The sequence below is a fragment of the Micrasema longulum genome, unplaced genomic scaffold (assembly GCF_059751315.1).
Source record: "Micrasema longulum isolate JH-2025_06_02 unplaced genomic scaffold, ASM5975131v1 h1tg001319l, whole genome shotgun sequence".
Lineage (NCBI taxonomy): Eukaryota > Metazoa > Arthropoda > Insecta > Trichoptera > Brachycentridae > Micrasema > Micrasema longulum.
In genome coordinates, this window is record NW_028278506.1 from 248709 (window position 1) to 304709 (window position 56001).

The following is a 56001-nucleotide window of genomic DNA, read 5'->3' on the forward strand; positions in this document are numbered from 1 at the left end:
AACGCGCCAACCACTACATTAGGAGGCGAATCATTTCCTAACGCGCCAACCACTACATTAGGAGGCGATCTAAGTTTTCTTTATTTTCTTTTGGGCTTTAAATTCATTTAGTTTTAATTAGGATTATATTATCATGATGGGGAATAAAAATGGGAACACATGGCAAAGTAACTTACTATTTCACATATCCGATAAGGCACCAGGAAGACGCGACCTTCCAAATTCATCTCAAGTTTCCGTTCGGCGGATGTTTCCGCTTTCTCTCAGTTAGCGGAGAGACGGACAGCTTCCGTCTATTCATACGTGCGAACGCGGAACTTGATTTTTCACAGCCTCCGAGATGATCAAATCTCGTCTATAATTTTTCTCTCATCGCCCACTCCCATCAATAACCAAAAAACTCCCCCCAACAAAAACATTAATTTTTAATAATTCCAATTTTACCCCCCGTGATAATTGTCACGCCAACGCGGGGCACGATTTTTATGGTTTAGTTGTAACAGTTGTCAAGCCAACGTGCGTGGCTGACCTTGAACAAAACCATTAAAAATCGGAAAAATCTAGTGAGATTTTCCTTACTCATAACCTGAAACTTTTATTTTTGTCTCAATGATCTTGAATAGCCAAAATCACATATTGTATATACGATGTTATTTTCTAATTTAATAATCTTAAATTTTACGTTATTTCATTTTTGGATATTTTTTATTTAAAAATATTCTGGCGCCCATAGTTAAATTCCTTGTTGTAATACGCGATTGTAATTGTAAATATTTTGCGGGTTGAAGGAAGCAAATCATGTGTTGCGTAATGTTTTAATCAAGTGAGATTAAAACAGCTTTTCTAATTCTTTCAAATTTTTACATTTATGGTTAAATATGTATAATAGGATTTACCTTCATATAAAATACGTAGTTCGACTATCATAAATATCCACAATTTTTTGTTGTTTGAACAACCTACCTTCAATATAATAATACTATTTTTTTAAGGTATTCATTATTTCAAAGAATCCTTTTGTAAAAACGCGATTTTTTGTGTAATCATTTTGCGAAACGATATAACTAAATTATGTTTACATAATGTTTCGATAAAGAGATATCGAAATCGGTTTTGAATTTTACGAATGTTGCTTCATTTGATATTGTAACAGACGCGGTGGATCACTGGCTTCCGTAGCAATCACGCCAGCCACAATAACTGTATACTATAAGTGCTGATGTCAAAGCAGAGTGGCCGGGCGTAGGCGGGCCTCGGCCGACGAACGATAAGCTCCGGGGGAGGTATCGCTGCCTAGAGATCCCTTGCGGGGTCGCTAGTGAGTAGCACTGGCGGCCGCAATCCTGAAGCAGGCAACTGGGTTGTAAGGCCGGTATCTCTACGTCGGCGGAAACGGCGGGGTGTGTTCCGGGGAAGTGGCCAAGGATCCAAATTATCCGGGGTCCAAAATCCAATCCAAAGAGTATCCGAGTTCCAAGTCCAGGGGGTAGCGGCGATCGAATATTCCAGGCGGCGGTGAAGTCCGGTTTGAAGCGAGACAGGGAGACGAGGTGGAGAGTAAAAGCCCTTAGTAGCGTGACGATTTGACTGATTTATTATTTGCCCGGCGGGGCTATATATACAATACATTTTGCCGTGCGGCGGCGGTGCTAGGCCAATAGCGGGCGGTACTAGGTTGACCAATCACGCGGCGAGAGAGATAGCGAGCACATTCGCCCGCTCTATCGGTCTCTCTCGCGCCACGTATAAGGACGCCCCCCTCCCGCTACCCGGCCGCAGTTCCCCTCCGACCGCGCGGTGATCAACATTCAAACAGAATAATGAACAAGTTTATTTTTTGGATACATTAAATAATTTAGTGGGCAGTCAATAATATTAAATTAAATGATTCCTATTCTATACATGCTTCAGTATGGCGATGACCACCCCCGAAAGCGACAAATACTGGTCTATATTGGGGAGGTAGTACCTCGCTTACACATACTGAAGTCCCTATGTTAAAATTATATAGAAAGGCCCCAGGAAGGGCCGCCCAGTTGACATAGGCCGCGTTGCGTCGGCAACAGATATGTTTTTATAAAGTTTTTTTTTTATTAAGTTTTTCTCTCGTAATGTTTCATCGTATTTAATTTTACTAACGGAAGATAATTTTAGGCTGAATTGTTTTATGTACCTCACCAATTGACTATCGAATAAATGCTTATGTTGTGTATTGTTATGTTTAGTTTTCTTAGTGACAAATTTGATACAAACATTCATTATGTTATCAAGAAGATTAAATGGAAATTACTTATTAAAACTGGAAACCGACATTCTTGTTTTGCCAAGATCATTGTTCGAAATTTTAAAAGGCGGAAAAAGAAATTTATTAATATCAATAACTGAACTTTGATAAATACGGCATCAGTAAACTCCATTTTTTTTCCTGCATTTGATTCTTTTAATAAATATTTTAAACATTTCAAGGGGTGGTGATTGGTACGAGCTAAATATACCTGTTTAAAATATTCAGGAATTAAAATCTTTTGTCCCCGTAAAAATAAGCAGGTATTTTCGTGTTAGATTATAAAATCAACCTTGTCTGTTTTGGTAAAAAACGCGGCGATGTTTTAAAATATTTCTAAACGAATTTAAATATAACTTTTCAATATATTCTATTTTTCTCTAATCTAGGGTTTCTCAGCAATAATGCATTTAAATATAACCTTTTAATAAAATAAATAAAACAACTTTGTTTTTAACCACGAAAATAACCTTTTTGTTCACGCCAGCCAATTATCAAAAGAACCCCATTTTAATTACCGCCTTTACAAAAAAATACATTAAAATAAATCCCCATTTACCCGAGCCGTTACTTGGTATTCACAAATAGTTCGTCCATTGTTAATGTCAATTACGACCTCGGGTTGAATTCAAATGACGGAGCGGCGAATTACCCGGAATTCCAAAACCTTTTCTATTGAAAATAATAACTTTGACAATAAATATTAACCCATGTTCTCCGCTGGGAAAAACATAACCTTTTTTAATAATAATTCGCAAACCGATCGCACAGCATCCGGACCACCATCCGTCATCTCTCCATATAAGTGAAACCACCATGGCGTTAGAATTAAGATATTAGTGAAGAGTGACAATTACGAACTGCATTAGTTAAGGACCTAGATCTGTAAGTATTTTTCTTTCTCTCGTATTTGTAACTAGTTCTAAGATTATTATCATGATCTAGTTGAATAAACATAGGTACATAAAACATTCAAGCTTTTTAAATTATCTTCCAATTTACTCGTTTTCAGAATAGATTTAAGTTTTCTTTATTTTCTTTTGGGCTTTAAATTCATTTAGTTTTAATTAGGATTATATTATCATGATGGGGAATAAAAATGGGAACACATGGCGAAGTAACTTACTATTCCACATATCCGATAAGGCACCAGGAAGACGCGATCTTCTAAATTCATCTCAAGTTTCCGTTCGGCGGATGTTCCCGCTTTCTCTCAGTTAGCGAAGAGACGGACAGCTTCCGTCTATTCATACGTGCGAACGCGGAACTTGATTTTTCACAGCTTCCGAGATGATCAAATCTCGTCTATAATTTTTCTCTCATCGCCACTATCTCAAATAACCAAACCTTCCCCATAAACACTTTATTTTTCATATAATAAATTTACCCCCCCCCCCCGTGATAATCTCATATCACTTATAATCGTTGCTGGCATTATTGGAAATTATACATTTAGCTGGATTAGGTACGAAATTAGAAATAGTCGAAAACACAGATTACAGATCCAGCCATTTGCACGCCATTTGACATAAACCATAGATGATTATGAGTTCTAACTGGGCCGGCGCCGCGCGGCGGTAAACAACTTAATCTATGGCATTTAGGAGCAACAATAATAATAATCTGTGCATGTAAATGTCAAGAAAGTCATTTCCATTTCCACTTGTTATATTGTGATTTTGGTCGAAAACGTCGATGTGTTCAGTTTCTGACGTGTTGTCGTTTATCATTACCGATACTGAATAAATTAATAATCAATGTTTCGTTGCGCTTAATCACTGTAAATTCACAAATTTTCCATCTTACTGAAATCAATATTTTTAGATTTTGTTGAATTGTAGTTGCTTGCCTAATAAAAAATATATTCTAAAGTCCTATTCGTATATTTGATCTCGAAACAAAATGTTTGTCGTTGGCCTGACAGGGGGGCTAGCGACTGGGAAGAGTACAGTTTTGCAAATCTTCAAGGAACATGGTATTCCAGTTATTGATGCCGATCAAATTGCCAGAGAGAGTAAGTAAACTTTATTTATATTTTATTATTTTACCTCCATTGCTGCATTGAGGTATAATTAAATAGAGATGATGTTTCATGGAATGATATGTTCTAAAAATGAGCGTTGTCGCGTCATGCTGCATCGAAATTGCCATGACGCGTTAAAAAGACAACTGTTTAAGTCAGTAAGTTTAATGTAAATGCACATCTGTATGTCGAGCCTTTTTACGCAGCTTCACATTTACTGACTGCTGCGCGTAAAACACTATTTTCCACCAAATAGAAGATAAGCTCTGAGACCTCAGTTTAATGTAACTCAAGATATGCCGCATCTAGTTTATACATATATATCAATGCATTGTTAAAAAAAATTGTCCAGGAAAACACTAATAATAATAGGAGGTGTGGTTGAAATTGAAGTTTAGAAAGCTTTGTAGACAAGCTAGGTACAGCAAAAGAAATGAGTAGTAACTATGAGCTTCAAATACTTATGTTTCCCCTGGATTGTTCAGGAAGATGTCATGCCAATGTTTGTCTCAAATCAAATCCGTTTGCTTTTGCCAAATTTGAGTGTTAAATACATTAAACATTAATATTAACTACAAATCTGTTTATTTTTTTAACAAATATAAAGTTTATCAAAAACATATTTCACAAAGAGCGAGCACTCGATTTGTACGAGATATATTAGTTCTAGTTCTTAAATTAGTTCATTGATTTTTCAAAACAGTTAGAACTTTATATTAATTATTGAATTAAGTTTATGTTCAGGCTGAGCGTGGAATACAATTAGTTTCTCTAAATGTAAAATTAAAAAAAAATTATAGTTCTAGACTGTCAAAAATACTAAACATTAAACTGTAAATGGGGTCTATATTTCCAAACACCCATGCACTCTGTAGCTGCTGGGCATGTTGCAATCTAGATACCTATCTATTATTTTTTTCATTTAAAACACTTCTTTTGTTCAATGCTGTAACCTAGATTCTATCTAGAAAAGGTGATTTTTTAATTAAAACACTTAGTCTTTTTTTGTTAAATGTAATGCTACGCTTTCTGTAGCTGCAAGGCAAATTGTAATCTAGCTTCTGTACATAATTAAAATTTAATATGATTGGAAACAAGGAACTAGAATCCCTACCACCTATGTGCTGCAAGACGTGTTAAGATGTGCATTTAAAAGCGACCTTGAGGTGATTTTCACAAAAATGCCGCTATATAATGTAAATAAAATAATCATGTAGTATGTTTTCAGATGCTGATCAAATTGTTAAATATTATAATATACCTAGTTGATATAAGATATATGAATATTTTGTTTCAGTCATTGAACCTGGTCAGCCTGCCTGGGAATTAATAAAAAAAGAATTTGGACCAGAAATACTAAATGAAGACGGATGTGTCAATAGAATTAGACTCGGAGCCATTGTCTTTGAAGATGAAAATAAAAGACAGCGACTAAATCAAATTACCCACCCACGAATTCAAAGGATTTTAGCTAAAAAGGCCATTCTTAACTTTCTAAATGGACATGCTTTTATTGTTATGGAACTTCCACTTCTCTTTGAGACTGGCCGTATGATGGGTTTTATGCATAAAATCATAACAGTCATGTGGTAAATTAAATTAATATTAAATTAATAATTAATATAATATTAATATTGCTAATGCGTATTTCTAGAACATTTATTCACCTTGTTCCTGTCCTCAATTAGTTCATCTCGATCATTTCATCTGAAATGATGGTCCATCCGATATAATACTTAACCTTATTTAGACAACATTTTTTGCCTGAAATCCGTCTCAGACTATAAGAACTAATAATTTTGGCCATCAAGTATCTAGGATAATATTTATTAAGAAAAGCGGGCATCATTTGCTTTGGGTACATACAGTTCCTATCCCTTTACACATCAACCCAATGGATGATAAATGCATCATCATTATCCACTTATCTTCACCCAATTAAAAATGCCATTTACATATACATCAAATTAAACATATTATGTGGGTTATTTTTTACACATTTGTTATTTCTCCCCCTGTGTGTGCTCCAGCTCTCCGCTCGGCCAGCCGATTACCTTCACCTCTTTTGACCACTTGGACTGGGTGGAAAGTCCTATTCTGGGTTATTGAGGTTGACTTATAGTTGTTGCAGTCGTGCCCCTACCTTGCACTTAGCCTTTTGGCTTTGTTAAAAGTAACATAATGATAAGAAAAAATAAAATTTGCTGTATTGTAATACCCGTAGTAATAATAAATTGATAATAGTTATGACATCTTCATTTTCCATCAACTTTAATTGTCTGTTCTTTTACAGCGAAGACGATCAACAACTTGAAAGATTATGTAATAGGAATGATTTTTCTCCAGAAATTGCAAAAAAACGAATTGAAACTCAAATGCCATTAGATCAGAAAGCCGCCAATTCACAGTTTATAATTGATAATACAGGCACTTTCCAGGAAACTCGTAAACAAACTGAAAGCATAATAAAGTTATTGCAGTCTCTAAAATTCCATTGGTAAGACGTTTTAATATTATTGAAATTATTTTTAGCGAATATTGAATTTGTGTGATTGGCGAATTATCTTTTAAGTTTAGCGTCACCTGAGTTTCTTTATAATATGTAATAATTACCTATGTAATTTGAATATTTTATGGCTGATTTTCTGCTTTATTTATGAATTGTAGACGACTTATTATATTCCGTTGTATGTAATATATTGCATAAAAGTTATTTTGCTTTTAAGTTGCTGATTTATTATTATACATAATATTTAGTTTGTGACATTATTTTGTATGTTATGATTTATCCTTTTTTATATTTTTAATATTTATTGAACTGTTTTTTTTTAAAATTATATTTTTTTAATTTTATTTTTTCTCTTAACCGTTTTAGTGCTAAGCAATTTTGGCAAAAATAAATGAAAATTGCTATACACATATTGATTAATTTAGAGGAAAAAATAATGGTGTCAAATAAAACACTCTAACTTAGACAAATATCAATCAATTTTATTAATTATTTTTGCATTATAAAGATAAAATGTTTATTGTTTATTAATGTTTATTAAACATAAAGTGCGAGGTTAGCGTACGTGCACTCCCGCGGAGCACCGAAAACACACTGAAACTCGCAGCGCTTTTGCGCTGCGCCGCAATTTTCGATACAAACGATCGCAGCGCTTTTGCGCCGCGTAGCATTCTAACGGTTAAAGACAGTTTATTACACATTATTTGAGACATAAGTCCCAACTTCATGGGACTAAAAGTTCTGTGTTAATTTGGGATGAGCAATTAGTTGACACAGACACAGCACAGTATATAGTATTTATGTAATGGCGCGAGCTATACCCATCTAAAGGAATGTCTCAATCGGATAGAAAAAAATTGACTTTGAATGCTCTTCTTGATGCCAATCACGATGGGAATCTTCCCCTTTAGGGAGGGAAATTTTTCTTTTTTCCCCTTAATCTGTCAGCACTTAAAATCTTTGTGAATTATCCTTGATCGCTGGACTGGACTACCCAGTTTTTATCAGTTTATGGTAAATTTAATAAAAAAAATATTCGTTTTTAATATGGTTGATTCCCCTTCATGCTGTTGTGGATATTCCAATCAGTCTTCTGAACACATACTGTGGTCTTGCCCGTTTGCCCCTCTATGATAACTGAATGGCGCTTCTCGCTTCTATCCGTAGCCCTATCCAATGATCAATGAGGACCAATGTCCTGTCAGATATACAGATCTGGTGGCTTCTAAAAAAAATTCAAGGCTTTTAAAGAGTTTAATGATCATTTCGGTAATGATCATGTCTAAACAATTTAATCCCAGTCAGTGAAGAATTTACTTCCCTCTTTTTCTTAATTTAATAGAGTACACATTTGGTACTTCTGGACTACCATCTTTCAGGCTAAGATACAATCTACCAGATTATAGAGAGCTCCTTCGGCCAGATTTTCTCATTCAGCAACGAACAATTTTTCCTTGTATGTGGGCACCGCCAAGGAGACTCGGAGAGATGAAACAATTGATTCTTGTATCTTCCTTTGCGCATGGTGCACTTGTAGTTTGAAGCTGATGCATTTCAATCTATCCACTTGGTTTTTAAACTGAAACTAGAAAAATCTGTTCTTATTGTGTTCATAAGGGGATGGATTTGAAGATTGTGCTCAACTTTTGAGTGGTCTATAGATCGATAGCACCTATGAAGATTATTGTATGTAAATTGTCAAAAACATAACCTTTTTAGAAGGGCCTCTTGAAGACATGTATATTTTACCTTTGTAATAATTTTTATTATTTAAATTTAGGATTATACTTATAAATTTTCTTGTGAATTTTATAAAATTTGAAAGTTATATCTATAAACAACACCATTACAGGACTTCAATTGGCCATGCTGAAAATTTTAAATTTTAAAAATACTGTAGTTAACAAAGTTGCCATAGAGAAATTTATTTATACATTAATAAAATGGTCTGTTTTGTTCTATGTATTTGCATATTACTGTTTATTGTGACTTCATAGAATTCCTCTACATTAATTGCACTTATGTTTTCAATCCAAATCAACGGAGTGTATTATAGTTGTAACATTTCTATTAGAGGGAAAATTTCATATCCAAATTCAAAATTGTGAAGAGATTAATTAACAGCAAAATGTATTTGCAAATATTCCAACATTCAAACAATTTAAAAGGTAGCAAAGGTTGTCAATCAAGTTAAAGTAGTGGTTTAACTTTGGAGTAATAATGCGCACTGTACTGCTTATAGAGACACCCAAATATGCAAAAATTGGTGCTTGGTTTTTTGACAGCATGCCAAACATGAAGTTAGCCCAAAACAACTGTCCGTACTCAGGTGGAGATTAGCCTAGTGAATATTAAGTAGCCTATTCACATTAAATTATGTATTTGACTAAATTTCTTTGAAATAGTACTTATGTATTATAAGTATTAGGTGTACAATTTTTCTTTCCCGGGCTTTTTTTTCCGGGTTTTGAGGCCTTATTGTAAAAAATTGGCTATACATTTATGATTCAAAGTATTGTCCATCATTGGTCACTACTTTCTCCCATCTTTCAGGCAGGTTACGAATCCCGCATTGAAAAAATTGGTCATCTTTTGAAGCAATCCACGGATCAATTCAATTTTTACTTCTTCATAAGACCGTAAGTGCTGGTCAACCAAGCCGTATGCCATTGATCAAAACAAGTGATACTCAGAGGGAGCAACGTCTGGAGAGTACGGCGGGTAGGGTAGGACTTCCCATTCCAAAGTTTTCAAGTATGTCTTGACCACTTTCGCAATGTGGGGTCGAGCATTGTCATGCTGAAAAATCACTTCAACGCGTACGGTACCCAATTGTCTTGCTTCTGAATCATTTAAATTGTTTTGAGGCATTTTGAAATTGCTTGTTGGGTCACTCCCGATGATCGTGCCAATTCTTCTTGACATTGACATGAGTCTTCTACATCTTTGAAAATCTCTCTTCCACTCCTTTATGGCTGTCTTCAATGAGAAAATCACCGTTCTTGAAGCGTTAAAACCGCTCATGAAACAAACAGAAAGAGGTGTTGAAAATACTCATTTTCGTATACTTGGCATCCCATTTCAAAGGCTTGTAATCAAATAAAATAATACAAGTAACATAAAAACAAACGAAATACCTTGTAGAGCAGATAATTTTATTTCGAATGATGTACCTTTATCATTTTATTTCACTTTTGTTGCTTATTTCATTTGGGAAAAAACGAACACAACTTATGTTAACACCTAATATATAGATGCCAACCAATTGTTTCCCCGACCAATTGATTTAATCCACAGTTGCTAGAAATGATCATTATTTGGAATGTCAAAAAAATACATTTTATTCCAAACTTTGATAAACAACTGACGGCAGCCTCTGTGGTGTAGTGGTTTAGACCCTTGACTCACACATAAGGTTTCAGGTTCGATCCTGGTGAGAACACAAAATATAATTTGATTTTCCTCAAGCCTGCATGCTCTGAGCTGTAATTCGCTACTGTTATTGGGCTTGCTGTGGTGCAAAAAACAATAGATAAGTGACATTAGACATCCTGTAATTATTCCCAATTTATCACTTTAATTGAGAAATAATACTGCATACAATAAATGTGTTGGCATAAACAGAGTTTTTAAATAACAAAATATCGATGCAGGGAGAATATACGGCCAAAAATCATATTAAAATGTAAATTTCATGAAAAATAACTATTGAATTCCATCACCTGTAAAAAGTTACTTCCTTTGACACTCTTGCTAATGCAATAAGGTACACTGCAATGTATCATTGTCGATTTTATTGTTTTTTTGCAGAAGAATTTTGCATGTTATTTATGAGTAGACCTAAGCAATGTGACAAATAGATCTGTCATATGTCTGTTGTCAAGGCGGCCACCAGCAGAATGAAACTGACGCAAAGAGAATTTCTCATAATGTTTTTATTCTATTCAATGCAGCGATATGGCCTCTCTATAAACGGTAGCGCGCGCATTATTACACTAAAGGTTTACTTCCATATGTTGTTTTGTAATTTGCCGACTTTTCATCGAGTAAATCAAAGTCAAGCACTTCTTTTATCCATGTTCGTCTTTCCATATGTTTGCGTTGTGTCTATTTCTTATCAATTTCGTGACTATTTATAATCTCTAGCTGTTATTATTTAGATTTTTACTGGATTTTCTTTTTACTCTTCTAGGTATATGCGCGGAGGTATTGCAGCCCTTATTATCGGTGTTCCATGTTTAATAATCTATCTGTATTTAACATTCTTCAGGTGAATTTTTGATGCCATAATGGTTTATATTAAGCTCTAGTATTTATGCCTTGTTAAATAATGTTGTATTTGGGCGAACGAAGTTCAGACTAAACTAAAATACAATATGTGTACTTTTCAAATATTTTTAATGATTTAGATATTTTCTATCTTGGGTGTTTAAATAAACGGTATAAACATATTGTTTTGATGCTAGAACAATAAAAAAACACAATATGAAGACCCCTACCACAAACCAATGAACCCATATAATTGGTTGATGTTGTGGGTTTCCATATAGGCAGGACAGCCTTTACCAAAAACATATTTAGCAAATTTCTTTATTATAATTATATTTAGTTAAAGCTTTTATAAAGTAACTGGTTGTGTTTCCAAAACCAGTCGGATTGGTTGAATTTATTTTACCTTTACTAGTTCAAATAAAAAACAATCATTGCTTATTTGGATTGATTGCTTGTGGATGTGCATTTTTAGTCTTCTTTTCCAAATATTGATGTTTTATTTTTAAATTTGTATGCAATTCAGCATTTATTTTTGTTTACAATATTTGATATCTTAAATTGAATATGTAATGAATTAGCGATTAGCTAAAATATTTTTATATTCCTTCAGCTAATTATGTACATAAGTTTACCCATGAAGTCATTATAATTAATTGGTTTTGTTGTTAATATTTGAGAGTTATGTGAGGTACTCAGTAGAAGACAGTTTCTTTTATTTATGAAAATGATTTAATTCATGTAAAAAAGCAGAATAAAAAATGTGCGTGATTACCAAAACAGAATTTTATTTCAATATCCAATCCCCATAAAAGTCCAATGTCTTTTTTAATGTTGTTTTGACATCACCTCATTTCAAAAAAATATTGTATAATATTAATTATTTTTAACTTAGTTCAGAAAAATAATAAATATTATTTCAATCTTTCATTTAATTATTGACAAATGAGGAAGTTCAGTGCTAAGGAAAATTGGATATAAGTTTTCTTACACGCGATAAAAATAAAAGTTTTAAAAGCATTGAGGTTTCTCAAGAATGTATGAAAAAAATAAATAGGACAAGGGTAGCCAATTTGATCATACCCGAGATCTACATTTCACTGTCCGGAGTCCGTGCTATCTACCAATAATTTAATCAGAGTTTTATAATAAACAATTGAATTACGTTTTTTTTTTTTGTAAAACATGCAGTATGATTAGATAAATAAAACAAAATATCCTATTTTAAGTTCGTTTACTGTATGTCGAAACACGGGACAAAATCAAAAATAATTCTACGTTTTTCACTAGGGTAGCAAAGTCAGGTTTTTAGTTGGGTATGGCCAACCTTAAAAAACGTATGAACATCTGTCATGTGAGAACAGTGCTTACTTTTCTTTGTTTTAAGTATGAAAATGTCGATTCACATAAATATGGTCCAACATGGTATGTTTTCTTAAAATTATACTTTTTTTTACTATGAGTAGAATCGGAACGACTTTTTAACAAAAGTTAACTTACTACTAGAATCATAGAATCAAAACTAGGCGAGGAAAGTACATTCTACTGTTCTTGCCTTCAAATTATTATCTGCTTATGATATTTTAATGTTGTTTCCTCACCTTGAGTCTGAATACGAGTGGAAGCTGCGGCATTTGCAATTTGGATTGATGAATAAATGCGACATTTGTTTATTCCTTTCCCACATTCGTCTTCATAATTTAAAAAAAAAATAACATCTACCCCTTTTGTTTCTCTCGCCACAACTTGAACTTTTTGCAAGAAATAATAATTAACATAAAATATTTATTATTTTTATTTATTTATTTTGTATCTTGAAATAGGACATACATAAACATATTATTTATTGCTCAATAAATCTGTGTTAAGTCAGGACTATACAGATGATCATTTATGTAATTTACATTTCTGGTTAACAGTATTTCCAAAATTAGGTCTGAATGAATGAGGTTTGGCCACAAAAAGGATGGGCCGATGACATTGCCTCGATAGCTGGTAGAGCATAAATGGAAAAAGCGGAGGACAAAAGGGAGTGGAAACGTTCGGAAGAGTCCTATATTCAGCAGTGGAGAGAGAACAAGGCTGAAGAAGTAGAGTTAAGACATGTTTTATACTTATTGATAATCCATGTATACTACATTGCTTCTTCAAGCCTGTATTTAAAATTGATATTTTTTATGACATAAAATTAATATAAAAAAAACTGCATTATCAGTATATAATGATTTAATATTTCTGTTGAACAAATTATTACAGTGACATAGGTATGTATTCAGCTGCTTAATAATATAATGGTTATACATTATTAATTTTAAATATTACTTGTGTTCTAAAAATAAAAAATGGTCCAGGATTAAACGAACTAATTTCTAAATAACTACATGCTGGTTACTAGTGAATAATATGAGCACCATTGACAATTATTTAAATAAATCTACAATTTTCCTGTTTACGAACTATTAACTCATCTGCCCGTGTACCCAACTTGTTTTTTTACATATTACAATCACTGTTAAACATTATACCAAAATCCTAATCCTTAGTAGATACTTGGTACTAATTAAAAAAATAACACATTTTTGGTTTTTGCGTAGTTACACAACTCTATATCTACATAAATAGTATTTCATTTGTATTTATAACTGGTGGTTATTTATATTCCAAAAAGCAAAATATCCACGTTTGGATTCCTGGCCTTCGGCTTCATTTTAATGGGAATCACCTGAAAATATTGTAAAATAATTCGAATAAGTATCAAAATTCTCCCCATTGATCATTTAATCATGTAGATATGTAACTTATAGTTTCTTATTCTCTATGTTTTATTTTTTGCTTTATTTTTTTTCTCACGATTTGTGTAATTCGCATGCTATTTATTTATTTCGTTTAAATACTTTTTTTTCTGTGTGAATATCTCTCTGGGCACAACTTATGTAAAGGCATATATTTACATTATTTATTTTATGAACTTAGTAAATATTAATACCTGTTTTTATTTATATTAATAATAGAGCAAATAAAAAACAAAAATGGAAGAAATCATTTTTAAAAAGAGAAACGAACACCAATATTTAAAAAAAATACAAATACAATACATAAGTATTGGGCAGATATTAAGCCGAGAATCACGCCAATGTGGCAGGTTTTTGCACCTACACCTCGGCCAGCGCTTAATAGATAATAAAAAAATACATCTGCACAAATATATTATATTATTACACACACATAAATAAAAATACTATAAGGATATATAAACCAATGACATCTTATAATACTTGAATATTCAATAGACTGCTGCTTTGGTGGGGTGTCCATATCCTGGCAGCTCTCGGAGCCTAGATTTAATTTTGCATCAAGTTTTATGGTGTTGTAAATTATTGGGAGCAAGGTAAACATGACTCCTTTTACAAAACGTTTTTGTTACTTTTTTGTACCTAAGTACTCTTCATAGCTGTCTGCATTTTACTTGCGTTTCATAGTTAGTATTAAATTTACTCCCACAATTTTTGTAAGTATTTTGAAAATTTAAATTTATGTATTATTTATAGATAATATATATTTTTTTCTTATAAAATTAGAAATGTAACATTGTTTTCTTCTAAATATTATTCTTAGAGGTGGGGGTCAGTGCTATGCAAGTTCCTGATGTCAGTGCAACCTGTAAAGATCTATTGTGATGGATCCTCGTGAATAGTTCTCACCTTGCAAGCCCAGGTTTTAGGACTTGGCTACTGTATGAAAGGCAAGAGTTCTCATTTTGGTAAATCTTTCCTTCCAAATCCAAATCCGTAAAGTTTTGGTCCGTCTGTTTAACCAGTGATCCCCCGAGATTGAAGCTTCTCTTATGATGTAAAGCATCACATGCACATATAATGTGTATAGGTGTTTACTCATCTGCACTGCAGAACCTACATTTAGAAGTTTCGGAAAGGTTCATTCTAGCAAGGTATTTGTTTAATCTGCAGTGTTTGGGGCGGGCTCGAGTGATAACCCTCACTTGACTTCGACTGAGCTTTGTTAGGTCGAAAGCAAACCTTTGCGAATACCTTTTTTTCTTCTAAATAACTATCAAAATAAGAACAATTTATGACAAACTCAAAATCATTGCTTACATTGTCATGCATTTATTGTTGTGTTCAACTGATAATTATTCATAATCTAAGTACTCCGTGATGTTTTGTGCGTGAAGTCTGAGAATGTATGTAGGTAGATTTATCCTTTTATTTTTTAATAAATATCTTTAAAATATAATCAAATAGGTAGTAAAATAATTCATTCATACCTTGTCTGTTGTATGTAAAACTCCATTTTTGGCAGAAATATCACATTTTTTTATTTCAGATGAGCCAATGTAATTATCATGGTAGGAAATTGGGTCGTTGTTGATTGTGAGCAGGTTGGAACTAAGCGGCCAGGGTGCGTTACTTAGTCCAGAACAGCACATTACATCTAAAAACCAATGCTCACAATTAGAAATATTTGTATATTACAACCCTAACTTGTAAAACTTAGAAGTCCACAAATAGTTAAAAATGATAGTTTGGCATTCTGTTGGGGTTTTAAATAATCTCTATGTGTGTGTGTGTAAAACTTGTATATTCGTAAATTGTTACATTATTTAAAAATATATTTATACATTAAAAAAAATTCCCTACTGAAGTAAAAACTGTTTTGAATCTGCTCTAAACAAAAGTAAGTTTAAAATTCAAAATATTCCAATAGTAAGTGTGGTACAGTGTGCTCCAAAACACAATATCCATTATTTTTCCTTACACCCATTTCAGCAAATATGGATGAATTTTGTCACATGGAAGATAAGGTGATCAGTCTTACACTCCAGGTGCCTGTCTAGTAACAATGAAATATTGTGATGTGGATATACATGTAAAAATAATATTTAACGTCCATTTTTCTTTGTGTACATGGATTGTGTACATGTGGATGGGAATACAGTTCTGGATGTGAAATAAAAACAAAACCCCGGACGAATGTTTTCGACTGGCTGCTCTCAGGAAATACTAAACAAGGAAGTCGAGTAGAGATAAATCAGACTCATTGTGTAGTGGTCGACGCGTTTGTCTACCATTCTTGAGGTCCTGGGATTCTAAAGGTTGTTTAAGCTGCAACAATTTAATGTTCCTGGACTGGCACCTGAAGCGTAGGGCCGATCACCTTATCACCATGTGACGGATGATAGAAATAAGGTGCATTTGGTTTACAAACGCAGTGCTCTATGTACCACTGGGTGTGGAAAGGGGAATGGTGTTGATGACCCTGCTAGGAATCTAACCCAGAACAACGTGTCTATACTACGAGTCGGACTTCTCCACTGGATTTTCTTTTTTAGGATTTTTGAGTCAAAAACACTCATTCAATATCCTGTTTTTATTTCATATTTAAAGCTGTCTCTTAATCTACCCTGACACAGAAGAACCAATTTTCAGAATACATTTTTTTTAAATCTCTTTTTAATACTAAATAAATAATTTTATCAATACGATGCTTACTTTTCAGTGTGTGTCCTCTCAACAAAAAATTCAATGCTTCCTTGTTCTCAAATAAACCTTTATTTTCATCCTTCATAAAATAATCTGCCAAAGCGTCATTTGTCGGTGCAACAAAAGTGATTCCATCTTCATTTTGCAAAATTTCTTTCATGTCAGTTCCATCTATAAGCTACAATATTAATCAAACTATTAAGAAATTACTAATTAAATAACGCGCAATATAAAAATTCATTAAAAAAACACTATTTTATTTTATTTCACAAACGCATTTATATATTTAAAAACATTTTTAATAAAATACAATTTTATGTAGTAAGAATATACTGTTTTTTTAAGGTATATTTTTTCAGAGAGAACATTATCGTGTACGATAGAGTTTTCAAAAATAGAAATTTCCGAAAAATACAGGTAAACAATTACGTTTATTTGATAGTATCTCCCAAGAAGTTGATATAACATTATTTGTGCTAATCGAAACGATTTCACTATTCCACGTTAAATTCTTCAAACGGTTTTACGTTTATTAATATTAATAATTTTTACCCCAATTTTGAATACAAAACATTTTTTTGAAAACTCTATATTTGCTTTTAAACTCTGGACTGGCGTAACTGGTTCCACTGCAGCACTCAGTCATTGTTCAGAGCAGCTGCCGACAAACTGAGAACTACTGCGATGATTCTCAACATCCGTCGAGGAGAGGAGAGATAAGAAGAAGAAACTCTAGATTAATTTTGTTAAGTTTAGAAAGTATAAAAGCGAAATTATTGCATCCCCTTGATTGCAATTGCAGCTATCGATTTTTTATATTATGTAAGTATCAACAAGCTATTTAAAGTAGGTATTAACAAAATACATTTTATTAATTTCATCGCCGAAATAGTATCATGCATTTGTTAACTCACCCAAAGAAGTACATGGATACAAAATTGAATGTGAAAAAATCGCAATTAGTTTTTCTGGATTACATCGCCGTCTGTCGTTCGCACATTGCCACACGACAATAACCCAGAAAAAACTCACTGTGCATAGGAACGGGCATTAAAATAGGAAATCTACCAGAAAAATGTTTGATAATAACTCAAAACTTCAATAGAATCGATTCTCCTTTTTAGTCGTTTGCTCTTGTCAGAGCCGTCATGGTCACCGTGGTAGGGGAAGCACGTCGCCAAGATCCTCTTCCATTTGCCTCTGTACCCAGCACTTTTTGAGGCTTCCCGGAGAGTTACACTAGTCGCCGTTGTTAAGTCAGTCCTCGTTGGCTTCTTCCACGGGATAGAGACTCTTTGATCCCTGTACCAATGAATTCTCCCACGAAGGCGAGCAGAAAGCTGTCCGCCTTGTGACACAACCAAAGTACTTGATAACACTCAACTGCATAGTGTAAGAAGGATGCTGTTCTATCTCTAATTCCTGGAGAATTTAAACTTAATTAAATTGATGTGCCCCATGGGCTGTCCACAAGATCCGCAACATTCTTTGCCAGCGTCACAATTCAAACTTCCCTTATCTTCCTCGGCTATTTTGCCCTCAAGCTTCAAGTTTCCGCATAACAATATTATAAGATGGAATAAATTTGGGTAGCTGGATATAATTTGGTGCATTTGGTGGTGTCTTTTTTCTTCCGTATTTTCTTCGACTTCTCTGCTGCAGAGCGTTGTTTCATATCTCAATTTCTGCATCACATCCCCCTTCGTTAACATTGATATATTTACTTGCGACCTCACAATTTCCTATCTGGATTGGTTCTAATGTATTATTGTTAACGAACTATTATTGTTTCTTCAACCGATTTCTTGTTTTTTCCAAAATTGCTGCTCACATTTTCTAGTAACGAAAGAAGCTCGCCAATATCGTATTCCTTATTGCATTAGACTTCGTTTAGGACGTCTTCACATCTCAAATGTTATAAATTAATATCCGCATCCTAGTTATTCCAAACTATTCTCAATTTTATTTTCAGTATAAATATCGAATTGCAGTATTGAGAACATGCACCCCCGGCGAACTCCAGCGCTAGTTTTGAAAATATCTGAGTCAAGACTGTCTAACCTCACAGTGGCAGAATTACTATCAGTTTTTTGAAAAAATATTCTTAATAACCTTAAATGGATGGCTTTTTTTAATATACAGAATACGTTCGTAGAAAATAATTCTTCATTCCTCCTGATCCCACATTTGAGATTACGTGAATATTTTTTCTTAATATGCCCCTAAAATAATTACATGTATGCGTTATATTTGTAATACACAATATTGTCAGCACCTGTTATATGTCATAAATGATTCATTAAAATAATGTATATCCTTTTTATTACATAAACACTTTATGTAAATCGCAGTATTATTACCATCTCGCAATTTCTACCAATAAATCGATAAATTAAATAGCAAATATTTGACGCTACACAAATAAATTAGTATTTTACCAGAAAATAAAATCAGAGCATGAAAGTCGTAAGAGTTTGGGGAAGATAAATATACATAAATGTTTCATTAATAGTTTGTTTCAAAAGCTAAGACAAAGTACAGTCAAAAATACTATACAATGGACTTAACTCTTAAAAGACTGTAGTAAACAATTCCTTTGCGCGCGGTGATGTTACATCGTGTTACCACAAGCAAAATACGGAATATTCTAAAGTTCAGACATTTGAAACAAAAAATATTGAGACATACTGTTAAATAATTCCTTTTCCATAGTTTATATATTAAACATATAATTTAGCCCTGTTATAGCAAAAAAATATAAATCATAAATACGCCGCTCATTTTACATGCATGCGTCCCACATCACCGTAAATATCCGACTGAATCTATTTCACGCAAACACTGGCCATAGACCAGCATGTCTGTCTTCCTTGTTATTAGTTCTATCTTCGTGCTTTATCTTATACAAATTTATTGCTGTATTAGCAAGGATAAATATATTTTTTTTAATCCAGCATAGTTATACAAATTTTACTTTCCACCGGTGTGAAAATTTCCATTTGAAGATTACAAAAAAATAATGTTATGGATACAGAAAATATCAGATAGTCTAGTTGGTCTGGAGGGGACACGGTAAGCAAGTAGATTAATTAGTTCTGGGGAAGCAAATTTATTATTTACAATTTTGTAAAGCAGGATGTGATCGAAGATATCTTTTCTGTGTTTGAATGAATTAAGGTTATGAAATATAAAACAGTTGAACATATAAAATAGTTGAAGCTGATTTTTATGCAAAATTTCACAAATAATACTGTACCAAAGTTAGAATAAAAATGATGCATTTGTTTTTTTCAGAAAAAAAACGTATTTCCACAATTCTTCCATCTACAGGCTTATTCAGTCACAATTTAGTTTTCTAAGTTCGTTCGTTCATTATGTATCCATCTCACTCTAAGGCAATCAAAATCGTATTTCGCTCTCGTTCCCTCTCATACGATACGAATGAATGTACGAAACGAATTAGTTACAGAATAGTGCTTCTGCTGACTGATACGAAGTAAAAGAGTTAAAACTTTTATTAATGTCGGCGAGATTCATCAAATTGAATTATTTCACCTACTAGGTAACGCAACGCCTGAAAATACTTATTTATTTTTATATTATACCTGTTGGCTTAGTAAACAATATTTTGAGTATGTCCAAATGTCTGTGTGACTTTTCCTTTCGTAATGCTAATGGGTGGATGGTCTACTAACATCTGTTGGTACTCTAAACATTGTTTTTCAAAAATATATTATTTTTTTTACCATATTAAGCGTAGATAATTCGGGTCTCTCTTTAATTTCATCCAATATAGTATTGTTGTTTCTTATTAGAGGTCTATCAATTTGGTGTAACATGTTGTCACATTGCTGCTCGTCGAAGTGCAAAAGTCTTGCGCAGTCCACAGTTGCTCTATTGAATGTATTTACAAATGCAGGGAGCTAAAAATATAATATTTGATCATTAAAATATTTGGAAAAAAGAATTTCGTCAAGTTATAACTTTTCGAGTAGACAAAATTGTTTGTCCGACAGCTTTGGAAAAATGAGATATTTAAGTTGTCGGGTGCAGTAAGGTCAATTTTATGTTCTGCTAAAAACACCAGGCCGCTTTTATACAAAAACTGTGATTTCACCTTCGGAAAATAGTATTGATCACAAAAACGTTATTTCTCAATTTCCAGAAAACACCCACAGCACTAGAAAAATCTCTCAATTTTGATGCTGAAGGGAATATTAAAGCCTGCAGAAATTTAGTTCTCTTAATTAAATGAAAGTGGATAAATGCGTTTGTATTTTAATCCTATAAATACCTATATTAATAAAACTTATTTTATTACAGAATGTCACATCACACATTCAAAGTTTGAATGAGGTATCATTTAATATGAAATATGGCTGTTTTCTGCAAAATTCATATTTTAAGTTATATACTTCCAGCCAAACTTTAAAAAATCACCAAATTTCCTTTAACACATAATTAAGTTATTTTGAAAGTTATTATACCAATAAGCGATTCTTTACAATCAAGTTCCAAAATATTACATAAAGAGAAAAGAAAGTATTCTGTAAAAGATTCTAAGGTTTTTTTTTATAGTAATGAAAAAAGGAAATAAAAACATAAAAATAATAAGGGCAACAAAATATAACATAAAAAAAAGAGTTCATATCTTTAGTTTGAATCCAGGATAATGCGGTTTTTTAAAAGAAGGAAAATTTTGGGATCAATGAATCAGTAAAAACATCAGAAAAAAAGGAATTAAAAGTATTTGGGCCTATAAAATATGCATGTATCTATGCTAGCCTCGTTTTAGAATGTGGTATTTCTAACACACGATTCCTTCTTTGTTCAATAATACCTATTGATCAATGCACGTAATAACAAACAAACGATCCTGATTTAACACAGAAAATTGAAATGTATCTTTGTAAAAAAAAAAAAAAACACACAAGACACAGATAATGTTTTTCCTACCGTTGAATAGAGGTTGTTCCGCACAGCAGATTCATCCAGTGTGTGTAGCATGGTATTGTCCTTCATTCCGCAACTTTCAAGGGAACCTTTTGTGATATGGTGAAGAACGAAGTTCTTTAATTCTTCTTTTAAGTTTTTGTCTAGAGGTCCGTCAAAACTATCTTTAAAAGAATAATAAAAAAAGGTTTGTAATTAATACTATGAAGGTAAAAAGGATACATGGTTTATTACATTCAAATTTTCTAACGTGGTTATTTACAATTACATAAAAATGCCCGCAACATTGAAATATTTGGAAAATTCTATGAAAAAGATTTAAGTAAATAATTATATCTTAAACGAAACTATTTGAAATGTTTAACACTACTACGCACTTTTTTATAATATGTGTGTTTAAAACATATCAATATTATTTTTTTTGTGAAATTCTCGTGAATACGTATGATTTAATTCAAATTGTTCTTCGTAATTACAATTCTTTATTGATTCAACGTACAAAGACTACTAACTTATAAATAACAAGTACCTCGTTTTAAACGTAATTTTATTTAATAATTTATTTGACTACAATTTTATAAATATCAAATTGCATAATAATACCATACACGGAGTAATGTAAAAATGCAATTAATAAGACTGGTAGCTTTGTAAGGTTGTATCGATTAATTATTTGATTAATTAAAGCAAGAGTTTTTACCTTAAACAAGTTTATCATAGAATGTCGAAAAATTTCTAGATGTTATAAAATTAAGTCTTATTATGATGTAATAACTTATATTTACATATAAGTTATTAATTTAAAACGTACTTAGTACACTTTCAGTTATTTATTTTGACCAATTAGCGCTCTCACCCTCTAATGGGCATCTTCAGACTGGTCAAGAATTTAAATGAAATAAAGTCTAATTATGTTTTTGGTTTATTTTTATCTCAATTTATTGGTTTAAGGAATCTGCAAATTACATAAGACAGGAAAATAAAAAATATACCAAGGAAAAATGTAAAACGCTCATATTTGTAACTCGAACAATTTATTATTGTGCACTCATATATTTTTTGTTATTTCAAAAGTATGGCAGTGATTTTCATGTTAATACCAAATAATTTCGGTTCAATCTTTCCTTTCGAATATACAAGTAAAGTCAAGACATATGACTTATAATTAGGTATTATATTTTTTCTGTTGTTTCTAAATCAACAATCTACACTAGGAACTAGGTACAAAGGGTACTATTATGGATCTTATGGGGAGGGTAAAGAAGAAATAAATTCGAGAATTTTTATTTTTGCATGCGAATACACTTTGCTTCATATATGGCCACACTGATGATTAAACGTCAAACGATATATAAAACTGTAACGGTTTGGTCAATTCAACCTAATCAAACGTTTGGGTAATTTTTAAGAATCATGTTTGATTTCACGTGTTCATATTTATTTGACTTTTTTGAAATTGTAAACGCGTGCAAAAAATAAAAATCCCGAAATTAATCACTATCTAGACCTCTAGAGGGTAGAGAAGAATTAGAGTAGCACCTAGCACCCCAGCTTGGCAGTGATATGTATTTATCGACGCTGAAAAGAAAAGGTTACCAAGCGACACGTAGCGACTTAACAAAAGAGAAAATTAATAACGAAATAATCTCATACATACGCATTATTTTAGCGTGATTCCTACATAATTGAAATAAATATACAAAATACGATATTTTTTATGAACTAAAAAAAAACTTTAATAGGCTCTTTCGTAAAATTGTCGATATGTATCTATATGTATATGTAACTACTATTCAAACACAAACACTTTTATTCGTATACTCGTAGGTACTAAAATAATTACCTGCATATTCTAGCATATTTTTTAGTCTTGTATTTCCAAAATGCCTCGAAAACCTTTCCATTGCTGAATTAGTTGGTACAAATAGCGTAACATTCCTCCAGCTAAGCGCTTCACTCATCATTCCAGATCTTTTAATAATGCTATGGAAAGCTGTCAAGTTATTCTTCAGAAGTAATTTATCTATTGGCAGGGCTGAAACAAAAAATATATAACTAGAATATGTTTATTTATGGTTATGTTCTTAAGTTTTTGACAAAATCGTTTTGTATTTTTACCTTTATCTGGCATCAAAATTTTGTCGATTATGTGAATAATGCCATTTTTTGCAATTATATCCGGCATTATTACTTTTGCATCCTCTACGTTAAAAAGTTCGCCATTGAAATCCTGTAAAAAATGATTTTCTCGCGTCAATTTAGTTATACCTACTAACCAAGACCTTAACATATGAACATAAATATTAGCTAGTATTTTCACGATGTTATACTGCCGCAGACTAAATTGCGTATTTTTTATTAGCACATACATACATACATAAATTATATTTTTTTCCGTTTTGATTTAAAAAAAGACTTGATAATGTCACCACTTTGCTAATTAAATTGTTGATATAAATTGTCCATGTCAATTATCTGTCTATTGTTAGTCCTAAGTATTTAACATGTTTAATTTCAGTAAGTCGTTCTTCATTTATGTAAGCATCCATTTTATGTCATTTTTTTTAGATTGTAAATGGATAATATCCCCTTTTTTTAGTCTTTTTTCTCAGTAAGTTTGTGTTTGTCCATTTAGTAAACATAGTTAGGTGATTCATTTATGGCATTGTTTGTTAATACGTCAGTTTGATTTTTATATAATAGTCCAATGTTATCTTTGATACGTTGGTCAGTTCGCACGTGCGCTTTTTGCTATTAGAGCGCAAAAATCCGTATTTCGTGCGTTCAATTTTAAATGCTTTCACCGTTCCAACTCCTCCCTGAACCTCCCCTTGATTGTGTAACTTTAGACTTTAAACACTACCATGACAATCATGGTAACATTTTTTAAAGCCGTATTTATAGTTTTAGCTGGGGTATTAATGATAAATATATATGGATATATATTTTTTAAGTGTTTGTTTGTTTGTTGTTTTTGCAATGTGCGGATCTAAAAAGAGGCCACAAGATCTTTAAAACAGGTCCGGGTAAGGGGGTGAGGTTCCAATGGTGTATTCCTGAGGAACTCTCTGATTTTATTTACGCTTATACTCGGAAAGGTTAAAAACAATACTTGCATTTTTTGTTGCGTTTTCTGCAATAGATAGATGTAAATAAACATTCATTGCTGTTTTAACTCTGGAAACAGTATGCACATTACCGGAACACAACCGTGTTTCAGGCAATATGTGATTTTTCAAGAAATCTGAAAAAAAAAATCCTATGTAATGTTTGTTAATTCAGATCATTCATATTGCTGAGTTCATTAGCATATACAGTAACATTTACTATAGGCGTATCCGTTAGTTAAAAAATAAATGTGTAGGTATTTTTTTTAAAAACAAAAATATTTGTTTACATACAAAAATATTTTTTTATCTAAACAATCCAATATTTTAATATTATTAAAGTATTTAAAAAAATATATATGCCTGCATAATACCTATTCTTCTACGTGTGAGAATCGTGGCACCTCACTAGCGCCCAAAACAGACAAATACCGAGTTTTGAGAAAAGGTGTGTCAGAAGAGTTGTAGGTGTTCGGTGGTTTGACTTTGTATAGAATGAAGTTATAAGAGATCGGAGGCGATACAGTTGGCTGGGTCATATACTGCGGATCCCTCCCAAGAGCCTTAACCAGGCTCGCCTACTTTACAAGGCATCTTCTCGACACCCTGGACGCCCGCTGCTAACTGTTCGTCGGCCGTTCATATCAAAACTACTGGACGCAAACCTGACTTGGGAGGATGCACAGCTGGTAGTCGAAAGAGCGGACATGGAATGATGATGAATTGTATTCATTAGGAAAAAAAGACGATTGATACTTAAACCCACGAATTTAAAATAACCAGTGGCCGGTTTCATAGCTTTCGAGACTTGATCAAATTTGTTATTTTTGTTTAAAATAAAATCTATCCAAAGTTTTAAATAACACTGTTTTTTTGACGTTAATAACAAACAAACACGTACGACTTTCGCTCAGATAAATTTATATTTTGTTGCCCCAAGAGTGTTCAATGTCCTGGATGAACATACTATTTCTCCAAAACGAAAGCCATATTCAGGCAAAGTGTACAAGTTTGGATATTGTCCAAGGGAAAAAACCACTGCAGGAGACTGCTGCGAGACATTGCATAGATTTATACATAGTACTCGTACTATTCAGCGTGTTGTCCAAATGTTTATTTAAATTTTTGAATATGTAATATTTATTATTTGTAGTGTTCTTTAATACCTAATATGCATGCTTCTACATTTTACATGCTTACATTTTTTTTTTTGCACCACAACAGGCCAGGAGGCCTAATTACAAAGGTGAATTACATCACAGAGCACCCAGGCTTGAGAAAAATCACATTTTAATTTTTGTGTTCTCACCGGGAATCGAACCCGGAACCTTCCGTGTGTGAGTCAAGCGTCTTGATTACTACACCACGGAGGCCGCCTACTTTCAATTTGTGTTGTATCCCAACTCAACACAGGGCTATTGCCCTCATAGAGTTAGGGATACGTTATTTATTTTTTTTGTAATACGTATCTTTATACAAATAAATAAATAAATATAAAAAAAATAGCAAATCCGTACATCAGAGGTATAGGATCACCATTCGAAAACATCACCATTAAAAAAATTAGCCTTTTGCTAGATTAAAAGATTAGTTTTTTTCCTGTCTAGTGGTAAAACACAATATTGGTATGCTAGGTATTATAAACCTACTTAAACCGTTTTAGACCAGATTTTCATAATTACATTTATTGGAGGCATATTAATAATTTAAATTGAAAATTTGTTAAATTCTTAGTTAAATGAATCAATATCTCCATATCATTTGAAGGTGTATAAATCAATTTGAAAAATATTTAACATTATAAACATAAAAAATAAATAAAATTTGGTCATGGAGATCGTTTTTTGCTTATGCTGAAAAAACAACAATGGCGCATTGGATTCTGTACCTCTGACGTACAGAAATGCATTTGATTTTATAAAGATTCCAGTCTCAAAGATGTCGCGAAACCGATGAAACTAGACGCTTGTTATTCGAAATTCACGTATTTAAGTGTGATTTGATTTCTTTCTATTATGAAACACAATTGAATTTCACCAAGAATGTTCACTAACGAACTCGCATATTCAAAATGCTAAAAAAAGATTGTATGGGCATTATTTTAATTATAATTGAGCAAAAAATATGTAAAATTATTATGTGTTAATATTACAAACAAAACAATAAAATCAGAAATAGTAATAAAAAGAAATTTGTATTTACTTTCTAAACAGTTTTCACTGGTAAAGAGTTTCTCGGCATTTTTCAACGCTTCATTTGATGGCGCAAAAATGGTCCAGCCTTCGTTTTTAGCAAACATCGATAGCATTTTATTCTTCTTCAAATCTGTAAGACAAAAGTACCAAATGAAAAATATATGAACGAATTATCGTACCCCTACATGCACCCGATGGTGCATAGGGCACTACATTGGTACACCAAATGCAGCACACTTCGATCATCGGTTACACGAAGTCGAGGTGATCAGTCTAAAGCTAGGGTTTCCTAGGACAGCGGTGCCCGTATCTTAACGGCCGTAGTGAACGGTGATGCGGTGGACAGTCGTCGTAGTGGTGACTAGAGAGTGGTTTTATTTTTTAACGGTGTTATCAACACCATTTTTATAGGAAACCACTCTCTAGTCACCGTTACGACGGCTGTCAACCGCATTAATGTTCACTACGGCCGTTAAAATACGGGCACCGCTGTCCTAGGAAACCCGAGCTTTAGGCTTCAAATACCAGTCCAGGGACTATGAAATATTCCAGTGTAAAATCACCAGTAAAATTATTTTTTTTCATCGACCTTGCCAGGAATCGAACCCGGGACCTTAATCATGAATGCGCCAACCACTACAATACGAGGCCGTACCTCCACTCGATTTCTTTTTTCGTAATTTTCAACTAAAAGTGGTATTAAAACGGTTAAAATTATTATTAAATCATCTCTTATGTAAAGGTGTGATGATCAGTTTCATGCTTCAAGCGCCAGTCCAGGGACAGAGCAGGGTATAACCGCTTTGCCAATATTTAATGTCGACCTTACCAAAAAATGAGCTCGAGACCTAAAGCATGATAGGCGAACGCGCCAATAACCTCCATTCAATTTCCCTTTTTTCATATTTTTACCTGAGAAAAGTCATGGAGTCGAAAACAGTCGTCCAAGTTTCTGGTTCTATTTAACACAGATCTGTATTCTTTATCTATTTAACTATTTATGTATATATAATGTAAGTCCATATATTTATTTAGATAATGTTTTAATAATAATTCAATATGGTAATTTGTTGCGACTTACATTCGTAAAACATCGTTAAATCGGGATGCGTTTCCAAAATATGATCCAAGAATTTCTTTACGGGCACCTTAAAATAAAAAAATCAAAATGAATCGAATTGTGGTTCCGTGGCTAGTATTGCAGAATCGCGAATCAGATGCCCACCCCAACTTGATTCCCGTTTTCTAATAGTGAGTTATTAAAATTCGTTGAAAATGGCTCCGAAAATTGACATATTTGGGTAAATTTTAAAAACCAAGAATATTTATTTTCTAAAAAAGGAAAGTATTTAATTATCCCCATGACCTCAAATAAGGTATTCAGCTATTGGTGGCTTAGAAGGGGTCAGTGCTATGCTAGCTCCTGACGTCACTGCGACCTGTGAAGTTCTGTTGTGACGGAAGTGGTCAGCTAATTATTCATAATTATTAAACATTATTTCTCTATTTACCAAAATATTTCATTTTTAAGACCATTTTCAACATTTATATATTTTTAAGAAGGAAATGTAAAACACAAGGCATTAACGGGGCTTATGACGTATCATTGGCTGGCTTAAGTGGCCACTTTACACGCTGTGTAACATTCACCATTTGTGAATGAAATCTGGTGAATTTTTACAATTAAAATAGTTGTCGTCTTTAATCACGTGGTTGAGATTCAATGCTAATGTCTAAAAATACTTTTTTACTTCTTTTATACCAGTTGAATTTTTTGTAAACAAGACTAGATATTATTTCCTACGGAACTCCTTAGTCTTGATAACCATCAAGACTGAAATAAGTGATTTTTATTATTTTTTTAATATTTATATTTATTGTTGTACACACAGTGCCATGTCGGTATAATATATAACAAAAAAAACATAAACATAACACAGCACCAATTACGTACACAGCACAGTATATAATACAATTTCTGAACAGAACAGCAAAATGTAACGAGAATATGGATCTCTATTAATGTTGGTATCTCAATTGTTGCGAATGTGGAGTGTGGCTTATGGAGTGATAGTAACAATATTTATGGTAACAGAGAGAAAATACTTTCGAAGACGGAATATGGATCATCTTACTCTACTACTTTTTTATATTTGTTACAGGATAATTTTGTGATTTTTAAATCACAATCATCTCAAAATTGGCAGCTTGCAAAATAATTTTCGCTTTTCAGAAAATAAATCTTACATTTTTTAAATTAATAATCCAATCTACAAATTTGTCAATTATATGCACGTTTTTGCTCAAAAGTAAAAATTTAATTTTTATCCTAGAAAGCCAGGCATTGATTTAAAATATTAATATATAAATTTATTATATCACCGGTATTTGCAACCGTTATTTGGTTAAAAATAAAACAAATAAATAGTCTTTCAACTTACTAATACTCGATCCACTTGATGTATAATTCCAGTTGTTGCGAAGACATCTTTGGATATAACTCTAGCGCAATTGACGAAAGCATGATTTTTTCCATCCGTAGTTACTGTTAATTCGTTATCGTTCATACTAATGGACAAACAAACAAAACAAATATTCAAATTGATTATCAATAAAATGCAGTTGACCTTTACTTTAGAATTTTTTACAATATATATCCATGTAAAAAAATATTCTAAAACACACTTTCTACTAATGTCAACGTTAATTTAAACGTAAATCCACCAAGAAATATTGTCAATGTAACCTTAATCCATTATATAATATGAAAAATATATTTTTCAAACACTATTTATTATCTTTTTATAGATTCGGAACAATTCAGTCACAAAAATGTTTATTGAACATAAAACACTCAATATTTTTTATAAAACTACTCATATTTTGATCATGTTGCCGAGAATAAACGTCTTTCATTTTGTTAATATTGTTATAAAAGTTGATAAAATATTAAATGCGTATTATCAAAATAAAATAAGAGAAATAAAATCGAAATTCACGGTCTTCAAAATAAATGTACCACAAACTTCATATGGATAATACTAACTGAATCGTGGCTAGATACAAATATTATAACGAGCGAATTGGGACTCTCTACATATCAAGTCTACAGAATAAACTGCATCTACAATACTAGTTCCAAAACAAGAAAAGGAGTAGTTCTTATTGCAGCCAAGAAAAACACAGTGTCAAGACTATTACTTAATAAACATTCTGATGTAGAACAAGTGTTTGTAATTTTAAATGACAAAACTTGTACAACTATTATTGGATCCGTTTTTATTCCCCCAGCATCTAATATTTATTTTTATAAAAACCGTTTTTAACATCACATGGTTAACATCAGAATTCATTACACTGTAAAAAAAAACAAATGACAGGTCATGTAACGACTGCAGATTGATTAGTTTAATACGCCACGCTCTTAAGATATTTTTACGAATCTTGCACAACAGGCTTTGGAGAAATATTGATATGCACATTAGGGAGACCTAATTTGGTTTTCGCGATGGTTTTGGCACAAGGGAGGCCCTTTTTCCCATCAAATGTTGACCTATAAATGTTTTTTCGACTATGAGAAGGCATTCGATAATGTAAGACACGATAAATTGTTAGACCTTCTTAACGAAATTGGGTTGGATGAGAAAGATATGAGGGATATCTATAGCCTCTATCGTAATCAAACTGCACACGTCCATATAAATGACATCGAAACTGATAAGATACATATCCTAAAAGGTTTAAGGCAGAGTTGCATACTTTTGCCAATGCTTTTTAACTTATACTCCAAATTCGTATTTAAAAAGGCCTTGCTTGTCAATAAAGGAATTAAAATAAATGGCAATGTAATAAATAATATGAGAGACGTTGATGATACTGCAGTTATATCTATCATCTATCTGCTGATCATCTACATCAACTTTTCGACAAGGTAAATAATGCAGATAAGAAATTCGGACTCGAAATGCACGCTTTAAAAACCAAAGCTATGGTGGCCAGCAAACGAAAGGGCAATAACATCCGTCTCACCATAAACGGGAGTGGGATAGAACATGTTTCCATTATTAATATTGAGAATGCTGTCTCAATGACGAATGGAATCGGGAAATTAAAGACCAGTATTGAGATTGCGAGATCTTACTCATTTTCAGAAAACGTTGCTCATTATACGGTAGATATTTTGTTTTATTCCGGATGAAAAATAAGTATATTCTTTTACTTCTCACCTCTTAGGCTATCCATATGCTAAAAAATATGTTAATCGGACGCTCCGTTGAGACGTGAAGGAAACACGAACAAACAAACAAACACACTTTCGCATTTATAATATTAGATTAGTAGATCGATATCGAATGTCGAATGTCGAATGAAGGAATAATTAGCTAGATGAGATATTAATATATATTAGAGTCACCCACTTAGCTTGTAGAATTAAAGTGCCAAGCATGTAAAATAATAATATTCCCTCGTTGTTATTTTTCTTTCAATGCAAAACTCACCAAATTTGTAGTTTCAATCTATTTCAAATTTTTGCTATCAAATTATTTTGAAAATAAATTAGGGATAAAGTCATCGACTAATTAAAAATAAATTATATTCGAATGTCGAATGTTATGAAAAATATGCGACTATACATACGTTTTAAATGAATCATCGTCATATATTTCGTGAAGACCATTAACTAAATGATTCAAAACCAGATCTCTTTTTTGCTCTTCGTAAGTGCCTCTACGACGTCGTTTGGCTGGGTCAACAAACATTTCTACATTGTTCTGAAATTCATAAAAAAAGTTATTTATTACTGCTGCATGTTTCAATGTACATTTTTAAAAAATTTTTTTCAATGAGATTTTTAACATCGGCGATAAAAACCTTTTTATGTGTAGAAGGAAAGTAAATAATTCATTTAATATCGATGTACACTCGAGTTTGTTGGGGGAAAGATTGGAATCAGAATGTCAGAAACTACTCGTGTGTGTTTGTTTTAAAAAATAAGCATTTTTATTTTATCGTTTTATTATTTAATACTTAATACATTCAAGAAATTTTAAAACATTTATCATGAACTTTGAAATATTTACGAAGAAATTAAAACTTTAAATACTATGACGGAACAGAAATTAATAAGATGTAATACTTATTAAATTTGAAGCAATCGTTAGATGTTGTCAAATTAGAAAGGTTATACTTTTATGTGCTTTGTAAATAAGTTATAAAAAAATATGCTATAAATCTGTTACCACGATGATTATAAGACATAAATAAATTAGTATTATCAATTTCCATGATTTATTTTTACTTAGAAGACTGAACAAACGCATAATAAACAAAAAATAACACAGGTTTGCAGTGATATCTCATATTATTAGTTAACAAGAAAATACGTTTTTATTAGATGCACATTGATTAATAATTAGCACTTCATACAGCTGTTCCTCAATGTTTAAAATACTATAAACCGGAAACTCAGAATTCTTTTCTATGACGTTATTACAATATTATTTTGTATGCCGAAATTTCAAATACTTCTGAAAAACTTCGAATAATATTAACAAATTACAACAGAGATGGAGAACATTTTAGAGTAGGGAGTATGAAAGTCTAGGACTTTACAGGGCTTATGACCTGTCATTAATTGGTTTAAGTGGTCACTTTCCACACTTTGTAACATTCACCATCTTGCCTATCTTTAAACATCCATATTTTTTCAAATCTTCCATCTGTTGATTTTTGTGTGAAGTAAAAGCGCTGAAACCTTTATTGATGTGAAGAGATTCATCTGAAATATGGATGTTAAAATACAGTCGAAATGGTGAATGTTACAGTGTGTAAAGTGGCCATTTAAACCAGCCAATGATAGGTCATAAGCCAGGTCAACACTTTCATATTCTCTTCTATAAAATATTCTCCATTCCTGTTGAAATTCGAATTATATGTTTGAATAGAAATGACTGAAAATAAATACATTGAATTGGAGTATATAAGAGTATATTACATGTTTTGTTGATCAGTCATTAAAACCCCCATTTATTCTGTAAGCGTGGTGATTATTTAGAATAGTAAACCAATTGTATATTAATCAATTTAATTGACATTTATTATTTACCGTTTCCAGCATAAAATCGGTGAACTTTCGTAATGCTTCGTTTGTTGGAAGAAAGACTGTAACGTTGTTCTTCATCAGCTCTGAGTCGACAGTTTTTAACATTTCCAGAAAATCAGTTCCATTCAACTCCACAATTGTATCAATTAAAGGTAATGTATCCACCTACAAAACAATAAAAAAACATCAATCAGCAAAGCAATCCTCTAATTGAGTTGTTTATTATTCAGTCTAATTGTATCAACATCGTCACCCCCCTTTTCGCACCTAGCGGTGGTAAACCAAATGTAATGTAGTTTGACTGTCTGTTACACGAAGGTAAGGTTATCAGTTTTACGCTTTAGGTGCCAGTCCAGAAATAATGAAATATTGCAGTTCAAAAACAATATTTTTTAAATCTGTTTCCAAAAACATTTTAAATCCGTTTTTTGACTTTGCAGAACTATACCGCCGCGAGTTTCCTTCGGAAGCCCGTGGAAATTTATGGTAGTAATGTGATGAGTTGACAAAATGTCACGAAGTGGGTTAGGTCGCTCGGAGAAGGCCGTACTGATGATACTCACGACGAAGCAAGGAGAGAGAGACCATCAAACAAAACAGAGAGACCGATAAACTTGTTCCAAAAATTGAAGAACAAGTGCGAAATACCGCCGTGTGATTCTTGACGACCTTCACCAAAACTTTTCTGGCATTTCTCGAAGGCTCCTTGGTGATATTGTGTCGGAAAAACTTACAAGAAGTCTTGTGCGAGGTGGGTGCCCAGAATGCACACACCGGAGCACCGTCAAAACCGCGTGACCACCGCGCGTGAATTTTTGGAGTGTTTTGCACAGGAAGGATAAGAATTTCTGGACTCTATTGTGACGGGGGATGAGACGTGGGTGTATCATTTCACCCCAGAATCCAAAAGACAATCACTTCAGTGGCATTATCTATCTTTCCCATCCACCAAGAAGTTCAAAACGACCCATTCAGCCGGAAAAATTATGTCATCGGTTTTTTGGGACCATAATGGTGTCCTTTTGGTTGGTTTTATGCCTTAAGAGTCTACCGCTAATTCAGAATCTTACGGAAATACCCCGAAAAACCTCAAAAGATCCATACAGAACCGCTGAACGGGAAGAAAGAATGCTGACCCGGGAAGTAAGCCTCGTGCATGACAACGCCAGGCACCACACCGTGCGAGTTACACGGGAGCTGTTGACATCGTTGTTATAGGATATTATCACCAACCTCCCCTATTTACCCGTCTTGGCGCCTTCGGACTATTAAAATATAGCACTAAAATTAAAGAGTTTGTAGGCGAAAACGTTTTTCCAACGATTAGAAGGTCAAAGAAGCAGTGAAGAAGCACCTGAAACAACCGGCGGCAGATTTCTATGACACTGGCATACTAAAACTGGTGCCCCGACTACAAAAATGTCTTGATCTCAACGACGATTACGTTAAAAAATAGTTTGATATATTTGCAAATTATCCTGTGAACTTAAATCATTTTTAGATCCTAAAAAGAAATTTTTATTTTGTAGATGACCATGACGAGGCTTTCCAATTTAGTAAAAAAAGTAAACTTATAAGACACGTGTTATAGTTAAAATCTGCTTTCCATGCGAATTATAATGTGCAACAACTTACTTTCACACAGGTTTTTCCATTTTGTAGGACGAATCCATAGCAGCATTTGTAAATTGTTGTAATAATGCTCGTTTTGCCATTATTTTTACGTCTGTAAAATGACAAAATAATTCAGTAAAACGGTAACGATACACGGTAAACATGGCAGAATGGTATGCTATTTTGTTTGATTTACCAATGTGTTTGTAATACATAAAATATCGAATTTTCTAGTACCATGGGTCAACTTAAGCATTTCTAGTAAGTATTTACCTCGGACAAAAAAAACTGTCAGCAAAAGAAAATATTTTAAACGTAAAATATAAGTTTCGAGTTTTCACTCTTTCAAGTCGGAAAAAAGTACGTCGCATAGTAAATGATTATATGATATTTAGAGTAGTCTAGAAAAAAAATTCCACTTTTTTTTTTGAACGTACGGTCGTCACACCAACAGCGTTGCTCTTTTGCCGAAAATATATAAAAAATCATTTGAATTGGTGTAAATGAAAGCAGAAAGCGTCATAACGTCAGGATCGTAAAACAACGACGGGTGTGCAAAAATACGACATTGACTTTCTTTTATATTTGATATTGAAAAAGTTGTATAAAGGCTTTTATTCCAGGTTTGAAAAAAAAGTATAAATATAACTAACATAACTACCAAATGGTATACCTTTGTACTCATCAAGTTATGATACAAAGTGTCAAAAAAAAATCCGCTCTTACGTAAATTTGAAGAAAATCACATGCATCGTTGTTCTACGATCCCAATGATAACATATGATGAAATGCAAAAAATGTTTTTTCCAATTTAAAACATACAAAACACATAATAATTTTGTTATTATTATTAAGGATATTATATTAGGTATAACGTTTTACTTTCGTGATACACCTCATGTTGATTTTTCAAAATTTACTAAGCGATTCTCTAAATTTTGTTAAATTTCCCTTAGAATGTATAATTTTAATAAAACATTATGTTTTGTCATTATATGTGACAGAATTATTCAAGGTGGGCTTTAAGTTTTTCGCGTAACACCCATTCCATGTTATAGGGACAGCAATTCCAAATGCGCGTTCAACGAATTTGGTGCGCTGGTTGCGTACAGGTAGGCATAATTATTTTTACTGTCACTGTAGATGAAGCTGATCTGAGTGTTAGACGTCTGTCAGCTGGTTTATTTGGAATGCATATTCTTTTAGAAATTCCCGAGCGATTGTAATACATAAGCCAACAGAGTTTGTATTCCACCCTCTGATAAAAACGTAGCCAGTGTGATTCCTAAATTAGTGAAGAGACAAAATATCACTTGGAACATGCAGTCATAACTAGACTAGGGATTTCGAAAGTAATTACCTACTCGTAATCCAAAGTTCCGTAATCATATTTTTTTGCAACTACCCATATAAATTATTTTATGTATCTCTAAGATTATATAATTGGTATTTTACAAAGTTGGTTGACAATAACTATAATACAATAAGAGGCTATCTTAATCTAGGTACACAAGACAGCTGTATTTTATAAATAATACCCAAGTGGATAATTGAGGTTTAACATTTGATCTTTGAGCGTATAATATTCGCACAAGTAGCTGTTTACATGTTGATAAGCTGTGAATAGTGAATGACTGATGATCATAAATATTCAATAAGTTTTTAACGCAATGTTTTTGTACAAATGAACCATATTAATACTTCTTTTTTAGTGCAATAATCCTTAAATATTCTAACTCTCGGTTATTCGATAATAATAGGTATACTGATCAAAATATCGTATCAACCCTGGTCGATAACAAATAAAGTACTATTAAGATTAAATAAAATATAAATTTAACACACACAGGACTGCGGTGTGACGTTTCTACCTACCCCTACGGGGAACAGCGTGATGGATTGTTTGTTTGCACTTTATGCATAATAATAACCATCATGAGATGCTTAAATGAATGAAGAACAAAAAGAGTTTTAATGAATTAAAAAAAATATGTTTTATCACTGAAATATGTAAATATGTATATGTAAAAATTAGTTTGTATACAAATTTTAATACAGAGGTCGGCACTCGAAATGTTACCAATTAAAAATTCTGTAATTTTGTCAATTTCGATTTTTTAAATTTAAAAACTTCAGTATATCGTGGAAAAATTTCAATTAAAAAAATTAAATGTTATTGTTCGATGTAGGCACCTTTGGCGCGGATAAAATCATCGAGCCTGCCCAAAAAGGCTTCACACACTGCACGAATGTGGGCTGATGGTATTTTGTCCCATTTTCAGCGAAGAACAATATTTAAGGCGTCGACCGTCTCATATTTTTTAGCTAATACTTTGGCTTCTAGAATGGACTCTATGGAAAAGTCTATTGGGTTTAATTCCGGGGAATATGGAGGCTACTGTTGTGATGAAATGCAGCTGGGAACTTTTTCTTGGAAAAAACGTTGGGTTTCACGGGCTTTATGGGATGGTGCCGAGTCTTGTTGTAACGTCCAATGGTTTCTACCAATTTTTTTACGTGTCTAAGGTAACAACGCATCATTTAAAATCTTTTCACGGTAGATTTGCTGATTTGCCTTTACGCCCTGTTCTATTATAACGAGTGGTGAGCGTCCTGTGGCAGTTACCGCGGCCCAAACCATATGTGATGCAGGCGCTTGCTTTCGCAGAGCAATTCGCTGGTCTAAATTGTCTTTTAATCTGCACTGTAACCGTGTACACAATCGTTTTGTTTGTTTACATATTGCTGAACTGTAAAAAAAATTTCATCAGAAAATGTCAAACTTTCTAGCTCTCCACCAACGTGCAAGTGTTTTAACACCTTTGCTCTTGCTAAGCGAACTGCCTTTTGTGCAGGTATTAAATATTGCACTTTTTGTATTTCGTTGGGCTTCAATTGTAGTTCATTTTTTAATATGTGCCCCATGCTACGAGCAAACACATTTAGATTTTTCGCCAATTGAATTGCGCTTTGTCGTGGATTACGTTGAATTCTGGCCTTCACCTTTAGAACCATTTCTGTCTATTTTGCTGTTTTTGGATGTCCGATGAAATGGTCCGATAGACAAGTATTTTATTCATTTACAAATGTCGTAGCTCATTAACCTAGCTGGACCAAAGGGGGGGATTTGGATCCCCCATAGTTAATTCGATTTAATTCGATAACTAGGGTACCATTAAAGCAATTATCCGTATATTTATCGCATTTTCATGTTTTACTTTTTAAATCGTTTAATATTAAAACAAAAAAAGACGTAAATAATACAAGGGTCGATTACACGTTATGTACGTAAGCATTCGGCAAATTAACAAAAATACGCGAATGAGTAAAATATGTGTGCGTGAAAACATGAATAAATTATTTTACAATCATAAACACATCCAACGTTTTATTCTCGTGACGCCATATACAAGTAGGCGCTGGGGTCGTATGGTCCCTGCGTTTGGATTATGTGTAATTTTTGGATGCTTAGTGAGGAAAAGGTTAAAAATGACTGGTTGCGATTTTCCAGCGAAATACAGAGCAATAACACTGTTTAGTTTGAATTCCATTTCGATAACTTTTTTTAGCTGAGACGTAAAACAATATGCTTCGGTAGAATTAATAATTATATAACTGACTGACACGTGTCAAAACATGGGCGCACTGTCATTAGCCGTTTGGTTGCTACAGCAGCGTGAAGTTAGTATCACTTCGTTCAATGTGTGTTTTTAATATCTTGGGTAGCTTTCAGATTTTCGAGTTTTTTTGGTTTTTTTCTAATAATTATAATTTGATATATTTTTGATTTAGAAAATTATAAATTTATTGTAATTAAAAATGAAAAATAGGTATCATAAATTTGTATAATCTTATTTCGAATCTTATTTTTTTCAACCAAGACTTGACTGTCTCAGAACGGGTAATCAATGCTAGTTAGTCAATTATGATTTAATTTAAATCATCATCATCTTTCCCTTTCCACAAATGTATAAAAGTACGTGCAAAAATATAAATAAATAATATGGCTTCCTAAATCATATACAAAAACAGACTCCAATAATGCATGATAAAATGCAAATGCACTGAGTTGGATAGTAAACCGATTATAATAATGAGTGGTTTTAACGATTTTATTTTGGTGATGTAAAATAGATTGTATACTTACTCTTCTATGCATTCATATCTATTATTCTTTAGAACGCACGAGCTTATGGTCAAGGAACTAGTGTAGGGCGTATCGATTTCTGTTTCATCAAAGTCGCCCGGCATAAACTTGTCCACGCAAACGTTTGGCCTAAAACAACACAAAGTACACAGTTAATTTATTGAAATACAGTAATAAACGTTGTTTTATAGGTCGGTGATAATCTTCGAGGGAGGTCTGCGCGAAAAGCCAGGGACAAACCTGTATAATAAAAAGTAACAATATTCTTAATTAATTTGGAACAATGACAAAGATTATATCAATGCCTGCAAAATTTTAAGAAATGAAGTAAAATTATTTGTAGCGCGTTCTATCCTATTATATTCTATATTTCCCCGTTATAGAACCTGCAAGTAAATCACAGCGTTCAGCATTTGGCTTCCACATACCAGAACCCTGTACTAATGCAATAAGAAAAAAAAAAAAAAAAAAAAAAAAAAACAATTATACATCCAGCGCGTCCAGAACATTATTAAATATTTAACAGTAGTCTATATCTAGGTAGCTATTTCAGAAAGAAAAATGTTGTATTTTATGAATGCATGCTTAACATATCATTGAAATTATTTTACTCGTCTTGTTAATTTGGTTTATCTATTTTATTTAGTTTTATTTTTATTTTTATTTTTATTTATTTTATTTTATTAGGGAAATCAACAGTTCTAGATACATATTTTTAGTAAACAAACAGATATAGTGTATAAACTCAGAACTAATAAAAGATTTCCACATAGTATACAAAGTTAGTAAGAAAATATATTACATATCAAATAAATACATACAATTTATACATTTAAAAATGTTATTTTCATGTACTCAATAATCAAAGATTTTTTTAATATTAATTTTAAGAACATTAAGTTACTGTAATTGGGCGGGATAGGGACAAAAATGCTTGAAGAGAGGATAAGGAGGGGAGGGGAGATGTACATATTTATTATTATAATGTCTAATAAGTTATATAATACATTTTTAGTGTAAATTTTAAATCTGACAGAGTGATGTTTGTGTAATCTATATTTTTAAATTTTGTATTGTACATTGAAAAAGTCCTAAGAAAAAAAGCATTTTTAACATACGATGTTTGACTTATTAGTACATGAAACAGGTGGTACCGTCTACAAATCCTGGCTGGCACATGTATTGTTATTAAACCAAGCAGCTCTGTACAGTCAACCATTCCTGTCATAATTTTGTAAAGCAGTAGTTGGTCCGCACACACTCTGCGGTATTGTAGAGAAATGATTCCATGGATCGTGGAGGCAGTGAGAGTAGATACACAAGAAATAGCGGTTTTGTATTTAAGGTACTTTATAAATTTGTTTTGAATATTTTTTATTCTACTTATATATAAGGCATACTGGGGATTCCATATCTGAGAGGCGTATTCCAAATGGCTTCTGACAAATGTATAATATAATTAAATAAGGGCCTTTGGATTATCAAAGTGTTTACTCATTCGAATTATGAAACCTAACATGCTCAATGCTTTGGAAAACAATTAAATTTTATAAACAAAAAAATACCCACATTTTGCGATTGATCTTTAAAAAAACAACACGGGCATGTTTTTATTTTTGTAACAATAACAGAATACAATATATGTAAAACAAAATATTACTGGGTCAGTATAATAACTGTCCACAGCATGCGTGTTAAAATAATAAAAACAAGAGATAAAATTAAGCGTACATGTCTAGCCATAATCGGCCGAACAACTTAAGCGAGATGTTTAACGAATTGTGTTTTTTTAAGGAAAAGTGTTCCTTATTGCCCCCTGCACAAGTGTTAAAAACATCATAACTTTATAAAATTCACCTTTATTTTTATTTATCAAAAGAAAACAACAGCCATTATGACAAAAAAATACAATATTTACAAATAAACCAAAATTATAGGACTATTATAGTTTTATATGTATTACTCCGCATCATTCCAATCTTTAAAAAAATATATGTTTACACATTATTTTTAAGCTATGCAAAACAACGTAACCGATGACAATGCAGGCGGTTACGCCAACTCGCCCCACTGTCAGAGTTATAGGCAAAACAGCGTTACCGCCACTATCTTAAAAGCGGGAGGTATTCAAACAATTTGACTGTCATTTCAGTATTGGCAGTAACCAACCATTATAAATCCCATTTACCGAATTATTTAAAAAATAGATATGGATCAAAAATATAAAAACCTTCTCCTGCACAATACACCACATGTCGCTTACGTTGTTCTGCCGATTATGGCTCGATATAAATGATACATTTTTTAGTCGCTTTAAATACCAAATTATTCACATAAAAACAAAAATGTATATTATTTTACACACTTTCATTTTTATCCTGTTTTTTTGTAAATATAGAGTCCATGTTATTTGATAATAGTCTATATCATATTGTAATATTAAACACGTCTTCAATAAATGTCCCTGCAAGAGTTTTTTGCCAATAATTTCTGGGGAATATTTCATGAAATTTAGTATTATTAATGAATAACTTATAATCAATTTTAAAATTTCACTTAATCGTGTCCTAATTGTACCTATGCACTAACATAATTTAATTGATTTGCACAAACTAACCTGATGATTGATTCAAACTGTTAAAGTATAACGCAACACGAATCACCTCGCCCCCCTACGGGAAATTGACGTTCAACTAAATAACAACTCATTTCCTACTCACTCTGCTATATGTACATTAAAACAAAGAAGAATATCCCCTATGAATATCAATTGGCGTGATGGTTGTATTAAGTCAACTTGATAACAATAAGCGGTGATTACTTCAATATGTACAATGCATAAGTAATAATTAGAGAGGTTTTCAAAGAAATTACTATAGTCTTTAAAATATAGCTTGATAAGAATGACATTTGTCAGAAAAAGTGACGACATAACTATGTAGTAACGTCAAAGGATTTATTTATATTGACACACGAAAAATCATTCATATCTGGCGTGTTATTTTTTTTTTTTAATACAATGCTTGACACATAAATCAACATTAAAATATAAAATCAGCTTTAAAACTAAAAAAAAACTCAAATAAACTTAATTATTAACGACGTTCTTACAAGGTTACATCATTTTGCAAAAACATTAGAGATGGGACAAATTGATCTAGGTAAATTGATCGAATAAAAAAATAATTCATTTGATGTTGTTAATGAAAAAAGTATAAATGTCTTATTTTTTGGTTGGTGTTAAACACACTGTAATAGGCTTGTTTTTGCGTTTTTTATTTCAATTTTCGGAAACAGCGTTTCATGATTGCATGAAATAACTGATAAAATCGATTTGTTCAGTGATCAGTAATTTCCCATCACTAATGAAATTAGTTTGGCAGCTGTCATTCTAATTAAGATATATTTTAAGGACTATAGTGGTTTTCGTCATATTTAAGTGCATCATGAAATGTTTTATTGTTATATGTGTTTAATCTATTATTTAACATCAGTTCCATGCGAAAGGTGTTAATCTTAAGTTTTCGTCAAAAATTAAATTTAAACCAAAGAATTTGTTTAAATCAAAAGTTATTTAAAACGTGAAATTCATTGTGATTTTTTTTATTTAAATTTTTTATTATTTTTTTAGGTTGCATATATTTTTCAATAACTTTTTTGTTAATATTCACATTGATTTCCTTTTTTTGCATAATTTACCTATCCCATAATGTTAAGGATATATATATTTTTTAAATCTAACTAAAATTCTACCGAATTCTTTCAATTGCAAACAGCAAACATAACAATTAATTTACTCTACAATTTAATCATCGTCGATACATTGGTCAGTTTACACGTGTGCTTCTTGCTATTTGGTAGCAATTACCATAAAGAGACGAGTTTTATACGTTAGATTTTATATGTATTTCTCCTCCCAACTCCCCGCTGTACCTCCCCGTTAACGGGTTGCCTAATTTTAGATCAGTGTTATTCAATGTGAAGCACTGAGATGAGCGCGATGCATCTTTTGCAGCCTTGATGAGGCATCTTTTTGCAAAAGTATTTTATTAAAAAAATTAATTTCGCAAAAACATCAAAATATTATGGAACAGTTTTTTTTGTTATTTTTTTTAAAGTCGTATTTATAGCATTTTAGTTGGGTTATTCCTGGTACCCCCCCGTCCGAAACTCGTCGATTTTTTTCACGCTTAGGCTCGGAAATGTTAAGCGGGTAAAAATTTATAAAACTTATTTAGGATTTCCATAATTACTTCTAACAGCAACATTGTCCGAATCATCGCATCGGCGAGAAAAACGAAACACACGACAAATCCAAAAATTGTTTATAAAAACCACAAAAATCTAAGGACTTAAATGAAATAAACATTAGATATAGTTAAAAGTGTTTTTTTCTGTTCTGTAATGTTGATCTTTGTGAATTTGACGATATTTATTCAAAAAATTTCTCCCTCTTTTACAATGAATTTCATCACAATTTATTATAAAGGAATAAATACGAATAAGTAATGCAGAGAATAAATTCATGCATCTGCCTGCTTTTTACTTTTGTAATACAATATCATATGTAATGAATTCATCGTTGCATTTATAAATTCGAAAGATTTATTGTTACCTATATTTCTTGATATTGAAATAGTCATTTGTGGTTTATTCATTACTGCTTTGTTATTCATTTATATCAATGTATTTTATCAATTTATTATAATAAATTAAGTATACGATACTGATTTATGATTTCCTTACACTGTATTGCTTATTTGGTATATGCAACGTTGTTTACGTTTATTGTGTGTTCAATTTATTGATTTATTGTAACTCCTTAAGAAGCATAAAATACTAATAAATCCCATAAATCACGTTTTTTTTAAAAAGTGAGATAACTTACGTTATATGTCTCCGTTGTAAAATAAATAATACACGGTGTATCTTTATTTTAAACCCGTACAGATGCGAAGCATGTATGTAATACACAATTCTTAGGTCAGAGCGTATGTTTCAGGCAGCGTTATATTGATTTGAAATAATTTGTACTACAGATAATTGGAAAAATCAATTCGATTAGCATTTTATATTCTATCAAATCTCTTGAGACGAAAATATGGATGCCCAAGTATACGAGTATATATTTACAGGACCTCCGAAACAAAAGCGCCAATTAAAAAATTAACTCGGCGTTTGACAATTAATAATAACAATAAAAAACTTAAACAATGAGCGAAATGGTAGACTAATAAAATTGCATATACAGTTAATAAAAACAAATGTCCTGCAGCTTTCTGTAATAGTAACTCTAAAGCTAATTGGTTAGTTTATAAATTAATAAATTAGTGTCCCAATTCGGGATCATGCCTTCTTAATTGTCATTACTAAGAATACATGCTGCATAGGCCAAACGGACAGAGCTTTTAAAACACGCATTAACACTTTGTATCCCGGAGCCGTGTAAACACGTGATTATATAACCATGCGTTATGTCGCGGTCCCGTGTTTTCACGTGGTTTACCAGCTGTCTAAAAAAGTGCATTTTATTGACATCTAGTGACTTTTATTAGTACTTTTTCGCTGCTGGTAAACCACGTGAAAACACGGGACCGGGACACGACGCATGGTTATTATAATCACGTGTTTACACGGCTCCGAGATACAAAGCACAAAAAAAAGAGTGAGGCCCTGTATATGTGCGATCATTGCAATGTGCAATGTGGCTCTCCATAAAGGCCAATGTTAGCAAACTATAACACAAAAATGACATATTAAATGGTTTCAGATAAATATGAGAATGATGTTTCAGTTAATTAAACCAAGTATTTTCATAATTATGACACTTTAAAAAACCCCTCACAAAGCATGAAATTTCACAAAAATGGGCCGGGCACAGGGTAAATTCTATGTGTATTTGGCCGGTGCTCAAAGTGTTAAACAACATAATTTGCAATCCTGGTCTAATTTCTAACGTTACCCACCATTAAATAGAACAAAGACATACAGAGATGATGAGCCTCGCAAAACATTGAACTTAGTTGTGACAACATCTGAAATCGTCACAGAAAATGAAATGTCTTGTGCTGTTAAGAAATTAAAAAATAGAAAATCTCTTTGAATATTATTGATATCTCCAACGAAATGATAAAATGTTCAAAAGAAGATCTATTTCATGGAAATTAGAAAATTATTCAGTCAAATATTGGCACACGGTGATATTCCAGTAGAACGATGCACTGGCATCACAGTAAGTAGTGATGTAAGAAAGGACAAAATAATAACCCAGAATTACCATAGAATTTCCTTGCTGAGTGTTGCTCTGAAACTACTTACAAGTATATATCAAAATGAAATTATGAAAAATTAATGTTAAGGTGATTCTAAACGAAAATAGATGGCGCTTTTATAATTTTTTATTGAAAATGCTATTTTTACGTTTATTTCCAATGGAAATTTTACATGTTGATTGCGGAAACTTTACACTATATTGATTATAACCAATACCATAACAATATAATTTACGTCCTTTTCACAAAATGGTATACAAAACAAAAAATAGCTTATCTTATTTTCTTAAATTCGATGAAATTTCTATTAAATAATTTAGAATTGTCTATGCTTACTGATGTCAAATAAAACATTTAATTTTAAAATAAAGTTACCAGTCTCTGAATATGTCGCAAAAGCGATAAAACCGATGACTGGTTATTCCAAATTTGTGAAATTAAGTCACTAATTAATTAATAATAATTAATCACTCGTCTTTTATTTCTATGATAAATAATTAATTACCCGTGAACTTTCATAAAAATTGTTTCATGAGTCCCGGGTTACACAGTCTGATGCGTAATAAATAAGCACATAATAATTTGCTTTTTAAATTCTGATATTCAAACAGCGAAGAAAATAAATTTTTAAGCATTAACTAACTACTTTATTGAACTTTGTAATGCAATTTTCTAAGAAATTAGGATACGTGATATTTGTATGGAGTTGATTCCAGCACAAGAGTAATGTGGGTGCTACTTACTAATATGAATATAAAGTACGGAAGATCTTGGAAACTGACGGCTTTTAACATAATTCTCGTGGAAACATTAGTATGTGCATTAAAACGATAAACATCAGTAAAACATGCGTGTACTTTATTGTGTCCAGAGCGAAGAGATTTTTTCATCTACGCATGAATTTTTAACTCATTATTCTAATTATTCCTTACCCGTGCTTACAAAGCTGCATGAATAAAATCGCTGCAGGCGAGTAATGTAAGTAAAACGTAAAGAGGGTTTTTGTATTCTAGTAACTACAGAGTACAAACCTAGTTTGCTTTTTAAAATATTTTACCATTTATAAATAAAACATTTTCATAACCTTTCAAGATCAAACAATTTTGTTTTACAACTCCTGGGAGTATAATATCTACTAAATGTATTACATGTTGTAAACATAGTCAATGTCTCATTTTTCGCAGATCCGTCGTTGTTCTACCATCACGACAATTTGTTTATCCTGTGTTCTTTTACGGCTCAGGAATTTGACGCCGCGCCGATGAGTGCAGGGATAGTGATATAAAATTATGAAGTCGAAAATTTCGAAAGTTGTTAAGGTCTTCTATGGGGATGTGTTGACCGTTTTTACTGGTCTCTCATTTTATAATTTTATGTACCTACCCACCATGCTCATTGCAGATTATTTTTTATTACCAAGTTTTCGATCGCTACGAACAACAAATACATTGTTAGGCTCGGAGGCCCGAAGGATCGAATAACATGACTCTTTCTATGACGTTAAAACTAATTATGTATTAAAATTATGAAAATTTTTAAACATACTTATATTATATCGGTTTCCGGGTACGGGCGGATAATGAATATAATACCGTGTGAAAGAGAACCTGAATCCTAGATTGCTATTATGCATCTTATCGCTGACCTCAGCGATATCTAGCTAGGTAAGAAAGAAATTTGGGGATTTGTATTTTTTGCATGTGTTTACACTCTGCCTCATATATGGCAACACTGATGATTGAATGTCAAATGATATATATGAAACCATTGACATATTAATACACAGACGTGCCCTATAGAGTAAAATATTTCAAAAATTAGTGACTCAAAAACGTACCCATAGTTGCTAAGTTTGTTTCTACTACGGATGCATATGCTAACAAAAATTGGAGGATATTAATTTTTGGTAAAATTTGTTTTTGAACGTTAAGGCTGTCGTCTGGTAAAACGCACGCAAAATGAGGAAATCATACGAGTTTGCCATTTTAAAGCGATTGTTTTTTTTAAGTCGCAAAATAATAATAAATAAAAAAAAACGTAAATCTTAATGTAAAAAAAGTTTTATGTAACTTAAATATAATAACTTTTAGAGCGGCAGATTACGCCATTTCAAATTTAGACTAAACTTCGGTATCTGGGTTCTCATATAAAGACTAAGAACTAAAAGTTTTGTGCAATAATTTGAAGATATCAAATTGAACATGAAAGTGGCTGAAGATAAATCTTATTTTTTATGTTTCTGATAAGAAATACAAGCATTTGTAATCACATACATTTTTGTGACATTTTCCTTTATTTCTACGTAAAATTATGCCTTTAGTAATACTTATAAAAATATATATTTATTGAAATATTTTAGTTGAAACCTTTTTTTAAAGAATTTTATTTTTTTAAAGAAGATACTTCTGTTTGTAATAATTAATTTCGAACAATATTTTTTTTCCATTTTTATGACCTTCGTACCTGCCTTTATCGGTACGGTTTACCGGTACGATTTTTACATTTTAAAAACGTATTCCTTTCAGTGTATCCCTGTAACTAAAAAGTGCTTCGCAATTACGCCGCTAGGCGTAATTTGACGTTTAAAAAAAACTAAAAAAGCTGATGAATATTAATTGTTTTAAGCTTTGTTAATCACCCATGAATAAATACGTATTTACCAATGACAATAATCCTGTTTACTATGTTTTTACTTTTACTTTTTAAATGACACAAACAGGCATTTTCGTTTCGATTCTAAACGTCACGTCTGGTTAGCGGTCGAAGAACGACTAAATACGCGTTGAGCATAACTGAGCGTTTGGGCATGAGTTAAGTTTCATTATTTTTTAAGGCTCAGGGCATGTCTATGCGTATTGATACGTCAATGATTAAAACTGTTTAACAACGGGAAAAAAACGAATAAGGTTTGGTCAATTTAACCTAATTATGTAAGTGTTTTGGTTAATGCATAAGGTCGCAATAATGTCCAAAATGAAAATCGTCATATTTAATTTCTTGCGTTCATATTTATTTATCCTCAAATTAATCGCTCTCTAGGGGGTAGAGAAGATTCAGAATACCACCTCTGGTACTGTATTTTGAACCTAAATCCCAAATTTGTTGTGTTAAGAAGAGAATATGGATGTCTAAGTATTTACAGGGCTCATGTTACATTCACCATTCTCCTATATGTGTAAACATCTACATTTCCTTAACTCTTCCATCTGTTAACTTTTTTTAAGTAAAGGAGCCAAAACATTTATTGATGTATTTGAGATTCATCTGGCTAAATTACTTCGCTTACAAGGCAACGCCTGAAAACAGTTTTGCATGAATAAAGCACGTCAAAATGTATAATCCTTGTTCGATAATAACCAGGGTTCAAAAAAAAGCATATGCCATTTAAAAAAATTCAAGTAGAAATCCTGAAAAAGGAAAATCGAATGGAAGTAAGTTCGCCTCGAAGTGTAGTAAATGGCGCGTCCGCCTACAATGCTTGAAGTCCCGGGTGCCTGGCAGGGACGATATGAAATACTGGTTTAAAAAATGATTTTACACTGAAATGTTTAACTGCCCTTTTTAACTGCCTTTGCCCTTTGGCAAATTATATGGAGGGCCTTTGAATGGCAGCAAAATCTGTATTTACTTATATCACAATAGCCTATGTCCGTTTTAGCAATTTTATAAATTTAATAACGTTGGATAGATTATAAGTACCGTTTTTTTATAAATTTCCTAATTCCGACGCCTTTCGTGTAAGTCACCAAAAAGAAAACCTTTAATCATGCATGTAGAACCGCTTATTTAAAGATTATTAACTAAATCAATTTAATCAAGTCAAATGGCAGTGAAAATTTAATGTATGATTTAAATTCATTTAAAAACGCGACATACGACATTGAAAGTTTTAAAAGAGTAATTCGTTTATTCCAATGTTTTATCATCATCATTACCTTTCCGCACCTAATGGTGCATAGGGCACTACATTAGTACACCAATCGTAGCGTTTTTTTTTTACATAAAGGTAAGATGATCAGTTTTACGCTCAGCAAGGGACTGAGTATCAGTCCAGGGACTATGAAATATTCTAGTATGAAAACACCCTTTCAAATAAATATTTCATATCAACCATGTCGGGAATCAAACCCTAGACCTCTTTAATGGTAGACAAACGTGCTGACGTGCCGAGATGTTTCACTATTGTACAAATAATATAGTGACTTGTATGGGGGACGTCGTTAGTAGGTATTGCAGTAATTTTCAATTTGTCAATACGTTATCTCGTAGGTAAAATAATTCAGCCAGATGAATCTTACCTACATCAATAAGGGTTTTAGCTCCTTGATTTCACGAAAGTCAACGGATGGAAGAGTTGAGAAAATGTGAATGTACAATTACAGGCAGAATGACACAGTGTGTAAAATGGGCACTCAAACCAGTCAATGCCAGGTGATTAATCCTTTAAATGTCTATAGTTCTATATTCTATTCTCAAAAATATTTTTCCTAATGTAGCAATAAATTAAAATGATTTTTATTCATTTTCACTTGGTTTCAAACTAATTACTAGTCGACAAAATTCATAAAGTATATGTATTTTATTATGTTTATTGAAACAAGCTTATTTTATTTGAGTGATCCATATTTTAAACATGCTTTAAATATTATTTAGAAGGATGACAGGAAATTGCCTCAAAACAAATGAACAAGCCATAAAATAATAATAAAACGGACAAATACCAACATAAGCAGAAAAAAATAGAGACGTATGTTGTTTAGGTTAAGTGGGGTAAGAGTGTCAAACTTTTTTTGCAAATTCAAATTAAATACTCTGTGTCCAGAATGTTGATTTACCACAGAATGAAAGTACTGTTAGTACAATTTTGTATAAAGCTATTTTTTGTATCAATAACATAATGTTATTCATAATAATCTAAAAACCTGCCCGAATGTTCCTCGTGCCCAGTTACCCGGGGTAAGAGTATCAGATCAAGTTATCTCTTAATATAATCATAATGTAGATATTACCGCCTTTGATACAAATAACTAGAGTAACCGCTAATTAAATTTGTAACTTCAATCATTCAAATAAGCAAGAAAAGGGGCTTTCGCAATAATTTGGGGCAAGTGATACAAAAACGCAGTTAAAAATTATTCCTCTTTTAAAAAACAAATGGAACTTAATAGTAATATCATTCATTGGATTCTAGAACAGCAAAGCATGTTCCTCTTGTTAGGTGAGGACCTGGCCTTAAATTCATTTTAAATTTCGTGTATTTTTAATGAACAATCGGGCATCAAGTGTCAAATAATAAACATGTTAAAATAATATTTTGCGTAGGTTTGTCCAAATTTTTGTAGAGAATGCTGGATTCCACTCCCTAGGGAGTAGTTAATATTTGGTGCAATAGAAAGAGAAAATAGTATTAAGAAGGGAATATCGAAGTCTTGGCATTTACAGGGTTTATGCTCAGGGCCAACTCTTCTGTGGATCAATAATGTTTTGAGTATGTTAAAATGTTTGTAGACAGGCTGGATTTCCTCCCTAGGGAGTTATTTAGATGTAATTTATGTTACAACAGAGAGGGAAAAGATTTCGAGAAAGAATGGAAGTCTAGGCATTTACATGACTTATGACCTATTCTTGACTGGTTTAAGAGGCTATTTTACACACTGTGTAACATTCACCATTCTGCTAGTGTTTAGACATCAAAATGATAGGTCAAACCCTGTAACTGACTAGACTTCCACATTCCTTTCTCAAAATGTTTCCCCTCCCTGTTGCATTACATTTAGATCTTATGTGGATGTTCAAACATAGACAGAATGGCGAATGTTACGCAGTATGTAAAGTGGCCACTTTCACTGGCCAAAGATAGGTCATAAGCACTGAAAACGCCTACACTTCTATATTCCCATTTCAAAAAAGTTTTCCCTCTCTGTTGCGATAAATTTCTACTTTATATAAGTAATAAGAAAGTTGACTCACCCTTCCCACCACGGCTCCCGTAACTCCATATCGAAGATCTTAAATATGTCGGAAAATCCCGTATTTCTTATCAATTCAGATTGTTGCTTCATGTTTTTATTCAGCTTTAATAAATTCTTGAGACCAACTTCAGGCTCAATAATTTCATCAGAATCTGTTTCAATAGGTTCGCGATCTTCATCTTCCTCTTCAGAATCTCTGAAAAAATCAAGAAATTTAAAATTTTCATTATCGATTTATTCATGAGCACATTTTCAAAGTGGAATTTTATTCAGCGTTCAATATTCCATGTACACAAAGGCTGAACTGGCCAAACTTAGGTTGACCTCTACACTACACTAAAATTATCAAAGCAAGTATGGTTTTTAAAAAGAATAAATTTATTAATGTCAAAATATTTTTTTTTTTTTTCATTTTGTCTAATTCCAGTTTTAAAATTATTACCATGTGCACAACCAATGGTGCATAGATTCAATAGTTGAGCGTAAACTCATCGGTTGAATGAAGGTAATCAGTCTAACGCTTTAGGTACTAATCTTTAGGTAGTAATCACATTTTTAATCAATATTTCATGTTGACCTTCCCAGGAATCGAACCCGAAGCCTCAAGTATGATAGGCGAACGTGCCAACCACGTCAACAAGTCTTCTACGAGGCGAAAGTATTGCCACTCGATTTCCTTATTCAGAATTTTTACCTGGGCGTAAAAGCACTTGTTTAAGATTCTTGTTCTATTTCACACAGGACTGCATCCTAAATCTGCCCGGACAGAGTTTCAAAATAGAGGGCTCTCGTAATAGTTAGTTTGTATTATTATTTACATTACCTTTATTGCAATACAAAATTTGCTGATTTCGAGAAGAATCATTTTCATTATTCTTTACCTGTTTTCGAAATTCTAATTTGCAGTCTAAGGTGAAGATTCTTACAACAAGAGACAATTTATTCGAATAAAAATAACCGAATGAATTCGATTACAACAATTCATTCGAACTAATTAGTCACTGTATCAAATATGTTTTTTTTTTTTTTTTTAAAGAAATATTTGCGTTCTTATGATTTACCCAAATATTTTATTTTTAGGGCCATTTTCAACGAGTTGTACATAACTCACTATTAGAAAATGGAAATAAAGTTTGAGTAGAGTGGGATTCGAGCCACGGACCATCGGTCCGTGAATCCGAAACACTAGCCACAGAACCACAACTCGATTAGGAATTGTACTAAATCAATGAATGAGGGATGTTAAACAAAATTAGAGGGCGGACTAGTACCCAGCAGATCTTGTAAAATCTGTGGCCAATCCTTTCTTCCATGAATTTTCATTAGTTTCGAAGAAACTAACTTTCATCCGAAGGCCACAATAACCGAAACGCCCATCTCTAAATGGAAAAACAGAAATCAATTATTAATTAAATTGATTCATTAAATTATTTTCATCTCTATTGCTAACTTCACAACAAACATACTATTTTAGGAAAGGAATTAGTTTATCACGCGCAGTATTGGTTTTAATTAATCATAACTTTATTTGGCTTTCCGAAAAATATAAGATTTTCTTGTCACTATTGTTATAAAGGGGCAATATTTTTTTATTAAGAAACACAACAGAAATAATAAAAATAAAAAAGCGTAAAAAAATAGTAGGTAGGTACAAATATCATATCAGCCTCGTGGTCTAGTGGTCAGCGCATTTGCCTACCACGCAAGAGGTCTCGAGTTCGATTCCCGGCACGATTGACACAAGATATTTACTTAAAAGGGTGTTTTTACACTGCAATATTTCACAGTCCCTGGACTGGCTCCTGAAGCGTAAAACTAATGATATTACCTTCATGTAACAAAAAAATATCAAGATAAGCTGTGATTGGTGTACAAATTCAGTTCCATATGCACCATTAGGTGTGGAAAAGGAAATGATGATGATATACATCCAGTTAGAGATTTTCACAAGTATAAATATAATTGTAGAACATTTTACACACCAAGCAGAAAACAAAATATTATATTATACAGGAAAAGGAAAAAAGACTGCGATAAGGTTTCGGTCGACGAAATAAAGTGGAGGAGAGGAAAGGAAATTTTTACAATATAATTAACCAATTTGGAGTTCACTCATGATATGATATTAACATACTCGTATTGAAAAGTATAAATAATCTTCTTGAAATATTGATATTTTTCCTTCATCCGCCCGGACACCCCTGGTTTGCCAGGAACACCGAAGTGCAACGAGTGTTTAAAAATGCCTCTAGAAAAAGGCGAGATAAGAAAATTCTATGAGGTGTACCAGCAGAGGCGTGGTTGAGTGTAACCACATCAATAGTTTGGCCAGCCGTTTCTAGATGTAAGTGGAGATGTAAGGCATCTCAATCGCTTTAGCGTTCTGGATATGTCAAATAGGTTGTTAGTCTACCAGTTTAACAAAAGGTATGTTGGAGGTCACCTGATGACTCCTCTCTCTCGATAAACCATTCATAACATGTACTTATGGTCGACGGCCGATCGTAGATTGGAGAGAAGCAAAAAACACAAAAAAAGATAAGGCATTTTTGTCCAAACTGAAAAAAATCCATTTTAATGTTTGGCTCAACAAAAGTCTTATCTGGTATTCCTCATTCATATTTCGGACGGATACATACTCATGAAACCATTTTAGTTCTTTTAAATTGTTTCAATGGATGAGATTTCGAAAAAAAGTATCTGATAAATGAAATTAATGGTTTTTTACCAGAACACAAAGAAAAACAAACTTTTGTTTGGTTTTTATACATGCTAACTCCACATTCGGCCTCGAGGTGTAATAGTTGGCACGTTAGTCTACCATGCAAGAGGGCTTGTGTTCGCTTCCCGACATGGTTGATATGAAATATTTATTTAAAGGGGTTTTTTCTCACTAGAATATTTCATTGTCCCTGGACTGGTACCTGAAGCGTAAGACTGATTATTTTACCTCCACGTTACCAAAACGATTAAGCCACGCTGCGATTGGTGTACCAATGCAGTGCTCTATGCACCATTAGGTGCAGAAAGGGAAATGATGATGATGATGATACCACATTTTGAATGCTTAAACTTTTTTTATTTTTAGATTATCTCAGTGATTCCGTGGACAGCCAGACGTACGAATATATCAAATCTGTGCTCCGAGAACTAGACATAAGAGAAACTTACTAGCAACCATGTGCGAGTAAAGAGTCATGCAGGTCTTTCGCCATATTTCCTGAGGAGACAACCCCGCCACACTGTGATGTTGCCCTCTCTGCCCCTCTCGCAACTAATTGCGACGCTCCGCACTTGTCTATTGTCCTAGCCATACAATGGACGATGAAACTTTGGCAGCTTGCGCGCTATGCATTTTAGTATAGCTAATTTACTAATTATATAATGTCATACAAAGAAATATACATCATTCAAAAATGACGCGTGCGTCTTGTGTGAGCGCTCGATTTGTACTGCGACCGCGCGATTATGTGGCCAGCCACTCTCGCTCACATTACCGGTCCTTTCACTCGCGCTCAAAACACGGACTAAATTGGGAGCGGTGGACACGACGAGGAGCATGACGTGCGGCATGACGAGTAATGTTGCCACACTACGTCTCTGCCTCCTTTTCTCGCTACTTCCCATGCCACTCGTTGAGTGTATAGCAGGCCCATGTAGTTTGAAGAAACTCTCCTGGAGTCGGCAGTGATCGCCACCCTCAGAGATGCGGCGCGGATTATAGAGGCACATACATGCTTACTTTGAAACTCAGAGTATTGAGTATTAAATTGATAAAGCTCGAAAAATGACATGTTACTGCATTTCAGGTACCAGTTCATTTTACACTTCAGGTACCAGTCCAGGAACTACGAAATATTCTAGCGTTAAAACACTTTTTTCAAATAAATATTTTATGTCAACCATGTCGGTAATCGAACCCGAGACCTCTTGCATAGTAGGCAAACGCGCTGACCATTACGCCGCGAGGCCGATTTATCAGTATACCGACGATATATTGTAAAATATAAATTACTGTTAAATAAAAAAACTTACCTTGCATCTGGAACGTCAGGACGAAAGCCGGTGTACACCGGGATATTTCCAGGCCAGAGCGTTCCAGGTCTTAAATTAAATTGCCACCGAAAGAAAGGGTCCCCAAAAAAATCGTCTAACATTCCCGGGTTCAAATTCATGCCATATTGCTGCCCGGTCGTAAGAGGAAAGTTATGCGTGTATCTTTTTCTGAAATAAATAAATAGATATACATAAATTAAATATAAACATAAATACGTAGTGTTTAAAACTGTCTGAACATTTTGTTAATTATATCTGTATATTAAGTATTTCTTGTATATTCGCACATATAACAATATTTTTTTAACGTATAATATTAAGTGTCCTCGGCATGGGTAACGAGGTAACCCCACCCCAGTGAGGTATTTAAAAAAAATGATTTATCATTGTTTATTATGTGGAAACAAAACAATAAAATTTCGAAAAATATGTAAGTATTGCATTTTGTCGTAACACAAGCATTGATTAAAAATGTTTTTTTGTTGTTTATCTATACAAAACTTTTTAAGCTGTGTACGTGTTAAGCCAATATAATTAACAATTAGAAAAAATGCATACTAAAATAAACACAATTATAATAATTTCTGATGCTATAGAATAATAATGCTAAAAAATAATATTTCAATAATAAATGAACGAATAACATTAAAAACTAAAAAGGTTTTTTGTGTACATTTTTGTTTAATTCGATAAAAGTGTTTATAAAATAAGTATAAAATTACAAATGTTTTGGACATAATAATCAATAATAACCTTTTGCCTTTCTTATAGAGTCAAAACTCGTGTCTAGAGAGGTCGTCCATTTTATATTAATTTTTATAAAATAAAACAGGTTCCTTAAAATTAGATATTACATTCTAAAAGACACATGTTTTTTTACTGTATGGATTTTAGGATAGGGTAATGCTCATGCGTTTGTTTTTAATTGATTATTAGATTTCTGGAAGGCTGTCAAAGTTTTTTTCGCAACATATGATTTGATTTAATGCTGCAGTTGTA

The 56001-nt window shown here is 32.5% G+C and overlaps 2 protein-coding genes across 2 annotated transcripts; one reads left to right on the forward strand and one right to left on the reverse strand.

Moving 5' to 3' along the window:
• Positions 1-3868: 3868 nt before the first annotated feature.
• On the forward strand, positions 3869-11865 carry Dpck (Dephospho-CoA kinase). Its single transcript, XM_088235058.1, has 4 exons — positions 3869-4298; positions 5605-5896; positions 6601-6804; positions 11009-11865. The coding sequence occupies exons 1-4, from the start codon at positions 4187-4189 to the stop codon at positions 11088-11090; spliced, it is 690 nt and encodes a 229-aa protein (XP_088091184.1). The 5' UTR covers positions 3869-4186; the 3' UTR covers positions 11091-11865.
• Positions 11866-13296: 1431 nt separating this feature from the next.
• mfas (midline fasciclin) lies at positions 13297-55171 on the reverse strand. The gene is made up of 17 exons (XM_088235063.1): positions 54982-55171; positions 50945-51142; positions 38703-38831; positions 34577-34667; positions 32945-33106; positions 31477-31610; positions 29280-29406; positions 27920-27986; positions 26846-26968; positions 24653-24780; positions 23655-23766; positions 23380-23571; positions 21540-21700; positions 20330-20506; positions 16593-16761; positions 15368-15534; positions 13297-13807 (listed from the first exon to the last, which is right to left on the reverse strand). Exons 1-17 carry the CDS (start codon positions 55119-55121, stop codon positions 13739-13741), a joined length of 2346 nt encoding a protein of 781 aa, XP_088091189.1. The 5' UTR covers positions 55122-55171; the 3' UTR covers positions 13297-13738.
• Positions 55172-56001: the final 830 nt, after the last annotated feature.

Bases quoted from the DNA above. Each gene is read 5' to 3' on its own strand.
- Dpck (XM_088235058.1), top strand. From the start codon at position 4,187: ATGTTTGTCGTTGGCCTGACAGGGGGGCTAGCGACTGGGAAGAGTACA. The intron at 4,299-5,604 runs GTAAGTAAACTT...ATTTTGTTTCAG, and splicing joins CGATCAAATTGCCAGAGAGA to TCATTGAACCTGGTCAGCCT. The intron at 5,897-6,600 runs GTAAATTAAATT...GTTCTTTTACAG, and splicing joins AAAATCATAACAGTCATGTG to CGAAGACGATCAACAACTTG.
- mfas (XM_088235063.1), bottom strand. From the start codon at position 55,121: ATGAATTTGAACCCGGGAATGTTAGACGATTTTTTTGGGGACCCTTTC. The intron at 23,767-24,652 runs GCAAGTATTGTT...CATTTTTTACAG, and splicing joins CAGAAAACGCAACAAAAAAT to GATTTCAATGGCGAACTTTT. The intron at 13,808-15,367 runs GTATGAATGAAT...CAATATTTTCAG, and splicing joins TTTTACATACAACAGACAAG to GTGATTCCCATTAAAATGAA.